The 72089-nt window shown below is 46.2% G+C and overlaps 2 protein-coding genes and 1 pseudogene across 2 annotated transcripts; all 3 read right to left on the reverse strand.

Annotated features, from left to right (window-relative positions):
- Positions 1 to 20408: 20408 nt before the first annotated feature.
- On the reverse strand, positions 20409 to 26280 carry LOC140185166 (uncharacterized). Its single transcript, XM_072238569.1, has 2 exons — positions 26231 to 26280; positions 20409 to 24316 (listed from the first exon to the last, which is right to left on the reverse strand). Exon 2 carries the CDS (start codon positions 23555 to 23557, stop codon positions 21653 to 21655), a length of 1905 nt encoding a protein of 634 aa, XP_072094670.1. The 5' UTR covers positions 23558 to 24316; positions 26231 to 26280; the 3' UTR covers positions 20409 to 21652.
- Positions 26281 to 34551: 8271 nt separating this feature from the next.
- LOC140185186 (uncharacterized) lies at positions 34552 to 45187 on the reverse strand. Its single transcript, XM_072238586.1, has 2 exons — positions 45155 to 45187; positions 34552 to 37537 (listed from the first exon to the last, which is right to left on the reverse strand). Exon 2 carries the CDS (start codon positions 36839 to 36841, stop codon positions 35477 to 35479), a length of 1365 nt encoding a protein of 454 aa, XP_072094687.1. The 5' UTR covers positions 36842 to 37537; positions 45155 to 45187; the 3' UTR covers positions 34552 to 35476.
- Positions 45188 to 51152: 5965 nt separating this feature from the next.
- LOC140184968 (uncharacterized) overlaps positions 51153 to 72089 on the reverse strand; it is a 50761-nt pseudogene continuing 29824 nt past the window's right edge.

A 72089-nucleotide genomic window follows, 5' to 3' on the forward strand; every position in this document is an offset into this window, starting at 1 on the left:
ATAAATAATAAACACGCCAGTAGGCACAGTAGAGAGTATAGTAGGTTTGTGTCAAGCCAGGCTCTGGGTATTGAGGAGTCTGATGGCTTGGGGGAAGAAACTGTTACATAGTCTGGTCATGAGATCCCGAATACTTCGGTGCCTTTTTCCAGATGGCAGGAGGGAGAAGAGTTTATATGAGGGGTGCGTGGGGTCCTTCATAATGCTGTTTGCTTTGCGGATGCAGCGTGTGGTGTAGATGTATGATAGCACCAACTAGGCCGTTTCTTGTGGCGAAGCCAACAGCCCGTGCTCCCTGGGCTCTTCTGGTGGCTTTCCATGCCAGGTGAAGGAGAAGTCTTCCTCCCGAAGGCTTCTTCAGGAAGAGAGCCTTGTTTCTTGAAGGGCGACAACGTCCATCTGCAGCCTGCTCCATTCCTTGCTGATAACTGCGGTCTTGCGGGCGTCGCTGACCTCTTGCGGGTCCTCCTGTAAGGCCCGGTGTCATGGTCGGTACATTCCAAGTGCCTGTCTTGAGGGCTGGGTACTTTTGAGATTTCCTTCCTCTTGGCCAGGTGTAAGGTTATCGATCGGCCTGTCGGGGGTTTCCTTGAGCTCGACACACCTAAGTGGAGCAAGTGGACTGTGGCGAGGGCAGCGCCTACTTGACTAGGGTCCGCCCGCCCTGAGGTGGCGGTAGCTGCCCGATGAGGTCCTAGGACCTCTCCCACCGTTAGAAGCATCCCCTGGCTCTATTCCAATTGAGCGCAGTAGCTTATCGCTGGTAACTGCTGCTTCCCGTGTTGTGTCAACGCTGAGTAGTGATTCTGGAGAGTTCTCTCCAGGGTGCAAGCCTGGGCAGGAGGATTTGAAGAACTGGCTGTTGCCCACGCAGCGGGTTCCTCCTCGCCGCGTCACTGATGTAGTCCAAGGGAAGGGGAAGTGCCAGTACAGCTTGTCACCAATACAGAGGTTAGCAGGGTGACGCTAGGGACCCCGGCTCCGCATTTCTTCCTCGGGGTTTACTCCGAAAGCCTTTCCGGTGGGTGGGTACGGCCACAAGGGAGCGGGGGGTTTAAAAACAGAGTTTTCCTTCTCTTAGGCGAACTGCCATCCAAGTGCCCGAAGCTACTGGTTTTGAGGTGCCAGTGGTCCGCCTTTGCCCCCCTTCTCTTGTCAGCAGAAACAGTTCCGCCAGGCCTAGTAGCTACGCTATATGTGAAGGCCAAGATTTGTCAGAGGCTGTTAGAGATGCATGCCATTTGGAGCACTACCGCCCCTGGCTATGACAACGTCAGGAACCCTGGTAGAGGCAAACACATAAGAGGCTTTTCAGGGACGTTTGAATAGGCACATGGATGGACTTGGACACAGTGGAGGTCGGAGGTCTTGGCGTTTGGGCGTTTTTGATTTGCTCTTCAGCTGGTTCAGCACATTGTGGGCCAAATGGCCCCTTCCCCTGCTATACTCATCTATGTTGTATGACGTAAATATCCCTGTCACTGCATTTTCTGCACTTGCCTCGCACGGGGGTCCGAGGGATCACCTTGTCAGTCGCAGGGGGTTTTCACACCCTGACCTGCTTCAAGACAACCGACACCACCCACTCACCGTTTAATCCATAGCAGGTCCATGAATCTTATGCCACTTTGCCTGACTTGTATAGACTCTGTGTTCATCTCCTGAGTAAATACAGATGCAAAAAAAAACCTGTTTGAGGTCTCCCCCATCTCTTTTGGCTTCGAGAGGACCAATTTTGTTCCTTGCAATCCTTTTGCTCTTAACATAGCTGTAGAAGCCCTTGATTCTCCTTCACCTTGTCTCCTAGGGTAATCATATTCCATCTTATAGCCCTCCGGATTTATTTCTTAAATGTTCTCCTGTATTTCTGATATTCCTGAATGCCTGCCCATACCTTCTGTGCTCCATGTTTTCGATGTTCCACGTCTTGTGAGTAAATACAGATGCATAAAATCCATTTAAAATCTCCCCCTTCTCTTTGGCTCCACACGTGGATTACCATTCTGATCTTCCAATTTTGTCCCTTGCAACCCTTGCCTCTTAACGTATCTGTGGAAATCCCTTCGGATTCACCTTTTCTGTTTGGGCTGCTCTGACTGTGAACGAAGTCCCGAAAGAGACACTGAAGCTGATGGATATAATAGTCTGTGTTCAGCAAAAGAAGCAGGTATCGTATTAGAGACACTCTTCGAAGTGGAATCCTGCCAGATCCAATATTACATGATATTTTCATACGCTGAATCAAAAGGAAACAGCAGGTCTATTCTACATTTACAATGTATCTTCAATGCTTCTTTTGAATTACAGGTACTTTTCAAACACTTCGATCTCCACCCCAACACTCAAGACTCCCAAAAATGAATGCTAATCCCGAATGGCTCTGGCTGCATTCGTGCTTATGCGGGCGTCTCCGGTCTATGGAGCATTTCTTCGTTTGCAATCTAGCAGACACCATTGTTCAGTGCTGCATTTTAAATTAATCTACAATCCATGTTCAGGTCTGAAGACTGGTTCCTGTTGAAATTAGCATTTACCATCACTCCAGAACATGCCCTAACGGGGCAACATCATGCCTTCTTTTAGTCTTCTGGATAGTTTAAAGTGTTCTCTTGCATTTCTTGTAACCAGGGCCTGATTATGAAGAAAGGAGGTGCATTATAGGCCTTTGAAAACCGATGTTCCCTAAACCTGTTATCTTTACTGTACCTTTTATTGTGACCGGCGCATACAAGCTTTGTACTCTCAAAGTTTCACTTCTGAAGGTTTCCCACGTACCAGGGACATCTTTGCAAGAAAACCGCGTGTCCCAATCCCCCAGCCCCAACCTGATGAACCGAACCGAAGTTAATAACTCATCTGGAGTGCTTGATAAATTAGTGGCCTAAGGTAGTGGGAGTTGAGTTATTAACTTCAGACTTTCTGCATAATCTCTCAAAGCGTTGATCTGCATGTGCATGCAACGAGAGCTGAGTAACTCATCTCCTTCTACCTTAGGCCACGAACTTATCATTATGTGGACACTTTCTGGAGGTCCAAGATCCGTGTGCTCCACGACCGCTGGACTAAGTGTGTAAATGTAGGAGGGGACTATGTTGAAAAATAAACTTGCCAGGTTTTCTAAAATTGACTGCTTCTACCTTAGGCCAGGAACTTATCAATCACCCCTCGTATACCTACATCTGCAGCACGCTACCAACCACACCCAACCCTCTACAATTCACCTATCGACGGAAAAAGTCTACCGACAACGCCATAGACACGGCGCTGCACAGTCCTCACTCACCTGGAGAAGAGGGATGCCTACCTTAGAATGCTGTTCCTGGACCACAGTTCAGCCTTCGACACCATAATTCCCGCCAGGCTCGACGGGAAGCTCAGAGACCTCGGCCTGCGCCCTGCCTTGTGTGGCTGGATCCTGGACTTCCTTTCAGATCGTCGACAGGCAGCAAGGATGGGCTCCCTCATCTCTGCCCCTCTGACCCTCAACACAGGTGCCCCCCCCGAGTCCCCTCCTCTACTCCCTTTACACCCTCGAAGGTGCCGCCACACACAGCTCCAATTTGCTGATGACAGGACATTGATCGGCCTGTTTCTACTGGTGATGAGACAGTCTACAGAAGACAGGTTAACACCCTGATACAGAGATGTCAGGATAACAACCTCTCCCTCAATGTCCAAACGAAAATACAGAAGAGCTGATTGTGGATTACAGGAGGAACGGAGACAGGCTCAGCCCAATCAACATCAATGAGACTGCAGCTGAGAGGGCGAGTAGTTTTTAGTTCCTCGGTATGCACATTACCGAAGGTCTCACCTGGACTGTACACATTGGCTGTGTGCTCCCCCAAAAAAAAGCACAACAGCATCTCTTCCACCTCAGCCGACTGAAGAAGTTTGGCGTGAGTCCCCAAATGCTCAAGACCTTTCACAGGGCAGCACTGAGAGCATCCCAACTACCTGTATGGAAAGAGTGCCAACCTTGATCGCTGGGCACTGCAGAGAGTGGTACGGACAGCCCAGTGTCTCTGTGGACGCGAACTTTCCCTCCACTGAGGATACTAAGAGCAGCAGGTGGGTAAAGGAGGCCTGGAAGATCACTGGGGACACCAGTCACCACCCCCCCCCCCAACCATAGACTGTTTCTGCTGCTCCCGTCTGGCAAACGGTACCGCAGCATTAAAGCCAGGGGCAACAGGCTACGAGACAGCTTCTTTCTACAAGCCATTAGACTTTTAGATCCACATGTGTGTACATTGCAACGGAATCATAATGCAAAGACTTCCACTCCCTCACGTTGTGGGATGTATGTAAGATTTAAATACATTCAAATTCTGACGTGCGAACAAAACCTCGGGAGTTGGAAAGAGGACAGAAGTTTAAGATCTCAATACCTCAGCCGGGGCCTTTCACATCTCCAAGGTTTGTTGGGTCGGACGATGACGTTGACAGAGCCAGTCCCTCAGTCTATCAAATCCAGACTGCTCCAAACAAATTAGGTTGGTATCATATTAACCCACTTAATCCCCTTGGAGATCGTCAATGCTCTCTGGAAGCTTAGGTCCGTAAGGCACATTGTCAATGTGATGCTCTGAACGGAGATGATGATACTCTTAAGACTGATTTGTACCTGTGCGTACGGGCTACGCAGTAGGCCTGATTTATACTTTTGCATAGCCCTACGCCAAAGCGAGCATGCGTAGTTGTGTCTGCGTCGCTCTGTGTTGAGTTTCTTCATGAGAGGCATGGACAAGGAAATGCATTTCAAATATTTTCGGATGTCGGCAGGTAGATTTGACGATTTGGTTCATCGTCTCCAACCATTTATTTCGCATCAGTGTACAGACATGATGGAGAAATGCAACCGGAAATGCGTAGGAGGGAATACGATGCTACCAAGTGGACCAATCACAGTTCTTGCGGTCTGCGTCACCGCGACGCGTGAGTTACATTTTTGGGGAGGTGCACGCCACCCTATGGCGTAGGGTGCGCGGTACCTACGGCGTACATTTTGCGCAGAAGTATAAATCGGGCTTTAGGTTTATCTTTAGGCAGTCAGCAATGGTGAGGATGAAGGAGCAGGTGACCCCCTCAGTCAGTTGGCTGACCACTTCCAGTTTGCACCCAGGGCTTAAGGGCAGTTCACTCAGCATCAGGAAGGGAGGATTAAGGCAAGGCAATCTTTTCCATCCTCAAAGTCAAGGCAGAGACAATGGAGGAAAGAAGCAGATACACTCGTCACCAGATGTTCTGGGAATGAAGCGGAGTTGAATTTTGAGGAGGAATTGGATAATCAGGTAAGTACAAAGGTGGCTCTTTGTGGTTTTACTTACAGGTATTCGGAAATGATTGGTGTTGGAATACGACTGATGAGTGGCCTCATAATGGTCGGAGGCGCTATTGTAGGTTACATGTTCTCCAATAATGTGTATTATTTCCCAGTTGTATATTCATCTGGTGTTACGTACCCCGTAACTGGGTTGCCAAACCAGCAGAAATGGATCACTCAGTTGGAGTCTGGATTACTAGAACTAAGAAAGTTTTATTAAAGAAACAAGCAACACAGTACTCCAATCAAAAAGGATAATAAATGCAACAGTTCAGCAATGATAAACACACATGTGCACAGAATTAAGATAACAAGATTAATCATGCTCTATTGTTGTCTAGGGGTAAATGACCAGTTTCAAAGTGACACAAATTCCAGTTCAATTTAGTTCAGTTCTCAGTAATCGTTGCCGTGGGAGATGGACAGTGGGTGGAAGGAGAGAGAGAGCAAAACGAATGAATATTCAACACAGCTTCCACACACAGACCTTCGCAGTCAGCTGTCGGGCGAGTCCTTTGTCATGTCATCTGAGGTCACCGACCGTGACCCCTCCGTTTCCAGATACGATCGTTTCCCTGCGCTGAACCTGGCACCCAGGCGAGGGTGGACACACACCAGGTTCCCACCGATCGTGCCTTTCCACCCTGAGCGTTTATGGCTTGATCCCGCGATCAGCCGTCCAAAAGCTTCCCACCGACTTGTGAGAGGCGCACCGCTTCTAGGGTCTCGTTACCTCGGGTGTCGTGTGTGTGTCCTGCCTTAGCGAACCTGACCCTTTTTATCCCCTTGCTGGGGTATCGCCTGTCCATCACTTCAAACAGTTCAGGGTTCAAAGGGGGAGCCGCTCTAGACAGCTCTCTCTCCCGTCCCTTCATTACACATCTCCAAATGCTGCTCCATTGTTTTCCTTATCTCTCCCTCTCCTGAAGAGAGGTGGCAGACCCACTGCTGATTCCACAGGGCAGCTAACATCTTAATCTATGTGTATTCCGGTCACACTTGCCCCCTTTAAGGATTTTTACCGGGGGGTAAAAATTCCACATGAATACATTATCTGATACACACACAAATATACATCTTTATCAGCTATTTGGCTAATACAGCGAATTTGAAGTTGACAACACCTGACAGACAGTCAGCCATCACATTTTCTGTTTCCTTTTATATGTGTTATTAATAATCCCTTAGACCAGGCTCCAACTTAGCAAACTTCATAGTGGCCAAAAACACTGATGAATTGCGATCAATGTAACTTCTCATTTGGTTTTGTCCCGGACCACAATAACAAGGGTCGTCCCATTCCGACTTAGTTTTCTCTCGCAAGGGCTTAGTAGGAGGGGGAGGGGTAGTGACCGCAGAGTTATTGCAAAACTTCCTACAGTACCCCACCATCTCCAAGAGCCTTCTGAGGGCCCTCTTGTCTGTCGGGGTTGGGAGGTCAGTGATAGCCTGCACTGTAGTTTGCATCGCTGCCAGCTGCCCGTGTCACCACAATTCCCAGGTAAGTGACCTTCGTGTGGCCGAACTCATTTTTTTTCAAGGTTCACTATCAAGCTGGCTTCAGACAGCCGTATTAAATTGCCAATACACACCTCTGTGTTTGTCAGCCCTTTAGTCACTGAATTACTCATTCTATATGGTTGTTGCTCACTAGGCTAACCTATTGAAACAGACACCACCCAACGTCCCAGTTCTTTGCATCGCCTCGGGACAATCAAACACACGGGTGCGAGTCGTTTAATTACTTCTCCTAAAGAGTCGCTTTGTTCGGGGATTAAGGGAGAGACCTTATCAGCAGACCTGGCCAAAACAATAGCCTTCTCCCATCTGATTGATACCATACTAATCTTTTCAAAATGGTTTTTTTCTCTTATCAGGGGGCCCCTAGCTTCATTGATTTCCGCGCTAACCCCGACTAGGTTTGTTAGCATATCAAAAGCCTATGACCGTCCCAGTTCGCGTCGGCCATAATCAATAACATCCTTCCCCCTGGGCAGCCGGTAAACCTCTTTCATGATTCCACCAACTGCTTCCTTCAGCACCGTAAAATGTCCACCGGGGGGTACCTTGTGGGCCAGGTTAAAAACCTCATCCCCATAACTCTTTTGCACCACCCCCCATTCCTCATCTGCGGGTACTGTACTGGGTTTCCCTTTCTTCCTTAGCACTTCCTCCTCCACACAATAGCCTACTAGTTCCCTTGTCAAGTCTGTGTCAGAGAGAGCTGTCTCTGCTTGCTCCTGCATCTGCATAAATTCTTTCCTGGCTACTGCTAAGTCTGTCTCAGCTCCCTCACTACCTCTTGTCTCACTACACTCCTTCTTTTCACTTTCTACCCCCTTCTCGTACAAGGTTGGCAGAAACGTCTCAGCTAAATTTACCACCGCAGCCCCATGATGGACCTGTGAGTCCATGGGCGGGGCCTCAATGCTGGCAGGCTAACCTGTCAATCTCACGACTGGGAACACGATTCCCCCGGCGACGTCATTACCGAGCAAGACTTCCACGCCTTTCATTGGTAATTCGGACCTCACCCCGATCGTGACTAGTCCAGAGACCAGGTTGCTTTGTAAGTGTATCTGGTGCAAAGGGACTGACTCTGTCCCTTCCCCCACACCTTTGACCTTTACCTCCCCAGTCTGGGTCTCCGAGCTAAACTCTAATACACTCTTCAGTATTAGTGACTGACACGCTCCCGTGTCTCTCCAGATCCGCACTGGAACTGGTTTTAACCCCTCCTTCACTGACACCAATCCGGCCGAGATAAACTTCTCGCGCCCTTCCTGAACTTTGGCAGACCTGTCCTTCCCTAGCGGTTCGTTTACCAGCTCGATACAGCCAGTCAAAATCGCTGTCTTCCCTTTTCCCGTCTCCTTCTTTGGGGCAAAACACCTGGACGCAAAGTGTCCGACTTTCCCGCAATTATAACAGACGACCCCAGGAGACTTCCTGCCAGATTGCTCCCGGTCTACCTTATCCTTCTCACTAGTCCCCGGCTTACTTTCTGACTTTTCCGGCGGACTCTCCCCGCCGTCCTGACTACCCTTCTGGTAGCCCTTACTCGGGGCAAACTTCATTTTATGCGTCAATGCATACTCATCCGCTAACTTAGCAGTTGCGGCTAACGTGGCTGCCTCTTTCTCAGGGACACAACCTTTAAACTGCTCAATCAGGATCAGCTGCAGCAGTCTGTCATAATCCCCCTCTACCCCCTTCGAGGCGCACCAATGCTCACAATATGTCTGCATCTCACAGGCAAATTCCAAATACGTGCGGTCCCACTGCTTCCTCGCATTCCGGAACCTCTGCCGGTATGCCTCCGGGACCAACTCATAAATCCTGAGGATGGCCTCTTTCACCACCTCATACCTCTGGGCATCTTCTACGGACAGAGCTGAGTAAGCTTCTTGGGCTTTCCCTTTCAGTACACTCTGAAGCAAAACAACCCACTTATCCCTCGGCCATTCCTGACTTATAGCCACTTTTTCGAAATGGAGAAAGTACTGATCCATGTCGGTATCGTCAAATGGGGGAACCAGTCTAACCTCCTGGGTCGCCCGGAACCCTCCACCTTGGTTCGGCACGAGCCCCTGCTCTGCCCTTATCTTTAACTTCTCCAGCTCGAATTCTCTTTCCCTCTGTTTCTCTCTCTCTTCTCGCTCCCATTGCCTCTCTTTCTCTTCTCTCTCCAACTGTCTCTCCCTCTCTCTCTCCTGCCTTTCTAACTCTTTCTCTTTCTCCCACCTTTCTAACTGCTTCTCTTCCTGTTCTGTTGCACCCGGAACTCGTGCTCGAGTCTCAGCTTTTCAAGCTGTACCTGTACCGCGTCTCCAGCAGGTTTTTCAATAGACACCACCCCCAGCTCGCCTTGGGGAAACACACCTGTAGATGCATAGTGCTCTACAATAGCTCCGTGTATCTCCTCTCTCCTCATTGTCGACTTCCCCTTAGCAAGATTCAACAGTTTGGCCACAGCTACCAATTCCGATTTCCTGGCATCCTCTAATGCCTCCAAGGTCGGCGCCTTTATAAATTCCTCAGCCTCCATTTCTGCTGTTTGTCTTTTCTTTCTTTCGGGAATTTTGACCCAATCAATTTACTCCGTCCCAAATTTAGCATTCAAAATCCCGGACGAGCCCCCACTTATGTTACGTACCCCGTAACTGGATTGCCAAACCAGCAGAAATGGATCACTCAGTTGGAGTCTGGATTACTAGAACTAAGGAAGTTTTATTAAAGAAACAAGCAACACAGTACTCTAATCAAAAAGGATAATAAATGCAACAGTTCAGCAATGATAAACACACATGTGCACAGAATTAAGATAACAAGATTAATCATGCTCTATTGTTGTCTAGGGGTAAATGAACAGTTTCAAAGTGACACAAAGTCCAGTTCAATTTAGTTCAGTTCGCAGTAATCGTTGCCATGGCGATGGACAGTGGGAGGGGGAGGAGAGAGAGCAAAACGAATGAATATTCAACACAGCTTCCACACACAGACCTTCGCAGTCAGCTGTCGGGCGAGTCCTTTGTCATGTCATCTGAGGTCACCGACCGTGACCCCTCCGTTTCCAGATACGATCGTTTCCCTGCGCTGAGCCTGGCACCCAGGCAAGGGTGGACACACACCAGGTTCCTGCCGATCGTGCCTTTCCACCCTCTGCGTTTATGGCTTGATCCCGCGATCAGCCGTCCAAAAGCTTCCCACCGACTTGTGAGAGGCGCATCGCTTCCAGGGTCTCGTTACCTCGGGTGTCGTGTGTGTGTCCTGCCTTAGCGAACCTGTCCCTTTTTATCCCCTTGCTGGGGTGTCGCCTGTCCATCACTTCAAACAGTTCAGGGTTCAAAGGGGGAGCCGCTCTAGACAGCTCTCCTTCCCCTTCATTACACATCTCCAAATGCTGCTCCATTGTTTTCCTTATCTCTCTCTCTCCTGAAGACAGGTGGCAGACCCACTTCTGATTCCACAGGACAGCTAACATCTTAATCTATGTGTATTCCGGTCACACTGGACAGATACAAGTGTAGTGGTAGTTAACAGTGTTATTCCTGTGACCCCCAGTTAGCTAATTCCGCATGGGAGGAGTTTCATACTGTACAAGCACGACTATCAATAAAGTTCAGTTAAGTATCCTGCATACTGGTGACCTGGTGTGCTCTGCACTCTCCCTCAATAATGAACACAACACAGTGCCAGAAGTCATTGACCGTCAAGGAATTGGTGACAAAATCCTATCAGATCCTCAGCAAGGAAGGATTTACAGTAAGACTGTTCTTGTTCGCATCTATCTCTGTGAAATACCCAGAGATTTGTCATCCTAAATTGTCTTTGTTAGCTTGCTAATTGTATGCACCATGAGGCAAGCATGGAGAAACTGGCCAGCATTGCTAGGTAACGCCTTCAAGCTACACCCAAAAGTGGATACATTGTAATGTTATGAGGGCCACTAGCCTGGGGAACTGCAGTGAGACACAGGCACAGCAGAGAAGTCAGTCAAACACTCAGGGAGAGAAAAAAAGAGGACTCTTGTAGTCTAAATAAAATAATAAAAACACAAACAGGAAAAATGGTCCCTACAGTACCTCTACCTACTTACCCAATAAATCCACCCCTCGAGACATTTGATTTCTCTAAGCCAGGGGATATTGAGAAATAGCTGAGACACTTCGTCTCAGAGAGATGCTTGAGATGCTGTTGCTGCTACCAGAGCAACAGGTCCACACAGATGCCATCTCATTGGTTCTTCACACAATCCTGAAACATCCAGAGAGCAAAGATACATACATCAGGATGTTCTTTATTGATTATAACTCAGCATTTAACACCATCATTCCATCAAAGCTAATCAGTAAACTCCAAGACCTGGGTTTCAATAAACCCTTGTGCAACTGGATGCTAGATTTCCTTACTTGTAGACCCCAGTCAGTTTGGATTAGCAAAAGCATCTCCTCCACAATCTCCATCAGCATAAGTACATCACAAGGCTGTGTGCTTAGCCCCTGGTCTACTGGCTTTACACCTATGACCGTGTGGCTAAGTACAGCTCCAACACCATATACAAGTTTGCTGATGACACCACCGTTGTGGGCTGTATCAGAGGAAGGTGAAGAGCCAGCATACAGGAGGGAGAAAGAAAATTCTGCGAAGTGGGGTGTCAGAACAACAACATTTCACGCCCTCTCAGCAAGACCAAGCAGATAACTGTGGACTCCAGAGGTCCATGAGTCATTCTCATCAGAGGACTGGAGGTATAGAGGGTCAGTAACTTTCAATTTCTCTGTGTCACTAGCTCAGAGGACCTGTGCTGGACCCATCACATAAATGTAATCGCAAAGGAAGCTCGACAGGTCCATCTGCTCCCATTCCCTCCCCCCTGCGACATTCGAGAAATCGATGTTCATTCAATCAGATTGGAGGCCACCCAGACAGAATATAAGGTTTTGTTCCTCCAACCTGAGTGTGGCCTCATCGCGACAGTAGTAGAGGACATGGATTGACATAGCGTAATGGGAAGACGAAGTGGAATTAAATCACGGTGACATTGCGGGGATGGAACTGGACTCTCTCACGGTGGTGTCTGAAAAGAGGATGCTGTCCAAGTTGCATGCCATCTTGGACAATGTCTCCCATCCACTACATAATGTACTGGGTGGGCACAGGAGTACATTCAGCCAGAGACTCATTCCACCGAGATGCAACACAGAGCGCCATAGGAAGTCATTCCTGCCTGTGGCCATCAAACTTTACAACTCCTCCCTTGGAGGGTCAGACACCTTGAGCCAATAGGCTGGTCCTGGACTTATTTCATAATTTACATGTTACTATTTAGCTATTTATGGTTTTATTACTATTTATTATTTATGGTGCAACTGTAAAGAAAACCAATTTCCCCCGGGATCAATAAGGTATGACTATGACTATAAATGGATCGCCACTGGGAGATCCCGCTTATTCTGACGGACGGATATTTGTGGACGTCACTAAGATTGGGGGTTGCAGTGGGCAGTGAGGAAGACTATCATGACTTGCAGAAGGATCTGAATCAGCTGGAAAAAAATGGCTGAAAATGGCAACAGAATTTAATGCAGACAAGTGCGAGATTTTGCCTTTCGGTAGGACCAACCAGGGTAGGTCTTACACAGTAAGGATTCACAGTAGGGATCTGTGGATACAGGTTTATAATTCATTGAAAGCGGCATCACGGGTAGATAGAGTCGTAAAGAAAGCTTTTGCCGTTTGTACATCAATGTATTGAATGCAGCAGATGGGATGTTATGTTGAATTTGTGTAAAACATTGGTGAAGTCTAATTTGGTGTACTGTGTGCATTTGTGGTCACCGACCTGCAGAAAAATATGTAAACAAGGATAAACAATTACAGAAAAAAAATTCAAGGAAGTTGGTGCGTCGGGAGAATCTGAATTGTTAGGAAAGATAAGATAGTTTAGGACTGTATTCCTTGGTATGTAGAAGATTGAAAGGTGTTTTGATGAAGGTAGAGCAGTGCACGTAGTGTATATTGATTTCAGTAAGGCATCTGAGGTACCTCATGGGATCCAAGGAGACCTTACTATGTGCACCCAGAAATGGCTTACCCACAGAAGGCAAAGGTTGGCTGCAGGTGGTTTATATTCTGCACGGAGCTCGGTGACCAGTGGTCTTCTGCAGGGATCTGTTCTGGGACCCATCCTCTTTCCAATTTTTATAAATGACCTGGATGAAGAAGTAGAAGGATGGATTAGTAAGTTTGCTGATGACACAAAGGTTGGGGGTGTTGTGGATAGTTTGGAGGGTTGTCAAAGGTTACAAGGACGGAAGATTGGTTTGTGTGATGTGCTGGGCCGTGTTCACGATCTTCTGCAGCTTCTTCTGGTCTTGAACAGGATAACTTCCATACCAGGTTGTGATGCACCCTAGAAGAATGCTTTCTACAGTGCATCTATAAAAATTAGTGAGGGTTTTAGGGGACAGGCCGAATTTCTTTAGCTTTCTCAGGAAGTAAAGGCGCTGGTGGGCCTTCTTGGCTGTGAACTCTGCTTGGTTGGACCAAGTTAGGTCATTTGTGATACTGACCCCGAGGAACTTAAAGCTTTTGACCTGTTCCGCTTGCGCACCACTGATGTAAATGGGGTCGTGCAGTCCGCTACTCCTTCTGAAGTCAACAACCAATTCCTTCGTCTTGCTGACGTTGAGAGATAGGTTATTGTCTTCGCACCATGCCACCAGGTTCTTAATTTCCTCTCTGTACTCAAACTCATCACTCTGACACAAAGACACTCACACGCATATGCAAACAGACACACACACACACACCCCGACGAAATACATACACTGCTTACCCACACAAACAGAAACAAACACACATACACACACAAGATCGCCCACACACATACAGAGACACACACAGACACACCCATTCAATCCAGACACACATGGACACTCACAGGGTCATACACACAGACACACAACCAGTCACAAACACACACTGACATATGTCGACACACACACAGACGCGCACACACACGCCCACCCACACACATACACTTAGTTATACACAGGAACACGCAAACACATACAGCTGGACACAGAGGCACACACATACACAGGCAGACACATGAAAACACTCACGCACACACCGGAAGACACGGACAGACAAAACTGAGACACACACACAGATGGAGCTACACAGGGATGTACACACCTAACTACACATATAAACACAAAAGACACACACACTCACACATATAATTGACACACACCAACAGTCTCTCTCTCTCTCTCTCTCGCACACACACACACACACACACACACACAACTAGACTTCCTTATCTACCTCTCCAACTCTCTGCCATGTTCTTTGACACATATGGGGTGACATAATTAATGCATAGACCCCCACCCCCATGAGACTGCTGAGACTGATGGCCACATTAGGGTGAGGGATGGGTCCTGAATGAGCATCCAACTGTTCTGACCGTCACTGAAGGGTTTTATAGATCTGAAAGTGCTTTTTTATCATCACAGACATTTTCCTGGAGACTCTCTCGGTACAGTCCCCACCCCCCACAAAAAAAAACCAAACGAAATTAAAAACTTATACTCTCGAGGAGAAAGCTAACAGCAGGTGATTCAATACAATTCCACATGCTACAGTGACATAATTAATTTCAATGTTGTGTCTGACAAATGGGTCCTTTAAAGTACTTAATTCCTATATTTATCAGAGATCTGTGAGACTGCCAGACTATTGGATAAACATAGCTGCAGCTCCTGAGAGAACGTATTAAGGACCTGGAGCTGCAGCACGATGACCTTTGAAGCACATGGGAGAATGAGGAGGTGATGGACAGGAGCTACAGGGATGCAGTCACCCCTAGATTGCAGGGGACAGGTGACTGGGTGACTTGTCAGGAATACGTAAAGCCACTGCAGAGTACACCTGTGGCTGTTCACCTCAATAATGAATGTACAACGTTTGATACTATTGAGGGGACGACCTACTGCGGGGGGAGCCTTAGTGACTGGATCGCTGGCACTGAGGCTCGGAGGACTGCAATGTTGGTCAGAGATTCCTACATCAGTGGAACAGAAACGAGGTTCTGTGAGCGAGATAGAGACACCTGGTTGGTATGTTGCCCCCTTCGACAGGATCCGGGTTGCCTCACGTCGGGTCCATGGCATTGTCGAGGGTGAGGGTGGGCAGCCGGAAGTCTTACATATTGGCACCACTGACAGAGGTAGTCAAGGTGAGCAGATCGTGTAGAGATATTTTAGGGAGCTAAGTACAAAGCTGAAAAGCAGGACCTCCAGGGTACTACTCTCTGAATTGCTGCCTGGTCTGCGCGCCATTGAGGGTAAGAATGGGATGATTTGGCAGGTGAATGCTTGGCTGAGGAACTGGAAAAGGGGGGGGGGGTTAAGATTTATGGATCAATTGGGATCTCTTTTGGGGAAGGTAGAACCTGCACAAAGGGATTGGGTTACACCTGAACCGGAAGGGGACCAATATATTTGCCAGCAAATAGTCTGGAGTTGTTCTGGTGGGTTTAAACTAATTTAAAGGGGGAAGGGAACTGGACTGATAGTGTTGAGAATGAGGTAGTTGATTTACAAACAGAGGCAATCTGTAGTGAGACTCCTAGCAAGGAGAAGCTGATGATAGAGCAAAAGAGCGGCTCGTTCTCAAGCCCACCCGGGGACTGGCTATTCTGGATTTGGTGTTGTGCAATTAACCAGAATTGATTAAAGAGCTTATGGTACAAGAACTCTTATAAATAATAAATAAAGGCATCTGTTAGTCTTGCGAGACCATGGATCTGCGCCTGGAAAATCTTCACTCTCCAGGGCGCAGGCCTGGGCAAGGTTGTATGGAAGACCAGCAGTTGCTCATGCTGCAAGTCTCCCCTCTCCACAACACCGATGTTATCCAAGGGAAGGGCATTAGGAACCATACAGCTTGGCACCGGTGTCATCGCAGAGCAATGTGTGATTAAGTGCCTTGCTCAAGGACACAACACGTTCCCTCTGCTGGGGCTCCAACTTACGACCTTCAGGTAGCTAGTCCAATGCCTTAACCACTTGGCCACGTGCCCACACAAAGAACTCTTAGGGACAGCTGATCATAATGTGATCGAATTCATCCTGAAATTTGAAAAGGAGAAGCTAAAGTCTGATGTATCACTATTACAGTGGAGTAAAGGGAATTACAGAGGCAAGAGAGAGAGTTGGCCAGGATTGAACGGGAAAGAACACTGGCAGGGAAGATGGCAGAGCAGCAGTGGCTGGAATTTCTGGAAGCAACCTGGAAGGTACAGGATATATACATCCCAAAAAGGAACAACATTCTAAATGCAAGATGACGCAACTGTGGCTAACAAGAGAAGTCAAAGTCAAGATAAAAACCGAAGAGAGGGCGTGCAATAGAGCAAAAAGAAACTCACGGGAATCTATAGGATCAGAAAGCTTTCAAAACAAACAGAATGCAACTAAAGCGTCATGAAGAAGCTCAAGATGGAATATGAAGTACGTTAGCCAATAATATTAAAAAGGATACCAAAAGTTTCTTTAGATACATAAAGTGTAAAAGAGAGTTGAGAGTGAATATCAGACCGCTAGAGAAATAGTAATGGGGGACAAGGAAATAAGGAAGTTTGAGAAGTTACCAAAACTAGAGAGAAGGTTCTTTGAAAATTGAAAGCTCTGAATGTACGCACATCACCTGGACCAGATGGTGTACACACCAGAGTTCTGAATGTGGTGACTGAGATATTAAGGAGGTATGAGTGATGATCTTGCAAGATTAACTAGCTTCTGGAATGGTTCTGGAAGACTGGAAAATTGCAAATTGTCACTACACTCTTCAAGAAAGCAGAGAGACAGATCAAAGGAAACTCTAGGCCAGTTGGTCTGAGTTCAGTGGTTGGGAAGATGTTGGAGGCCATTATTAAGAATGAGGTCTCAGGGTACCTGGAGGCACATGATAAAATGAGCTGCAGTTCGCAAGGTTTCCTGAAGAGAAAATCTTGCCTGACATAGCAGTTGGAATTCTTTGAAGAAATAACAAGCAGGTTAGACAAAGGAGAATTGGTTGATATTGTGTACTTGGGTTTTCAGAAGGCATCTCACAAGGTGCAACAAATGAGGCTGGATGAAGAAGTAGAAGGGTGGATTAGTATGTTTGCTGACGACACAAAGGTTGGGGGTGTCGTGGATCGTTTGGAGGGTTGTCAAAGATTCTAGTGTGGATAAGGCAGTGGCTGATTGGCAGGAGGCAGAAAGTGGGAATAAATGGAGCCTTTCCCAACTGGCTGCTGATGACTAGTGAATTTCCACAGGGGTTTGTGTTCAGACCGATTCTGTTTACGCCACATGTCAATGATTTGGACAATGGAACTGGTTGCTTTGTTGAAAAGTTTGCAGACGATATGAAGATAGGTGGAGATGCAGACAGTTTTGAGGAAGTAGAGAGGCTACAGAAGGACTTAAGACAGATTAGGAGAATGGGTAGAAAAATGGTAGATGAAATAGTGATGCCAAGTGTACGACCATGCACTGTGATAAAACAAATGAAAGGGTCGACTATTTTCTAAATGGAGAGAAAATACAGTTAAACTGAGAAGCAACGGGACTTGGGAGATCTTAAGCAGGATTCCATAAAGGTTAATTTGTAAGTGGAGTCTGTGGCTGTTGAAATGAGCGGCTGGAACGGATCCAAGTGCAGGACACAGACACGTAGGTAGCATTAACAAAAGCGTATTTTATTAATAGCTGCCGGGATGACCGGAGAGCAAGGATTAGATGCTTACATGGACGTAAGCGTTGGACAACAAACCAGAGGAACCTGGACTTGGCCACGGAGCCTGGACCTGAACTTGGACACGGAGCCTGGGCTTGGACTCGGACATGGAGCCGGGACTCGAACTTGGACACGGGACAACAAAACCAAACAACGGCAGTCATTTCGTATGTTGGTTTGGAGTAGCGGCAAACAGCCTGCAATCCTCACTACTGTCGGCGGCCCAGAACGTGCATAGCTGCACAGCTCAGGAGACGGACCAGCCCCGAGTAGATGTAAGCTGGAGTTTTTATGCTGCTGGTTCAGATGAGGGTCAAGTGCCCTAATCAAGGAGCCCGGTAGAACATGGGGAAAAGGAAATTAACTGAAATGAAGAGTCAATGCATCCGACCATGACAGTACAGCCCCCCTCCTCAATGGGAGCCTCCAGGTGAGCCAACAGGCTTGCCCAGATTATCGATGACCCAGGCGGGTGGGGGAGGGGGTTTGGCAGGAGGGGACTCTGGTTAGCGAGAGTTTGTAAGACAGTGTCTGTGTCCGCTAGGTCCGTGTTTGGCTGGTCCGTTCTGTTGCAATGAGCGGCTGGAGCGGACCCAGGTGCAGGGCACAGACACGGAGGTAGCGTTAACAGAAGCCAATTTTATTAATCATTTCCAGGAAGGCCGGAGAGCGAGGATTAGATGCTTACATGGTCGTAAACGTTGGACAACAAACCGGAGGAACCTGGACTTGGACTTGGCCACGGAGCCTGGACATGGATTTGGACATGGAGCCTGGACTTGGCCTTGGACTCGAACTTGGACACGGAGCCGGGACTCAGACATGAAGCCTGGACTTGGACTTGGACACGAAGCCTGGACTTGGACTCCGACACGGAGCCTGGACTTGGACTTGGACTCGGAGCCTGGACTTGGACTCGGAGCCTGGACTTGGACTTGGACACGGAGCCGGGACTCGAACTTGGACTCGGGACGACAAAACCAAACAAAGACAGACAATTCATATCTTGGTTCGGAGTAGCGGCAAACGGCCTGCAAAACTGAGCTGGATATGAGAAGACAAAACCAAACAACGACAAATCATTTTGTATCTTGGTTCGGAGCAGCAGCAAACGGCCAGCAATCCTCAGCTGGACACGAGACGACAAAACCAAACAATAACAGACAATTCGTATCTTGACTCGGAGTAGCGGCAAACGGCCGGTTAAACTCAGCTGAACACGAAAATGACAGAATTCGTATTTTGACTCAGAGTAGCGGCAAACGGCCAGCGATCCTCAGCTGGACACGAGATGACAAAACCAAACACTAACAGACAATTCGTATCTTGACTCAGAGTAGCGGCAAACGGCCGGTTAAACTCAGCTGGACACGAAAACAACAAAATTCACAAAGCAACCCCAGGCACCGAAGCAACTTAGAGTCGGCTACTCTCGGTGGCCCAGAACGTGCATTACCACACAGCTCAGGAGACGGACCAGCCCTGAGTAGATGTAAGCCGGAGTTATTATGCTGCCGGTTTGGATGAGGGTCAGGTGCCCTAATCAAGGAGACCGGTAGAACACAGGGAAAAGAAAATTTACTGAAATGAGGAGTCAACGGACCAGACCGTGACAGTGGTGAGGAAGGCAAATGTGATGTTAGCAATCATTTCAACGGGACTAGAATGTAAAAACAGGGATGTAATGTTGTAACTTAGCAAGATGTGTGCACTTCTCTTAGAAAGGATGTGCTGAAACTGGAAATGGTTCAAAGGATGTTAATACCGAAAATAACTCCAGTACTAGATGGTTTGTCATACGAAGATCATTTGATGGCTGTGGGCTTTTATTTACTGGAATTTCGAAGAATGACGGGTGACTTCATTAAAACCTATCGAATGTTGATAACATTTGATAGAGTGGATGTGGAAAGGATATTTCCTATCATGGGAGTGTCTCAGACCAGAGGATACAGCCTCAAAATAGCCGGCAACCTTCTAGAATGGAGATGAGGAGGAATTTCTTCAGCCAGAGAGTGGTGAATCTCTAGGATTTGTTTCCACTGGCAACTGTGGAGGCCGAGTCTTTATGTATATTTAAAGCAGAAGTTGATTGGTGAAAGGATACAGGAGGAAGATAGGAGATTGGGGCTGAGAGGAAAAATGGATCAGTCATGATGAAATGGGGGAGCAGACTCGATGGGCCCAAATGGTCTAAATTTTATGGTCTTACAAGGGGCCCAATGCCGCTCGCAATACTTCAAGTAAGGCCTTACCAGTGCTCAACATTGCATCCTTGCTTTTACATTCTGGTCCACTTGAAATGAATGTGAATATTGTATTTGCCTTCCTCACCAGTGACTCAACCTATAAATGAACCTTTCAGGAATCCTGCGCAAGGACTCCCAAGTCCCTCTGTGCCTCAGTTTTATTGTATTTTCTCTCCATTTAGAAAACAGTCAACCCTTTCATGTTTACGGACAATACATTTCAGAGTTCAAGTTCAAACTAAATTCATTATCAAATACTATCATAGACTGTCTAACCATTCGTTTCCTTGTCGGCACGGCAACAGTGCTCACCCCCCAGCCTGCAGTAGGAAATGGGGTCGGTTCCACAGACGGAGTTAGGAGCCTTGGACCTTTTGGTGAAGCCCTACCTCCATCCTCTCCCCACCTTCCCACCGACCTGCTCAACTCCTACCCCTCAATCCTCTTCTTCCTTCCTCCTTCCCTTCCCTCGCAGCTCCCCTCACCTTCTTTTCCTCCGCTACCCTCCATCCCCCCGCCCCCCAGCTGTATGTGTTTGCATGTGCCCGTCACTGATGCCCGCTCTCCCTCTCTGCACACCACAATCCTCGCAGGCGCGAACGTTCCAACCACCTTACGCTCTCCCTCCTACGTCGACTCCGCAGCCACTCGGGAAGCCGCATAACTTCCCTATTTCTGGTGCGCGGCACAGGTGGCAATCCTGAGATGACAACCCCGGATGCACTGCCCTTTAACTTCGCGCCTCACTCCCGGAACTCCCTCTGCAGAACCTCGTTACCCCGAAGAATGCTGAGGACTCAATCCCAGACATCACAGAGCCTGGCACCTGGGAGGTAGCGTAGGCATTCGGGAAGACCATCCTCATCCGCAGAGCAGTTCCCCCAACTAGCGAATCACCCATCACCACAGTCTGCCTCTCCCCTCCCTTTTCCCTTCTAAGCCACAGAGACCAGACTCAGTGCCACAGACCCAGTTGCTGTGACTTTCCTCTGCTAGGTCATTCTCCCAGCAGAATCCAAACTGATATATCAGTCGTTGAGGGGGGGATGGCCACTTTCTTAACCCCTTTCCCCCTCCTGTCTTGTCGCCCAGTTTGCTGTGTCCTGCACCCTGGGTGCCAACTACCTCTCTACATGCCCTCTCCATCACCCCCGCAAGCCTCTCGAACGATCCGGAGTTCATCCAGTTCCAGCTCCGACACCTTACCGGGATTGCCGGAAGCTGCAGCCGGATGCACTTCTCAGAGAGACCTCCCTGCCTTCCCACGTCCGCAAGAGGGACATTCCGTTACCCTGCCTGGCATCTCTACTGTTCCACCTGAGCAAATGTAAAGAAAGGAGCAGACAAGCTCTACCCACAGCTTCTGCCTTCTCTGATTGAAGCCTCTCGTCCCCGAAGCCCCAAAATCCCCACTCTGACTCTGTCCACTCTGATGATGACTGCTCCACTTGCCCTGCCTTACTTTCATTGGCTGCTGCTAATCGATCCCGAACGCTGATTGGCCACTGCCAAAAACTCCAACAAAATGCCGCGCGTTGTTGCTTTTAATACCCAATTAGCGAGCTTGAGCTTCCAATCTCTCCAATAGGCCTCTGTCAAAGCTCAGTAGAGCACCACATGGTTGAATGACTGAGTGAATATCTTCCCACGTTCAGAGCAGGAGAACGACCTTCACCCATGTGAACTTCATAGTACGTCACAAGATTGGATGATCGAGTGAATCTCTTCCCACATTCAGAGCAGTGGAACGGCCTCTCACCAGTGTGAACTTCATAGTGTGTCACAAGATTGGATGACTGAGTGAATCTCTTCCCACGTTCAGAGCAGGGGCACGGCCTTCTCCAGCGTGCACCCGCTGGTGTCTTTGTAATGTGGATGACCGAGTGAAACCCTTCCCACAATCTGAGCAGATGAACGGTTTCTCCCCGGTGTGAACTCGCTGATGTTTCAGTAATTCAGATGAATGAGTGAATCCCCTCCCACATTCAGTGCAGGCGAACGGCCTCTCTGCAGTGTGAACCCACCGGTGTCTTTGTAACGTGGATGAGTGAGTGAATCCCTTCCCACAGTCTGAGCAGGTGAACGGCCTCTCCCCGGTGTGAACTCGCTGATGTACCTTCAGTTGAGATGACTGAGTGAATCGCTTCCCACAGTCTGAGCAGGTGAAAGGCCTCTCCCCAGAGTGAACTCGCTGATGTGTGTATAGATGAGCTGACCGAATGAATCCCTTCCCACAGTCTGAGCAGGTGAACGGCCTCTCCCCAGTATGAATTCGCCGATGTATCTCCAGTTGAGATGATCGACTGAATTCCTTCCCACACTCGGAACAGGTGAACAGTTTCTCCCCAGTGTGAACTATCTGGTGTTTCAGTAACCTGGATGACCGATTGAATCCCTTCCCACATTCACAGCAGGTGAACAGCCTCTCCCCAGTGTGAACTCGCTGATGTGCGTGTAATTGAGATGACCGAGTGAATCCCTTCCCACAGTCTGAGCAGGTGAACGGCCTCTCCCCAGTGTGCACTCGCTGATGTGCCTTCAGTTGCGATAACCAAATGAATCCCTTCCCACAGTCTGAGCAGATGAATGGTTTCTCCCCAGTGTGAACTCGCCGATGTACCTTCAGTTGAGATGACCGAGTGAATCCCTTCCCACAGTCTGAGCAGGTGAATGGCTTCTCTCCATTGTGAATTCGCTGATGGTCCTTCAGCAGAACAGCCTCAATGAAGCCCTTCCCACATTCAGCACAGGTGAACAGTTTCTCCCCAGTGTGAACTAACTGGTGTTTCAGTAACCTGGATGACCGACTGAATCCCTTCCCACATTCACAGCAGGTGAACGGCCTCTCCCCAGTGTGAACTCGCTGATGTGAGTGTAGCTGAGATGACCGAGTGAATCCCTTCCCACAGTCCGAGCAGGTGAACGGCCTCTCCCCAGTGTGCACTCGCTGATGTGCCTTCAGTTGAGAAAGCCAGATGAATCCCTTCCCACAGTCTGAGCAGATGAACGGCTTCTCCCCAGTGTGAATTCTCAGATGTACCTTCAGTTGAGATGACCGAGTGAATCCCTTCCCACAGTCTGAGCAGGTGAATGGTTTCTCTCCGTTGTGAATTCGCTGATGGTCCTTCAGCAGAACAGCCTGAATGAAGCCTTTCCCACATTCAGAGCACGTGAACGGCCTCTCCCCGGTGTGAGTTTGGTAGTGCTTTACGAGGGTGGATGACTGTGCGAATCCTTTCCCACATTCAGAACAGTTGAATGGCCTCTCCCCAGTGTGAACTAACTGGTGTTTCAGTAATGTTGATGAGTCAGCGAATCCCTTCCCACATTCACGGCAGGTGAATGGCCTCTCCCCAGTGTGAACTCGCTGATGGGCATATAGATGATATGACCGAGTGAATCCCTTCCCACAGTCTGAGCAGGTGAATGGCCTCTCCCCAGTGTGAACTCGCTGATGTGCGTTCAGTTCAGCAGACCAAATGAATCCCTTCCCACAGTCTGAGCAGGTGAACGGCCTCTCCCCAGTGTGAACTAACTGGTGTCTCAGTAGGTGAGATGATCGAGTGAATCCCTTCCCACAGTCTGAGCAGATGAACGGTTTCTCCCCAGAGTGAACTCGCTGATGTACTTTCAAGTAAGAGGACGATGTGAATTCCTTCCCACAGTCTGAGCAGGTAGATGGCATCTTCTCAGTGTGAACTCGCTGACATTCGTTCAGTTGAGATGACCGAGTGAATCACTTCCTACATTCAGAGCAGGTGAACGTCCTCTCTCCAGTGTGAACTCGCTGATGTTCCTACAGCTGAAATGACCAAGTGAATCTCCTCCAACAGTCTGAGCAGGTCAATGTCCTCACACTGGTGAATTTTCGGAGATGTCTTTGGCATCGACGACAGAATGAATTGCTTCACACAGTCAGAACAGGTGGAGCATCTCACTATGGTGTGAACTTGCTGACGTATCTTCAGGCTGGATGACTGAGTGGTTCCCCTCCCACACACAGAACAGGTGAATGATCTCTCCCTACTGTGAACTCACTGGCGTGTCTGCGGGTAGGGTGTGAGAGAATCCCTTGCCACACTGAGAGAAGGACAATGCTATCTCACTGCAATCAATTCTCTGGCAATTCAGAAAGTCAGACGTCTGAATCCCTTGTACAATCGATGTAGTTGAAGAACTGATCTCCAGTAACAAAATACTGGTGTGTCCTCAGCACCCCGGTTCCAGTGGATTTCACTGAGTCACAACGGAAAACTTCATTTCAGACACAAAACACATTACTGGCTGGGATGAGATAATTCTTCATCTCCAAGGATCGACAACAGATGTGTTGGTCTTGCAAAGAAAATATTTGGTCACCCCTTAAAGATCCGGAGAGAGACAGCGAAACTGACATGTTGTTGTGCTTGAGATTCCCGTGCACAAGTGTTCTGCCATTTCAAACCTGTAAAAAATATTTGCAAAAGACGTCAGTGGGTGAAGGACAATATTTCAGGTGCAATTTTAGTCAATCATGAGCTCTGGCAATGTTACGAATTTCATCTCAAGTTGGAGCCAAAGGGGCTGTCATGGACTGTAGATTTCTATGTTTCTATATTTATGTATGAAATCCTCATCTTCTAACTGGGATCAAGTTAGACCCCACTGTGTTCAGTTCTGGTCACCTCATTACAGGAAGGATGTGGATACTATAGAAAGAGTGCAGAGGAGATTTACGAGGATGTTGCATGGATTGGAGAACATGCCTTATGAGAATAGGTTGAGTGAACTTTGGAGCGAGAGAGGACGAGAGGTGACCTGATAGAGGTCTATGAGATGATGAGAGGCATTGACCGTGTGTATAGCCAAAGTCTTTTTCCCAGGGCTGAAATGGCTAACACAAGGGGTCATAGTTTGGAAGTAGGTACAAGGGGGATGTCAGAGGTAAGTTTTTCACACAGAGAGTCATGGGTGTACAGAATGCGCTGCCAGTGAAGGTGGTTGAGGCAGATACAAAAGGGTCTTTTAAGAGGCTCTTAGATAGGTACATGGAGCTTAGGAATATAGAGGGCTATGTGGTAGGGAACAACATTGTGGGGCTATGTTTACAATATGAACCTCATCTTCTAGCAAGGCACGGATCAGGCATCCTGACTGACCACCAAATTCCCTGACTGTATTCCTCTCTGTATCAGAACGCGTGTTTCTGCCTTCAATCCATTTGTGACTTGCCTCAATTTCTCTCTGTCCGTTGGTGTTATTTCAAGCTCTGGTCATGTTCCACAACCTTACAAAGAACACTTGTTACTACATGTCTCAACCTGGAGATTTTCTAATTGCAGGGATCCCCTCCCCCAGCTGATTGACAGTGATGAACCCACCCATGTCAAAGCCAATGAATACGAAGGGGAAGGCAGTAGTTATTCTCATTGGAGTGTGGCACTTTTGTGATGTGAAAGTCATAAGTCACTTGTAAGGGGTCTCATCGATATTTCCCCAGACAAGAGCTGAAGGATTTTTTTTTGTCATACAGCACTAATTGACATTTTCACTGACTTGGAAGGTAGACTTTTCATCCGAGATTAACTGGGAATTATATTTATATTAACTGGGACCCACCCAGCCAACACACTTTTCGTCCCTCTTCCCTCCAGGAGAAGTCTCAGGAGCTTGAAGACTCGTCCGGCCAGATTTGGGAACAGCTTCTTTCCATCTGTGATAAGGCTGCTGAACGGATCCTGACCCGGATCTGGGCCATACCCTCCAAATATCCAGACCTGCCTCTCGGCTTTTTTTTTTGCACCATCTTACTTTCCATTTTTCTATTTTCTATTTATGATTTATAATTTAAATTTTTAATATTTACTATTGATTTGTAATCCAGGGAGCGGGAAACGCAGAATCAAATATCGCTGTGATGATTGTACGTTCTAGTATCAATTGTTTGGCGACTATAAAGTATAAAGTATTTTTGTTCCAAATTCCTAATCCTCGGATTTATATCGCTGGAGTTGGCAGTGTTTGGGAGATACAACCGCCACCCATTTCCTTCGACTCTACGGGACAACGCTAGCTGTGTCATCCATGGCTGCCTCTTTACCCAGAAGCCCCTACCATTGAGAAACCTGCCTATCCGCCATCAAGGATTCCAGCGATGCGCATGCGCTGCACAAATGGCGTTGGCGCCAGCGCTGCTCAGCCGAAATCTCCCTGGGCCCGCTTACCGATCGTGGGGCTGAGAGAGAGGGAAAGGACTGTCCCAGGGTGCGGGACCATTGTGGCCGGCGCTCACAGTGGTTGTCCTTCATTCGCTGTCCAGAAGCCGGTGATTAAATTCCCACCCAGATCTACACCCCCCCCCCCACCACCCACTACCTACCTGCGGCCGATCCTCCTGAGCCTCTGGTCTACTGAGCGCATGCGCGTTAGCGGGGACGAGCCCAAACCTCTGCGCGTGCGCGTTTGATCAGCCCGGAGAAAATCTGTCCCGGAGAAACTCGGGAGGGCAGGCGCGGTGTCAGACCACGATCCTTCTTCGAGACTGGAAAGGAAGGGAGGGAGTAAGATTGTGGCGGGAGGGGAGGTGATAGGTGAAACCGGGAGAGGGTGCGGGGCTGAAGTAAAGAGCTGGGAAGTTGATTGATGAAAGAAATAAAGGGCTGGAGAATAATAACAATAATATTTTATTGATACCCAGTGAGAAAGTCTTTCGATACAACAGCAACATTTAAAAACACACTTAGCGCTGGGCAGACTTTTCTAAAAATAACATGTAGAGCGATAATAATGTGTAAAATAATAAAACAGAGACTATTGTACTATGAGGTGGTTCCCCTGTCGCAGAAAGATGAACTATTGTATCTGTTAGGAAAGATTTTCTGTAACGATCCTTGTGACAGCGGAGCTGACTGAGTGTTTGAAAAGATGCACCTCTGCTAATTCAGTAGGTCATGGAGAGGACGTGCCAGATTGTCCATGATGAAGAACAGTCTGTTTAGTGACCTCCTCTCCACCACTAATTCGAAAGAGTCCGAGTTGTAGCCATGGATGGATCCAACCTTTTTTTGATGAGTTTATTTAGTTGTTTAGCATCACCAGCACCGATGCTGCTCCCCCAACATAAAGCAGCAAAGAAGGTGCAAGGAGACCTGGGTGTCATTATACACCAGTCATTGAAAGTGGGCATGCAGGTACAGCAGGTGGTGAGGAAGGCGAATGGTATGCTGGCATTCATAGCAAGAGGACTCGAGTACAGGAGCAGGGAGGTACTACTGCAGTTGTACAAGGCCTTGGTGAGACCACACCTAGAGTATTGTGTGCAGTTTTGGTCCCCTAATCTGAGGAAAGACATTCTTGCCATAGAGGGAATGCAAAGAAGGTTCACCAGATTGATTCCTGGGATGGCAGGACTTTCATATGATGAAAAACTGGATTGACGAGGCTTATACTCTCTGGAATTTAGAAGATTGAGGGGGGGGGATCTTATTGAAACACATAAAATTCTAAAGGGATTGGACAGGCTAGATGTAGGAAGATTGTTCCCGATGTTGAGGAAGTCCAGAATGAGGGGTCACAGTTTGAACATAAAGGGGAAGCCTTTTAGGACCGAGATGAGGAAAAACTTCTTCACACAGAGTGGTGAATCTGTGGAATTCTCTGCCACAGGAAACAGTTGAGGCCAGTTCATTGGCTATATTTAAGAGGGAGTTAGATAAGGCCCTTGTGGCTAAAGGGATCGGGGGTATGGAGAGAAGGCAGGTACAGGGTTCTGAGTTGGATGATCAGCCATTATCATACTGAATGGCCGTGCAGGCTCAAAGGGCCGAATGGCCTACTCCTGCACCTATTTTCTATGTTTCTAAGACAGCACTCGCTACAACAGACTGGAAAAAGATCTCCAACATTCTGCAGAGAACTTCTGCAAGTGGCAAGACTCAAAGAGTGGCGCTGAAAGTCTGAGGTGTACAGTGTGAACAGAAACGGAGACAGGACAGTCCCTTGTGGGGCTCCGGTGTCACTCATCTCCACCTTAGGCAGAGAACCACCCAGCGGTACAAACTGGGGTCTATATGTCAGGTAGTGTCATTTGGTGGGCGCTGGTGGCAGACCCAAATGCAAGACAGACTCTGAAGTATGAGGAACAGGACTTGACTAGAGATCTGGGACAATAACACAGACTTGGGCTAGGACATTGACTAGGCAAGTGGGTCCAGGACAAGGAACTGGGAACTAGGAGCCTGGGTTTGGACTCTGAGCCAGAGACTGGACGAGGACCCAGAACCTGGGTCTTGACTCGGGCTCGGACGCCGGAACTAGGTAAGGAAATAACGTGGCTGCAGGACTGGACATGGCTTGGGTTCTTTGTGGCTTGGGTTCCTCAAGGCGAGGACAATGTAAGGCTTGGGTTCTTCGAGGCGAGGTCATGACGAGGCTTGGGTTCAGACTGCGAGCCAGAGACTGGACAAGGACCCAGAACCTAGGTCTTGATTCGGGCTCGAACTCCGGAACTAGGCAAAGACACGACGTGGTCTTGGGAGACAGGAACCTCAGAACACAAAGCCGAAAGCCTTGACTTAGTCTTGGGGAGGACAGGAATACAGAGCCTTGGTCTAGAGCGTGGGAACACGGAGCCTTGGACTTGAGAGACAAGAACATGGAACACAGAACAGGACGTAGGGCCGGGATTCATACACAGAATGCTGAATATGACGAGACGGTTTTCAACACCAGGTAGCAGCAAACGGCTGGACCTACCCAGTGAAGGCGTGGACAAAGAGACAGTTTCCCAACACTAGGTAGCGACAAACGGCCGGACCTACCCAGTGAAGGCGTGGACAAAGAGACAGTTCCAACTCAACGACAGACAGTTCCTTATCTTGACACAGCAAGTCCCTGGTGGCTGAACTTGACAAGGTTGCAGGCAAGGCTCCAGACACAGGTTGCAGGCAAGGTTTCAGAAGGAAGGGTAAGGGAAGGGAACAGTCCAGTCTCAGGGTAATGGCAAAGATGACCTGACTTACCCAACGGAGGCAAGGACAGGAAGGGGCAGATCCAACTGCAGGGTAATGGCAAAGACGGCCTGACTTACCCCACAGAGGCAGGGATGGGATACTGATGAGATGAACCAGCAACCACACTCGAACCCAGGGCCACTTATATTCCCAGCCCCAAGACAAGCATCAGGTGCCTATGATTAAGCCCAACTGAAACAAGGGACAGCCAGAAGACCCGGGGTCCGGAGTCCACGGACCAGACTGTGAACCAGAATGCGGACTTCATGGACCAGACCATGACGGGTAGTCAGTAATCCAGGAGATAGTGCAATGTCCTACACCAATCCTTTGCAGATTCACTCTCAGAAGAAGTGGCTGAATTGAATTGAAGGCGCCAGAGAAATCAAACAGTGTGGTGCTCACAACGCCAGCAGCGTCATCCAGGTAAGAGTGAGCTCGCTGCGACAGGTAGACGATGGTATCATCCACTCCCACAAGAGGCTGCTTGACAAACTGTAGAGGGTCCAATGAAGATCTCAACTGTGGTCCAAGGTAAGTGAGCACCAACCACTCCAGCACCTTCATCCTATGAGGTGTCAGAGCAATTGGTCTGCCGTTATTAAGTCCAGATTGAGTCGCCTTTTTGAGTCCAGGAACTGAGCAGGAAGTCTTCCATAGCACCGGTATATTTTCCTGACTCAGACTCAGATTGGAAAGGCGCTGCAAAATACCAGGCAAACGGTCAGTACCCTGGGGCTGATACTGTCTGGGCCAGCAGCCTTGCCTTGATGTAGGTTAGGGATTGGGAACACAAGCACACCAGAGGGGAGGGAGAAGGACTCGGGGGTAGGGAAGGTGTGTGGTCTTGTCTAGTGGGGTAACGGACAACAGCAGCACCCATGCTGAACCTGTTGAAAAAACAAATTCAGTTCATTGGCCCATTTGATGAGTCTTACAACAGGTCCTTCCAGCAGTAGATCAGATTTACTGTTGGAAACTCATCAAACATTGTTTCATATTCAAAGCATCTGCTTACATTTCTTCTTCTGGGTCCTTGCACATATAGGTGTTGGGGTCCTGGGTGGGTTAACTGTTCAGCGAAAACAAAGCTGTTTAAATTTTCAGCAATGGATATAGACCTTCCACTTGGCAAACCAGAAGTAACGTGTTGGTAGGGGTAAGAATTATGGGCTATGGTACGACTTGTGGGACAATGGGCATAATGGGAGACAACTATACAGAATACATAAACCCGCTGGGTTTATGGGAGAAGGCGGTCAAAACAAGAAAAGATGGAATTATATTCACACAATTTAGAATTGGGTATGCTATGCTTAATTGTTCTTTATATCTTGTTGCTAAGCATCATTCTGGGTTTTGTAGGTTTGCGAAACAGTTGAACACATACCATTACAGTGTGAAGCAAATAAGATTGACAGAAACCAAATGCAGGCTCCCTTACAGTCTTTGGCTGTTGATAGTTTTAATTATAAAACTTTGAAGTTTTGGGAATGAGGTTAATTTAATTCACGGTATCATCTTTCATTACTTACAATCTAAGAGGCTTTTTGGGGTAACATGAAAGAAGTAATAAGGCTTTTCGTAGTCATAGTCATAGTCATACTTTATTGATCCCGGGGGAAATTGGTTTTCGTTACAGTTGCACCATAAATAATAAGTAGTAATAGAACCATAAATAGTTAAATAGTATTATGTAAATTATGCCAGTAAATTATGAAATAAGTCCAGGACCGGCCTATTGGCTCAGGGTGTCTGACCCTCCAAGGGAAGAGTTGTAAAGTTTGATGGTCACAGGCAGGAATGACTTCCTATGATGCTCTGTGCTGCATCTCGGTGGAATGAGTCTCTGGCTGAATGTACTCCTGTGCCCACCCAGTACATTATGTAGAGGATGGGAGACATTGTCCAAGATGGCATGCAACTTGGACAGCATCCTCTTTTCAGACACCACCGTCAGAGAGTCCAGTTCCATCCCCACAACATCACTGGCCTTACGAATGAGTTTGTTGATTCTGTTGGTGTCTGCTACCCTCAGCCTGCTGCCCCAGCACACAACAGCAAACATGATAGCACTGCCCACCACAGACTCATAGAACATCCTCAGCATCGTCTGGCAGATGTTAAAGGACCTCAGTCTCCTCAGGAAATAGAGACGGCTCTGACCCTTCTTGTAGACAGCCTCAGCGTTCTTTGACCAGTCCAGTTTATTGTCAATTCGTATCCCCAGGTATTTGTAATCCTCCACCATGTCCACCCTGACCCCCTGGATGGAAACAGGGGTCACCGGTACCTTAGCTCTCCTCAGGTCTACCACCAGCCCCTTAGTCTTTTTCACATTAAGCTGCAGATAATTCTGCTCACACCATGTGAAAAAGTTTCCTACTGTAGCCCTGTACTCAGCCTCACCTCCCTTGCTGATGCATTCAACTATGGCACAGTCATCCGAAAACTTCTGAAGATGACAAGACACTGTGCAGTAGTTGAAGTCCGAGGTGTAAATGGTGAAGAGAAAGGGAGACAAGACAGTCCCCTTTGGAGCCCCAGTGCTGCTGATCACTCTATCGGACACATATTTCCCACTTCTGATGACACACTCCGGTCCAATTATTGGCAGCAATGCACATTTAAGTTGATCTGCCAACTTCCATTAAAAGTCAGAAGAAGACGAGGAAGAAGACCAAACAATCTGACAGGAGACAACAGAAGACCAGGGAAGACAGGGAAGTTGGACCAGCACCAGAAGGAGGTGATGGGCATATAAGGAGATAAGATGAGAGAGGGACACAGAAATGGGGAAGGGTCAAGGAGAGAGGAGGGGTGGGATGCCCTAACTCAAACTTTGAGCGATCAGTGTTCATTTGTTTGGAGGCTACCCCCACGGAACCTGAGTGCAACCCAATCCTAGCGGTAGAGGAAGCCATGGCCTGATGTGTTGCAATGTGAACGGGAAGTTGTATTGAAATGGGTGGACGTCAGAAGTGACAGTAGAGCTCAGCTCAAACCAGGAAGACAAGCGAAACAAAGAGCAGGAGGTTGATGGTGCAGGGGAACTGGTTGGGTCTGGTGTCCAGAAGGAAACAAAGAGCTCTGTGGCTTTCCTGGTGGGGGGTGGAGGTGTATACAGACTAGAAATCCATACTGGAAGTATGATCGGGTGGAGTGAACTTGAAATCATTGAAAAGATTTTGTGTGTGTTGGAAGAAAGCCAAACACACAGACTCAGTAGACAAACAGCATGCACCCCGTCCTTGAACTGGTGTCTGAAGGAGTGAATGTACTGGCTTGTGTTTTTTTTGGACAAAGCTATTACTAGCTCTTGTGCAGTGCTAGTCTTCCCTTGCTGCAAGTAAAAAAAATAAACACACTCATGATTGATATACTCTGAGTTAATTTTTGGCAATAAGATGAAGTTGAAAGGTGCTTGACACCGCCTCCTTCCCGGACCCCCAATCTTATCTGCAACTGCAGCTTACTACCCACGGCTTCACCATCTCACCACTACACCACAAGTCAGGAGATCTGAAATACCCATTCTGTCCATTGGGTCTTCTTCACCATTCAAATACACCTATTGGATTTTCCCTCCAAACTGCACACTGCTGCCTTCTACCCATCATCTGACACCCTTATTAATCAACAAACCATCATTTACTTACTTAAAGCTCTTTACGCCACTGGTGTTTAGGGCAGCAATGAACAGGTTCACCAGGATGTTGTCTGGATTAGAGGCACTAGCTACTGTGTAAGGAGAGTTCGGACAAACTTGGGCTGTTTTCTCTGGAGTGGAGGAGGCTCTGGGTCCTGATAGAGCTTGATAAGATGATGAGAGATCTCAACAGAGTAGATAGCTGCCATTTTTAACTTTCCACGTCAAGGACCTGTAAAATTCATTGCCATGGCTGGCTCAGAGGCCAAGTCATCAGGTTGACTGGTGCTTGATTAGTAAAGGCGTCAAAGGTTATGGGGAGAAGGCAACAGAATGGGGTTGAGAAGGAAAATAAAAGACACTGGTATAGGTACAGAAAGAGGAAACGTTAGAGTGAGATGTGTCGAGCACAGACAGATGGGACAGACTCAGATAGGGGTTCTTGTCTGGCACGGAGCAGTGGGGCTGACCAGCGGTTCATTTTCCACTCTCCGACCTTCACTGAGACCATCTCTCATCAGTACATGTTTTATAAACAATACATTTCAATCTTCAAGCTCAAGGTAAATCTATTATCAAAGTGTGTTAACCAGATGCTATCGAACAATTCACAAAAGGTAACTCAAAGCCCACCCCCAGCCTGGGGTAGGGAATGGGATCAATTCCAGAGGGGGAGGGGTGGGTGAGTCTGGGACTTTGTGAAGGAGCCCTAATACCATCCTCCTCATTCCCCTTCCCCCTTCTCACTCCCCTCCCTCACACTCCACTGCATGTGTCTGTGTGTGTGAGAGAGACCTGTCTGCCCACTTCACCCTTCATCAACAATGTCCCCTCTCCCCTAACTCTCTCACACTCCTGGGCACACAGCAATCCTTGCGGGCTCAAATGATCCAAAAATCTTATACCCTCCCTCCTGTACCAACTCCTCAACCACGTGATCAACTGTATATTCTCCCTATTCCTGGCATGTGGCACAGATGGCAGCCCTGAGGCACTGCCCTGGACCAGCTGCCCTATAACTCAGCACCCCACTCCCTGAACTCCCTTTGCAGAACCTCGTTACTCTGCCAGCCCATCTCATTGGTACCCACATAGACCTCGACCTTCACTGCTGACTCTCCTGAGGAACGCTGAGCATTCGACCTGAGATATCCCAGACCCTAGCATGTAGGAGACAACATACCGCCCTGGAATCTCGTTCTCGCCAACAGAACACACAGTCAGTTCCCTAAACTAATGAATCACCTATGACCACAGCTGGCCTCTTCTCCACCCTTCCCTTCTCAGTCTCAGAGCCAGACTAAGTGTTAGGGACCCTCCTGCTGTGACTTTCCTCTGCCAGGTCATCCCACCCATCCCAACAGTGTCTACAGTGTGTTGTTCAGGGGGATGGACACAGGGGTACACTGCACTCACTGTCCGCCCCCCCCTTCCTCTTCCTATCACCCAGTTTCCTGCACCTTGGGTGCAACTACCTCTCTATATGTCCTACCTATCACCCCTTCAGCCTCCTGACTGACCTGGAGTTCATCCAGTTCCAGCTCCAACTCCATAATATGGATTGTTTGGAGCTGCAGATGGATGCACTTCTCACAGGTGCAGTTATCCGGGGCACAGGAGGGTCCCCTGCCTTCCCACATCCCGCAAGAGGAGCTTTCCACTACCCTGCCTCACAAGGTAGGACGAGTCAGTGAATCCATTCCCACATTCAGAGCACATGAATGGCTTCTCCCCGGTGTGAATTTGGCAGTGCTTCACAAGGGAGTATGAATCAGCGAATCCCTTCCCACATTCAAAGCAGCTGAACAGTTTCTCCCCAGTGTGAACTTGCAGATGCACCTTCAGATGAGATGACTGAGTGAATCCCTTCCCACATTCAGAGCAGCTGAAACGGTTTCTCCCCAGTGTGAACTCGCTGATGTTCAATCAGTTGAGACGACTTAGTGAATCCCTTCCCACATCCAGAGCATGAGAATGGCTTCACCCCAGTGTGAACTTGCTAATGCAACTTCAGTTGAGACGACTTAGAGAATCCCTTCCCATATTCAGAGTAGCTGAATGGTTTCTCCCCAGTGTGAACTCTGTCATGTACCCGTGACAGTTTAAAATGAACCAGCAGCAACATACCACACCTGGAGTCTGGTTTTGATGTTAAAAACCACTCTCTTTATTAGTATCTATTTAATGTGGTAACTTAAGCAAGAATAATCAGAAGTTAGCTGTGTTATGAGTATACATATGTGCAAATATAAATCCCAAACTATTTAGCTCGAGGGGGCACAAGGCTTAGAATCTTAAGATGGTCAGGTATCAAAGTTCAGTTCATCCACGGATTAAATGATGTGAAAGAGAGATACTTGTACCCCAAGGTGAATGTTGAAAGAAGGCACTTATGTCGTATTCCACAAATTCCACGGTAGTAATACAGAACAACTATCGCTGTAGGTTTTATCTGTCATCGTTCCAAATCCAATTACGAATCATCACCAATAGTAGCTTATCACAGTCTTCAAAGGAAACTACCACCCAGGCAAGGGCTAACACATAGGTAGATTCCACAAGGTTGCCCCAATCACGCAACCTGATAGCCACTTATCGGTGTGCTGGGTCGACACTCAACCCAGCCTTGTGGGCATTCGTAAGCTCCAACCAGTCACTGGCTACCTTCCATTGTCCGACTCCAACTGTGACTGACTGTGTGTGAGTGTGTCCTTGCTTAAATCAAAACAAGCTGCAGAGTCCAAAAGTTCCACCCCTCTCTCTCTCTCTCTCTCTAAGACTCAAACTCAGGCACTCTCTCTTAAAATGACAGTCCACGGGGTTCATCACAGCTCGCTGAAGTTCAATCAGTCGAGGTGACTGAGCGAATCCTTTCCCACATTCTGAGCAAGTGAAATGGCCTCTCCCCAGTGTGAATTCGGCAGTGCCTCACAAGGTGGGATGAGTCAGCGAATCCCTTCCCACATTAAGAGCATGTGAATGGCTTCTCCCCAGTGTGAACTCGCTGATGTACCTTCAGATTAGATGACTGAGCGAATCCTTTCCCACATTCAGAGCAAGTGAATGGCTTCTCCCCAGTGTGAATTCGGCAGTGCCTCACGAGGTTGGATGAGTCAGTGAATCCCTTCCCACATTCGGAGCAGGTGAATGGCTTCTCCCCAGTGTGAACTCGGCAGTGCTTCACAAGGTGGTATGAGTCAGTGAACCCCTTCCCACATTCAGAGCAGGTGAATGGCTTCTCCCCAGTGTGAATTCGGCAGTGCTTCAAAAGGGAGTATGATTCAGCGAATCCCTTCCCACATTCGGAGCAGCTGAACGGTTTCTCCCCAGTGTGAACTCCCTGATGTACCTTCAGATGCGATGACTGAGTGAATCTCTTCCCACATTCAGAGCATGTGAACGGCTTCTCTCCAGTGTGAACTCGGCAGTGGCTCACAAGGCTGGATAACTGAGTGAATCCCTTCCCACATTCAGAACAGCTGAATGGTTTCTCCCCAGTGTGAATTAGTTGATGTACCTTCAAATGAGATGACTGAGTGAATCCTTTCCCACACTCAGAGCACGTGAATGGGTTCTCCCCAGTGTGAATTCGGCAGTGCTTCACAAGGGAGTATGAATCAGTGAATCTCTTCCCACATTCAGAGCAGCGGAATGGCCTCTCTACAGCGTGAACTCGCTGATGCACCTTCACTTGAGATGACGTAGTGAATCCCATCCCACATTCAGAGCAAGTGAATGGCTTCTCCCCAGTGTGAATTCGGCAGTGGCTCACGAGGCTGGATAACTGAGTGAATCCCTTCCCACATTCAGAACAGCTGAATGGTTTCTCCCCAGTGTGAATTAGTTGATGCACCTTCACATGAGCTGACTGAGTGAATCCCTTCCCACATTCTGAACATGTGAATGGCTTCTCCCCGGTGTGAACTCGGCAGTGGTTCACAAGCAGGGTTGAGTCAGTGAATCCCTTCCCACATTCTGAACACGTGAATGGCTTCTCGCCAGTGTGAACCCGGTAGTGCCTCACAAGAAGGGATGAGTCAGTGAACCCCTTCCCACATTCAGAGCATGTGAATGGCTTTTCCCCAGTGTGAATTCGGCAGTGCCTCACAAGGGAGTATGAATCAGCGAACCCCTTCCCACATTCAGAGCATGTGAATGGCTTCTCCCCAGTGTGAACTCGCTGATGTACTTTCAGATTATACGACTGAGTGAATCTCTTCCCACATTCAGAGCAAGTGAATGGCTTCTCCCCAGTGTGGACTCGCTGGTGTCTCTGGAGTGTGGACGAACGAGTGAATCGCTTCCCACAGTCTGAGCAGGTGAATGGCATCTTTATAGTGTGAACTCGCTGGTGTTCATACAGTTGAGATGATTCAGAGAACCCTTTCCCACAGAGAGCAGGGGAATGGCTGTGGCACGCAAGTGCCTTCCCACCACCTAAGCAGGTTAGCGTTCTCTCACTGGTGAATTTTCAGATATATCTTTAGCATCGATGACAGAATGAATTGCTTCCCACAGTCAGAACAGGTGGAGCATCTCACTATGGTGTGAACTTGCTGATGTATCTTCAGGCTGGATGACTGAGTAGATCCCCTCCCTCACACAGAGCAGGTGAATGGCCTCTCCCTACTGTGAACTGACGGGCGTGTCTGCAGGTAGGGTGCGAGAGAATGCCTTCCCACACTGAGAGGAGGAGAATGTTAGCTCACTGTGATCAACTATCTGGCAATACAGAAAGTCAGACGTTTGAATCCCTTGTACAACCAATGCAGTTGAAGAACCAATCTCCAGTGAACAAATGCTGGTGTGTTCTCAGCTCCCGGTTCCAGTGGATTTCACTGAGTTACAACAGAAAACTTCATTTCAGAGACAGAATACATTTCCAGCTGGGTTGAAATCTCCAAGGATCGACAACAGATGTGTTGATCTTGCAAAGAAAATATCTGGTCACTCCTTATATATCCGGTCAGAGAGACAAAACTGACATGTTGGGATTCCCATGCACAAGTGTTCTGCCATTTCAAACCTGTAAAATATTTGAAAGGACATCAATGGGTGAAGAACAATTTTTCAGGTGAGATTTTAGTCTGAATGGTGAGAAGGCAAGAAATAGGAGCACGAGAACGTCATCTAGCCCGTCTCCACCAACCTGCCTTTCCCCATCGCCCTTAATTTCCCTACTATGCAAAAATCTATCCAACCTTGTCTCAAACACATCTACTGAGGTAGCCTCCACTGCTTCATTGGGCAGAGAAATCCAGATTCACCACCCTCAGGGAAAGCAGTTCCTCCTCATCTCCATCCTAAATGCCGTGAACCTTAAGGTAATGTTCTCTAGTTCTAGTCTCACCCACCAGTGGAAACAACTTTCCTGCCTCTATCTTGACTATCACTTTAATAATTTTACATGTTTCTATATGATATTCTCTCAATGTGAGCTCTGGCATCATAATATTACCCAGTTCAACTCAAGCTGAGATATACCGCAAGCTACTGTGGGAAGCGTGGGGGTTAGATTGCTGATTATCAGGCGATGATCTTTGTATCATCAATAAGGACGGGAGAAGTACCCTAGGATTGTTCAAGAAAGGGAGTAGAGGTGACCCAGGAAATTATAGACCAGTAAGTCTTGCATCAGTGGTGGGCAACTTGTTGGAGAAGATCTGAAGTGGGAGGACTTGTGAGCATCTGATTAGGAGTAGTCAGCACAGCTTTGTCAAGGGCAGGTCATGCCTTACAAACCTGATTGAATCCTTTGAGGATGTTACAAAACACAGTGATGAAGGTAGAACGTTGTATGTAGTGTACATGGTTTTCATAAGACTTTTGATAAAAATCCCCATACGAGGCTCATTGAGAAAGTAATGAGGCCAGGATCTGAGGAGACCTGCAGAACTGGCTTGCCCACAGAAGGCAAAGGGTGGTTGTAGGTGGTTTGTATTCTGCATGGAGGATGGTGACCAGTGATATTCGGCAGCGATCTGTTCTGGGACACCTCATTTTTATAAATGACCTTGATGGGGAAGTAGAAGGTTGGGTTTGTAAGTCTGTTGATGACAGAAATGTATAGAGGGTGTTGTGGATAGACTGAACGGTTGTCAGAGTGGAGCGGGACATCGATAATTTGCAGAACTGGGCTGCGAGGTGACAGATGGAGCTCAACCCAGTGGTTCATTCTGGTAGGTCAAATTTGAAGCCAGATTACAATATTAATGTTTGGACTCTTGGCAGCATGGAAGATCAGCGAGATCTTGGGGTCTGTGTCAATAAGAAGGCCTTCATCAACTATGGGAGAGTTCCAAAGCCATGAGGTAATATTACAGGTGTATAAGCCCTCAGTTAGACCCCACTTTTAGTACTGTATTCAGTTCTGATCACCTCACTACAGGAAGTATTTGGATACTCTAGAAAGGGTGCAAAGGAGATTTGCAAGGATGTTGCTTGGATTGGACAGCATACCTTACAAGAGTAGGCTGAGTAAACTTTGAAGCGATGGAAGATGAGCGCTGACCTGAGAGAGTTGCATCAGACGATGAGGGGCATTGATCGTGTGGATAGCCAGAGGCTTTTTCCTGGGCCTGAGTTGGCTAAAATGAGGGGGCATAGCTTTAAGGTGCTTGGAAGCAGGTACAAGGGGGTTACCAGAGATAAGATTCTCAGAGAGTGGCAGGTGCGTGGAATGCACTGCCAGCGACGGTGGTGTGGCGGATACAATAACGGTCTTTTCAGACACTGTAACATAGGTACGTGGAGCACTGCAAAATAGAGGGCTAAGTGGTAGTGAAACGCTAGGCAAATTCTGGAGTAGGTTATATCGTTGGCACGATGTTGTGAGCCAAAGTGCCTGTAATGTATTGTAGACTACTGTTTCCATGTTTACATATAAACTCTCATCTTCTAACAAGGCACGATCAGGCATCCTGACCGACCAGCAAATTCTCTGACTGTATTCCATCTGAATGAGATTGGGCTATTTTTAGACAATAAACTGGACTGGTCAAAGAACACTGAGGCTGTCTACAAGAAGGGTCAGAGCTGTCTCTATTTCCTGAGGAGTCTGAGGTCCTTTAACATCTGCCGGACGATGCTGAGGATGTTCTACGAGTCTGTGGTGGCCAGTGCGATCATGTTTGCTGTTGTGTGCTGGGGCAGCAGGCTGAGGGTAGCAGACACCAACAGAATCAACAAACTCATTCGTAAGGCTAGTGATGTTGTGGGGATGGAACTGGACGCTCTCACGGTGGTGTCTGAAAAGAGGATGTTGTCCAAGTTGCATGCCATCTTGGACAATGTCTCCCATCCACTACATAATGTACTGGGTGGGCACAGGAGTACATTCAGCCAGAGACTCATTCCACCGAGATGCAACACAGAGCGTCATAGGAAATCATTCCTGCCTGTGGCCATCAAACTTTACAACTCCTCCCTTGGAGGGTCAGACACCCTGAGCCAATAGGCTGGTCCTGGACTTATTTCCTGGCATAAATTACATATTAAAATTTAACTATTTATAGTTTTATTACTATTTATTATTTATGGTGCAACTGTAACGAAAACCAATTTCCTCCGGGATCAATAAAGAATGACTATGACCATGACAATAGACAATAGGTGCAGGAGTAGGCCATTCGGCCCTTTGAGCCAGCACCATCATTCACTGTGATCATGGCTGATCATCCACAATCAGTATCCAGTTCCTGCCTTATCCCCATAACCTTTGATCCCACTATCTTTAAGAGCTCTATCCATCTCTTTCTTGAAAGCATCCAGAGACTTGGCCTCCACAGCCTTCTGGGGCAGAGCATTCCATATATCCACCACTCTCTGGGTGAAGAAGTTTTTCCTCAACTCTGTTCTAAATGGCCTACCCCTAATTCTTAAACTGTGGCCTCTGGTTCTGGACTCACCCATCAGCGGGAACATGCTTCCTGCCTCCAGCGTGTCCACTCCCTTAATGCTCTTATATGTTTCAATAAGATCCCCTCTCAGACTTCTAAATGCCCAGTCACTCCAATCTTTCAACATATGACAGTCCCACTGTCCCGGGAATTAACCTTGTGAACCTATGCTGCACTCCCTCAATAGCAAGAATGTCCTTCCTCAAATTTGGAGACCAAAACTGCACACAGTACTCCAGGTGTGGTCTCACCAGGGCCCTGTACAGCTGCAGAAGGACCTCTTTGCTCTTATACTCAATTCCCCTTGTTATGAAGGCCAGCATGCCATTAGCTTTCTTCACTGCCTGCTGTACTTGCATGCTTGCTTTCAGTGACTGATGTACAAGAACATTTAGATCTCGATGTGCTTCGCCTTTTCCTAACTTGACTCTATTTAGATAATAATCTGCTTTCCTGTTCTTACCACCAAAGTGGATAACCTCACATTTATCCACATTAAACTGCATCTGCCCACTCACCCAACCTGTCCAAGTCACCCTGCATTCTCATAACATCCTCCTCACATTTCACACTGCCACTCAGCTTTGTGTCATCTGCAAATTTGCTAATGTTACTTTTAATTTCCTCATCTAAATCATTAATATATATTGTAAACAGCTGCAGTCCCAGCACTGAACCCTGCGGTACCCCACTGGTCACCGCCTGCCATTCCGAAAGGGACCTGTTAGTCGCTACTCTTTGTTTTCTGTCAGCCAGCCAATTTTCAATCCATGTCAGTACTCTGCCCCCAATACCATGTGCCCTAATTTTGCCCACTAATCTCCTATGTGGGACTTTATCAAAGGCTTTCTGAAAGTCCAGGTACACTACATCCACTGGCTCCCCCTTGTCCATTTTCATAGTTACATCCTCAAAAAATTCCAGGAGATTAGTCAAGCACGATTTCCCCTTCGTAAATCCGTACTGACTCAGACCGATCCTGTTACTGCTATCCAGATGTGTCATAATTTCATTTTTTATAATTGACTCCAGTATCTTTCCCACCACCAACGTCAGGCTAACCGGTCTATAATTCCCTGTTTTTTCTCTTCCTCCCTTCTTGAAGAGAGGGACAACATTAGCCACCCTCCAACCCACAGGAGCTGATCCTGAATCTATAGAACATTGGAAAATGATTACCAATGCATCCACGATTTCTAAAGCCACCTCTTTAAGTACCCTGGGATGCAGACCATCAGGTCCCGGGGACTTATCAGCCTTCAGATCCCACAACCTATCCAACACCATTTCCTGCCTAATATAAATTTCCTTCAGTTCATCCATTACCCTAGGTCCTTTGGCCACTATTATATCTGGGAGATTGTTTGTGTCTTCCCTAGTGAAGACAGATCCAAAGTACCTGTTCAACTCGTCTGCCATTTCCTTGTTCCCCATCATAAATTCACCCGCTTCTCTCTTCAAGGGCCCAGTTTTGGTCTTAACTATTTTTTTTTTCCTTTTCACATACTGAAAGAAGCTTTTACTATCCTCCTTTATATTCTTGGCTAGTTTACCTTCGTACCTCATTTTTTCTCCACGTATTGCCTTTTTAGTTACCTTCTGTTGCTCTTTAAAAGTTACCCATTCCTCTGTCTTCCCACTCGTCTTTGCTATGTTATACTTCTCTTTTATTTTTATACTGTCCATTCCTTCCCTTGTCAGCCATGGCCTCCCCTTAGGATCTTTCTTCCTCTTTGGAACAAACTGATCTTGCAGCTTCTGCATTATTCCCAGAAACACTTGCCATTGCTGTTCCACTGTCATCCCTGCTAGGGTATTGTTCCATTGAACTTTGGCCAGCTCCTCCCTCATAGCTCCATAGTTCCCTTTGTTCAACTGTAATACTGACACTTGCGATTTTCCCTTCTCCCTCTCAATTTGTAGATTAAAACTTATCATATTATGCTCACTACCTCCTAATGACTCCTTTACCTTGAGGTACCTGATCAAATCCGGTTCATTGCACAACACTAAATCTAGAATTGCGTTCTCTCTGGTAGGCTCCAGTACAAGCTGTTCTAAGAATCCATCTCGGAGGGACTCCACAAACTCCCTTTCTTGGGGTCCAGTACCAACCTGATTCCTCCAGTCTACCTGTATGTTGAAATCTCCCATAACAACTGTAGCATTACCTTTACGACATGGCAATTTTAACTCTTGATTCAACTTACACCCTACATCCAGACTACTGTTTGGGGGCCTGTAGGTAACTCCCATTAGGGTCTTTTTGCCCTTACAGTTTCTCAGTTCTATCCATACTGACTCTACGTCTCCTGATTCTATGTCCCCCCTCGCAAGGCACTGAATATCATTCCTCACCAACAGAGCCACCCCACCCCCTCTGCCCATCAGTCTGTCCTTTCAATAGGATGTATATCCTTGAATATTCATTTCCCAGCCCTGTCCACTTGAAGCCATGTCTCTGTTATTCCTACAACATCATACTCACCAATTTCCAACTGTGCCTCGAGCTCATCCACTTTATTTCTTATACTTTGTGCATTCATATATAATACTTTTAATTCATTACTCCCCTCACCTTTCATGTCAATTCCTATTTCACTTGGCCATACTGTACAATCCCCTCTTGAGCTTTCTGCTCTGTTGATTCTGCTGTCTTGCTTAACTTTTCTCATTCTCACTTTCCCTTTATCTCCATCCTTGTGTCCAGTTCGTCCCCTCCCGCCCTGCCCCCCCCCCCCCACAACTTAGTTTAAACACACCCGTGTTTCAGTGGCAAACCTGCCTGCCAGAATGCTGGTGCCCCGCTTATTAAGGTGCAACCCATCCCTTTTGTACAATTCATCCTTACCCCGAAACATACCCCAGTGGTCCAAGAATGTAAATCCTTGCTTCCTGCACCAGTTCCTCAGCCACACATCCAGATCCATTATCTCCCTGTTCTTGACCACTCCAGCATGGGAAACTGGAAGCAAACCGGAGATAACCACCCTGGAAGTCCTGCTTTTCAGCCTTCTTCCGAGTTCTCTGAAGTCACGCTGTAGAATGTCTTTCCTCTTCTTCCCCACGTCATTTGTGCCGACATGCACCACCACTTCCGGATGTTCACCTTCACTCTTGAGGATTCCCTGAAATCGGTCCGTGACATCCTGGATCCTGACACCAGGGAGGCAACACACCATCCTTAAATCTCGCCTGTTGCCACAGAAACCCCTTTCTGTACCTCTCACTATGGAGTCCCCTACTACCACGGCTCTGCCTGACGTCTGTCTCCTCGGCTTTGCTTCAGCGCCAATTTTCAACTCGCAGAGCTGATTGCCTCTCAGGCTGGCATCATCTTCTGTCCCGACAGCTTCCAAGAGGGTGAACCTGTTTACGAGAGGTACATCCCCAGGGTCTCCTGTACTTCAAGCATCCTTTCCTTGCTCATCGTCGTCCCCCTTCTCTCTTCTGGTATCCTCAGTGTAACGACTTCACTGTAGGTCCTGTCCAGAAAACACTCGTTCTCCCGGATGAACCTAAGGTCATCCAGTTTCCTCTCCAGTGCTGTAACACGGTCCTTCAGAAGCTGAATCTGGACACATTTTCCACAGGCGTAGGAGCCAGAGGCACTATCAGTGTCCCTGACCTCCCACATCATGCACGCAGCACACTGAATCAGCCTAGTGGTCATTTCCTCACCACTTCTCACCCTCTCCAACTGTGGCATAGTCTCCTCTCTCAGCCTCCTCAGCTAAAGACTTGCACTTTTCTCGCAAGGCCCTTTCTTCTACAGGCCGCCCCTCTACAGCGAGCCTTGGTAATATATTAGCCAATAATTTGAGTGATTAGCTTCACCTGCCGTGCCTCCTCCGACCTGGAAGGTCTGTTTTGCTCGCTGCTCACGACCGGCTTTTTAAATCAGCCGCTCCTTCTCAGCCAATCCCCGCACTTGCTCCTTCACCTGCCGCACCTCCTCCGACCTGGAATTAATCAACCTGTGGCCTGGCTCAATTTGTCTCTGTCCTTTGGTATTACTTCAAGTTCTGGTCGTGTTCCACAACACTACAAAGAGAACTTGTTACTACATGTCTGATCCTGGAGATTTTCGAATTACTGGGATCCCCCCCAACTCCCAGCTGATTGACAGTGATGAACCCACCGATGGCAATGCCAATGACTATGAATGGGAGAGCAGTAGTTATTCTCATTGGAGTGTGGAATTTTTGTGATGTGAAAGCTGCAAGTCACTTGTCATCGAGGACAAAGTTGTTTCATGTCGTTATTTACCCAGAGAGAACTAAAGCCTGATGGGCGGATTTCTTTTTGCGATAAATTAACATTTTCACTGACTGGAAGGTGGACTCTTCATCTGAGAGTAACTGGACACTATATTTTTGTACCGAGTTACTAATCCTCGGATTTACATAGTTCGGCAGTGTTTGAGACATACTCTCTGGGGACAACGCCAGCAGTGTGACTTATGGCTGCCTCTTTACCCAGAAGCCCCCACGATCTAGAAACCTGTCTATCCGCCATTCAAGGAACCGGAAATGCGCATGCGCTGCATAAATGGCGGTGCCGCCAGCTCTGATCAGCCGGAAGCTCCCTGTGACTCGGGTAAATCTTGGGGCTGAGAGAGGGGGCAAGGACTGGGAGTGTGCTGGGGTGCAGGACCAGTGTGGACGTTGCTCCGAGTAATTTTCCTTTAATCGCGGTTCAGACGCCGGTGATTAAGTTCCCGCCGCCCGCAGCCCCGATCCTACCTGCTTCCGATCCTTCAGAGCCTCTCGTCTACTGAGCGCATGCGCGATATTCGGGGATAGGCTGCTCGCCGTCCACGCATGCGCATTAGGTTAAACTGGAAAAAATTCTGCAGATGCGGAAATCCAAAGCAACACACACAAAATGCTGGAGGGACTCAGCGGGGCAGGCAGCAACTATGGAGGGGAGTGAACAGTCGGCGTTTCAGACCGAGACCCTTCTTCAGTAATGGAATGGAAGGGAGGGAGGGAATAAAGAATGTGGGGGGGAGGGGAGGTGAAGTGAAGAGCTGGGAAATTCATTGATGAATGATATAAAGAGCTGGAGAATAATGATGATGATGATAATAATAATAATAAATACTTTATCGATCCCGAGTGGGGAATTCTTTCGTTACAGCAGCAACATTTAAAAACACAATTAGCAGTGTGCAGACTTAACTAAAAATAAAATTGAGAATGATAATATACACATTAATACTGTACCACTGCGCAAGAATAATGTATGAAATAATAATGCAGAGACTGTTGATCTCCGAAATGTGGTCTCCTGTCGCAGAAAGATGAACTGTTGTATACACTTATTGCACTTGGTCCCAAAGATTTTCTGCAACGGCGTCTAAGGTTATGGCGAGAAGGCAGAGTGAGCCTGAGAAGGAAAATAAGAGACTGGGACAGGTACAGAAAGAGAAAACTTTAGATTGAGACGTGTCAAGCACAGACAGATGAGACAGACTCAGATAGGGGTTCTTGTCTGGCTCGGAGCAGTGGGGCTGAACACCGGTTCATTTTCCACTCTCGGATCTTCACTGAGACCATTTCTTATCAGTACGTTTTACTTAGCGGTTTCTGGTCTTAACTTATTTTTAATTCGACTCAGAACAATTCTCAACAAAATCTTTATTATGTGACTCATCAGATTGATTGTTCTATAATTTTCGCAGCCTATAGTTCCAGGAATTTTTGGCAGAGTTATAAATACTGATTTCAAGAGATCGTCAGGCAATACACCAGAGTCATATATGCCATTAAATAGTTCAAAAGCAATATCTATGCCCAGATCTTCTCGGGCTTGTATCATTTCAGGTCCAGCAGCTTTACCATGTTTCATGCTTTTCATTGTTTTAGTTACTTCTTCTTTGGTAATAAGTGGGCCAGAATTGTGGTGTTTAATATCTGGGGGTTCCCCTCTATTATCCTCAAACAGCTGCTCTATATACTGAATCCACCTCTCACGTACTTTATCTGGATCCATCTGCAGATCTTATGCATCCTGTAGAGGAGGTTTTCTTAATCACAGTAATTTCCTCAATTTTCCTGTGCATTTCTTTGCTGTTGTTCTACTTGGCGTTCTACTTCATTGCATTTTTGATTCAGCTATTCTTCCTTTGCAATATTGCACAATTGTCTGGTCTGTCTGTCTAGCTCGCTGTACTGCACTTCATTATTCCTCACTAACCTTCTTTGTTCCATCAGATCCAGAATTTTGTGGGTTATCCATCCCTTGTTGGTGTGTTGGATTTCTTGTACTGGGATTATCTCCTCTGCTGATTGCTGTATAGCATATTTAAATCTGTCCTGAATAGGTGTTGTTACGTTCTCGTTGAGGTGTTCTTCTACAGCTGTCTTGAATTGTTGCTTAAGTATGCTATCCTTTTTAAGTTCTGCCAACATATACTTCTTTCTCTTTTTTTCCACGTTTCAGTTTCTTTAACTTTCCTTTAATGGTAGCTATTATGGGATGGTGATATGAACCACAGTCTGCTCCTGCGTAGGCTTTAGAATTTGTGATATTATTTCTAAAGTGTTTATTGATAGTCATGAAATCTATTTGATTCCTTGTTCTATCTCTAGGGCTAATCCAAGTACACAATCTACGTGGATGGTTTTTATACCAAGTATTGGTGATCACTTGGTTGTTTCTGACACACCAATCAGTTAAACTTTCTCTATTTTCATTTTTTTTTCCCTAATCCAAAGGTTCCTATGATGTTATCAACCCTTTCCTGTCCAACTTTGGCATTAAAATCTCCCATGACTAGTTTTATATCCTGAGATTTACATTGCTCACAAACACTGTTGAGATCCATATAAAACTTGTTGATATCCTCTTCATCCGCATCATTTGATGGCGCGTAGGCTTGGATTAAGCTAATGTTAAAAAGGTTACCCCTTATTTTAACTAAAAGCAGCTGATCGGATATCACCCAATATCCCATAAGACATTTTGATACTTTAAATTATTTCAAATTCTCGCTAAACTAAACATTGACGGAAGGGACCAACAACTGCTTCAAAATTTATACTGGAACTAAACGGCGGTGAAAAAAATTTATGATAATATAAGCAGTTGGACTAAAGTTCAAAGAGGATTTAGATAGGGATGTAAACGACAGGAATTCTGCAGATGCTGGAAATTCAAGCAACACACATAAAAGTTGCTGGTGAACGCAGCAGGCCAGGCAGCATCTCTAGGAAGAGGGGCAGTCGACGTTTCAGGCTGAGACCCTTAGTCCTGACGAAAGGCCTCGAAGGGTCCTGACGAAGGGTCTCGGCCTGAAACGTCGACTGCACCTCTTCCTAGAGATGCTGCCTGGCCTGCTGCGTTCCACCAGCAACTTTTATGTGTGTTGCTTAGATAGGGATGTGTTGCCTCAACGGAATTATTTAATATCAACAGTGAAATGATTCTCAGAGAAATAGAAGACCTAGATGGGATAACAATTGGAGGTGTTAACATCAACAATATAAGATATGCAGACAATACCACCCTAACAGCAAGTGCTGCAAAATATCTATAAATCCTCCGAGATGTAGTAGTACAAACAAGTGCAGATTTTGCTCTAACCATCAACTGTAAAAAAAAAACCAAATACACGGTAATATCAAAATAACAGGATACTCCCAACTGCCAACTGTGCATCGGTAACCAAGAGGTTGAACAAAAGACCAGCTTTAATTACCTTGGTAGCTTTATATCACAAGATGCTAGAAGTAAAGTAGAAATAAAAAGAACTGCCAATGCCAAAACCAATTTCCAAAAAAATGAAACACATTTTTACCAACAGACACATTTCTATAACAAGGCTACGAAAATGTTACGTCTGGTCAATCTTGCTGTACGCTTCCGAAACATGGACTATAACACTACAACTCCAAAGAAACTTAGAAGCAACAGAAACGTGATTTCTTAGAAGAATGCTGAAAATATCATATAGAGATAGGGTCAGTAATGAGACAGTACGCCAACGTGCCCATACAAAAAGATCTTTAATGAGAACATCAAATGAAAGGAAACTTAAATTCCTGGGCCATGTCATCAGAAAGGGAGAAATAGAATGCCTTATATTACAAGCCGCATGCCTGGGAAATGGGGAAGAGGAAGGCAAAGAGGAAAATATATGGACACTGCGAAAGAACTAAGTGTGCGAGATATCATTGCCGCTGTGTTCGATTGTCCAATGTGGAAAGCCATGATCGCCCAAGCAAGCGTGTCACGCACAAGGCACATGAAGAAGACATGTTTTACAAACAATACATTTCAATGTACAAGTTGAACATAAATTTATTATCAAAGTGTGTTAACCAGATGCTATCGAACAATTCACAAAAATGTTGGCAAGGTAACTCAATACCCATCCCCAGCCTGGGGTAGGGGGAAAGTGAGAAAGAGAAATTGCCTTTCAACTCACGAGAGAGCATAGGCCATCAACTTTCTGCTGTTGATGATTCTGCAGCAGGGAATTTCTTTTTTTACGAGGTTGAGTTGCTAGTACGACACTCAACCCAACACAGATGGAAAGCGCGCACGGGAGCCAGCTGGATTCGAACTCGGGAGCCTTCGCTCCGAAGTCCGGCGCTGATGCCACTACGCCACCAGCTGGCTAGCCTGGGGTAGGGACTGGGACCAATTCCAGAGGGGGATGGTTGGGTGAGTCTGGGACTTTGTGAAGGAGCCCTAACTCGATCCTCCTCATTCACCTTATCCCTTCTCACTCCCCTCCCTCGCACTCCGCCGCATGTGTTTGTATGTGAGAGAGAGACCTGTCTGCCCATTTCACCCTCCATCAATGATGTCCCCTCTCCCCCAATGCACTCACACTCCTGTACACACAGCAATCCTTGCAGGCTCAAATGATCCAAAAATCTTATACCCTCCCTCCTGCACCAACTCCTTAGCCACTTGCTAAACTGTATATTCTTCCTATCCCTGGCACGTGGCACAAACCACAGTCCTGAGGTCACAGCCCTGGACGAGCTGCCCTTTAACTGAGCACCTCACTCCCTGAACTCCCTTTCAGAACCTCGTTACTCCACCATCCCATATCATTGGTACCCACATGGACCACGACCTTCACTGTTCACCTTCCTTGGGAATGCTGAGGACCCGACCCGCAACATAGCATCCTGGAATCTCATTCTCACCCACAGAACTGTCAGTTCCCTTAGCTCATGAATCACCTACCACCACAGCTCACCTCTTCTCCACCCTTCCCTTCTCAGTCTCAGAGCCAGACTAAGTGCCAGAGAGCCTCCTGCTGTGACTTTCCTCTGCTCGGTCATCCCACCATCCTCAAAAGTATCTAAAGTGATTTATATGTTGTTCAGGGGGCTGGACACAGGGGTAAACTGCACTCTCTGTTTCCCCCTTTTCCCTCCCTGACTGTCACCCAGTTCCCTGTGCTGTGACCTTGGTTGGAACTACTTCTCTATCTGTCCTACCTATCACCCCTTCAGCCTCCCGAATGGTCTGGAATTCATCCAGTTCCAGCTGCTACTCCTCAATGTGGATTGTTTGGAGCTGAAGCTGGACACTCTTCTCACAGGTGTAGTTATCGGGGACACAGGAAAGTCTCCTGCCTTCCCACATCCCACAAGATGAGCTTTCCACTACCCTGCCTGGCATCTCTACTGTTCTAACTGAGCAAATGTTCAGATAAAAATTCTAGTTCCATCATGATTTTGCCTTACTGCCGTGACCTTCCTTTGCCAGGTTTTTCATAATTTCTGTTCTGTTTCTTAAGCTTTCTGTAAATGCCTGCATGAAAATGAATCTCACGGTAGTGTATGAGATGTATGTACTTTGATAATAAATTTACCTCAACTTTGACTTGACTGATGTCTCTTCAGCCTCCCGAATGATCTGGAGTTCATCCAGTTCCAGCTCCTTAATGTGGATTGTTCGGAGCTGCAGCTGGATGCCCTTCTCACAGGTGTAGTTATCAGGGACACCGCAGGGTCCCCTGGCTTCCCACATCCCCCCAGGAGGAGTTTCCCACTATCCTGCCTGGCATCTCTACTGTTCTGAGCAAATGTAAAGAAGGGGGAGGGGGCCAAAAAAAAAATTCTACCCCCATCATAATTTTGCCATCTCTGACTGTATGCTCTCCTCACTGAAACCTCAAAGAATTAAAGACTCTAAGTCACCGCTCCAACTCTGTCCACTCCAACAATGACCGCTCCACCTGCTCCTGCCTAACTTGGAAGATTTTCTTGATAGTCCATTCTGACTGTTGATTGGCCACTGTTGAACGCTCAAAAATAACCTGCCCTGAGCCACTGCCTTTAATACTCTATTGGCAAACCTGAGTGAATTACGTCCTCTCATGCTTCTGATCTCTCCGAGTAATGATGGGTCAAAGCTCGGTTGGGCAGCACAAGGATGAATGACTGATTGAAACCCATCCCACATCAGAGCAGGTGACCACCCTCACCACAGTGTGAACCCGCCACTGTCTCTGCAGTGTGGATGAGTGTGTGAATGCCTTCCCACAGTCTGAGCAGGTCAACGTCCTCTCACTGCTGAAAACAGTCTGGTCTGTCGGTAGGTGAGATGAATGTGTGCAATAGTTCCCACAGTCAGAATAGATCAACGGCTTCCACACAGTGTGAACTCGCTGATATTCGCTCAGTGGAGATGACTGAGTGAATTCCTTCCCACAGTCTGAGCAGTTGAACGGTTTCTCTCCAGTGTGAACTCGCTGATGTTCATTCATTCGAGATGTCTGAGCGAATCCATTTCCACATTCAGAACCCAGTGTGAATTCGATGATGTATCTTCAGATGGGATGATTGATTGAATCCTTTCCTACATTCAAAGCACGTGAATGGCTTCTCCCCAGTGTCAATTTGGCAGTGCCTCACAATGGAGTATGACTCAGTGAATCCCTTCCCACATTCAGAGCATGTGAATGGCCTCTCCCCCTTGTGAACTCGCTGATGCCAGAAAGAAGAAGAAGAAGCCCTTTACCCAGAGTGGAGTCATCAGGACACCGTCATGATGGCATTTTTTTTAGCAGGCTTTCTTATTTTTACGAGGTCGAGTTGCTAGCTCGACGCTCAACCTGGGAGCCGGCTGGATTCGAACTCGGGAGCATTCGCTCCGAAATCCGGCGCTGATGCAACTTCAGTTGATAAGACCGAGTGAACCCCTTCCCACAGTCGGAGCAGGTGAACGGTTTCTCCCCGGTGTGAATTCGGCAGTGCCTCGCAAGGCTGGATGACTGAGTGAATTGCTTCCCACATTCACAGCAGGTGAATGGCTTCACCCCAGTGTGAATTCGACAGTGCTTCACAAGGGAGTATGAATCGGCGAATTGCTTCCCACATTCAGAGCAGCTGAACGGTTTCTCCCCAGTGTGAATTCGCAGATGTACCTTCAGATGAGATGACTGAGTGAATCCCTTCCCACATTCAAAGCAGCTGAACGGTTTCTCCCCAGTGTGAACTCGCTGATGTTCAATCAGTTCAGATGACCGAGCAAATTCCTTCCCACATTTAGAGCAACTGAATGGCCTCTCTCCAGTGTGAATTCGGTAGTGCCTCACAAGGTTGGATGAGTCAGTGAATCCCTTCCCACATTTAGAGCATGTAAATGGCCTCTCCCCCGTGTGAATTCGGCAGTGCTTCACAAGGTGGTATGAGCCAGTGAATCCCTTCCCACATTCAGAGCAGGTGAACGGCCTCTCCCCGGTGTGAACTCGCTGATGTACCTTCAGTTGAGATGACTGAGTGAATCCCTTCCCACAGACTGAGCAGGTGAATGGCCTCTCCCCAGTGTGAACTCGCTGATGCACCTTCAGTTGAGATGACTTAGTGAATCCCTTCCCACATTGAAAGCAACTGAACGGTTTCTCCCCAGTGTGAACTCGCTGATGCTCCTTCAGTTGATATGACCAAGTGAATCTTTTCCCACATTCAGAGCATGTGAACGGTTTCTCCCCAGTGTGAATTCGGTAGTGGTTCACAAGGGAGTATGAATCAGCGAATCTCTTCCCACATTCAGAGCAGGTGAACGGCTTCTCCCCAGTGTGGACTCGCTGGTGTTTCTGTAGTGTGGATGAGCGAGTGAATCGCTTCCCACAGTCTGAGCAGGTGAACGGCATCTTTTCAGTGTGAACTCGCTGGTGCTCATTCAGTTGAGATGATTGAGTGAACCCTTTCCCACATTCAGAGCAGATGAATGGCTTCTCCCCGGTGTGAACTCGCTGGTGTCACTGTGGTGTGGTTGAGTGTGTGAATGCCTTCCCACAGTCTAAACAGGTTACCGTCCTCTCACTGGTGAATATTCGGATATATCTTTAGCATCGACGACAGAATTAATTGCTTCCCACAGTCAGAACAGGTAGAGCATCTCACTATGGTGTGAACTTGCTGATGGATCTTCAGGCTGGATGACTGAGTAGTTCCCCTCCCACACACAGAGTGGGTGAATGGCCTCTCCCCACTGTGAACTGACTGGCGTGTCTGCAGGTATGAATTGAGAGAATCCCTTCCCACACTGAGAGAAGAAGAATTATATCTCACTGCAAACAATTCTCTGGCAATTCAGAAAGTCAGACGTTTCAATCTCTTGTACAATCAATGTAGTTGAAGAACTGATCTCCAGTGAACAAATGCTGGTTGGTGTGTTCTCAGCTCCCGGTTCCAGTGGATTTCACTGAGTTACAACAGAAAACTTCATTTCAGAGACAGAATACATCACCAGATACTTCTTCATCTCCAAGGATCGACAACAGATGTGTTGATCTTGCAAAGAAAATATCTGGTCACTCCTTATGTATCCGTATCCGGTCAGAGAGACAAAACTGACATGTTGAGATTCCCATGCACAAGTGTTCTGCCATTTCAAACCTGTAAAATATTTGAAAGGACATCAATGGGTGAAGAACATTTTTTCAGGTGAGATTTTTAGTCTGAATGGTGAGAAGATAAGAAATAGGAGCACGAGAACATTATCTGGCCTGTCTCCAACAACCTGCCTTTCCCCATCGCCCTTAATTTCCCTACTATGCAAAAATCTATCCAACCTTGTCTCAAATGCTTTTTACTGAGGTAGCCTCCACTGCTTCATTGGGCAGAGAAATCCACAGATTCACCAGCCTCAGGGAAAAGCAGTTCCTCAGCTCCATCCCAAATGCCCCGAACCTTAAGCTGATGTCCTCTAGCTCCAGTCTCACCTACCAGTGGAAACAACTTTTCCTGCCTCTGTCTTCTATAATTTTACATGTTTCTATAAGATCTTCTCTCAATGTCAGCTCTGGCATCATAATATTACCCAGTTCAACTCAAGTTGAGATATACCGCAGGCTACTGTGGGAAGTGAGGGAGGAGATTGCTGAGCATCTGGCGATGATCTTTGTATCATCAATAGGGATGGGAGAAGTACCCTAGGATTGATCAAGAAAGGGAGTAGAGATAACCCAGGAAATTATAGACCAGTGAGTCCGGCATCAGTGATGAGCAAATTGTTGGAGAAGATCTTAACAGGGAGGGCTTATGACCATCTGACTAGGGGTAGTCAGCATGGCTTTGTCAAGGGCAGGTTATCCCTTACGAACCTGATTGAATTCTTTTGAGGACATAACAAACCATATTGATGAAGGCAGAACACTGGGTGTAGTGTACACGGTTTTCAGTAAGACTTTTGATAAGGTTCCCCACACGAGGCTCATTGAGAAAGTAATGGGGCAAGGATCCAAGGAGACCTGCTTTGTGGATCCTGAACTGGCTTGCCCACAGACGGCATAGGGTGGTTGTCGATGGTTTGTTTTCTGCATGGAGGATGGTGACCAGTGCTAATCGACAGCGATCTGTTCTGGGACACCTCCTCTTTGTGATTTTTATAAATGACCTTGATGAGGAAGTAGAAGGTTGGGTTTGCAAGTTTGTTGATGACACAAATGTAGGGGGTGCTATGGATAGCCGATAGTCAATAGACAACAGGTGGAGGAGTAGGCCATTCGGCGTTTCGAGCCAGCACCGCCATTCACTGTGATCATCCACAATCAGTACCCCATTCCTGCCTTCTCCCCATATCCCTTGACTCTGCTATCTTTAAGAGCTCTATCTAACTCTTTCTTGAAAGAATCCAGAGAATTGGCCTCCATTGCCTTCTGAGGCAGAGCATTCCACAGATCCACAACCCTCTGTGTGCAAGAGTTTTTCCTCAACTCCGTACTAAATGGTCTACCGCTTATTCTTAAACTGTGGCCTCTGGTTCTGGACTCCCCCAACATCCGGAACATCTTTCCTGCCTCCAGCGTGTCCAATCCCCTAATAATCTTATATATTTCAATCAGATCCCCTCTCATCCTTCTAAACTCCAGAGTATACAAGCCCAGTCGCTCCAATCTTTCAACATATGACATTCCCGCTATCCCTGGAATTAACCCAGTGAATCTACGCTGCACTCCCTCCATAGCAAGAATGTCCTTCCTCAAATTTGGAGACCAAAACTGCACACAGTACTCCACGTGGGGTCTCACCAGGACCTTGTACAACTGCAGAAGGACCTCTTTGCTCCTATACTCAACTCCCCTTGTTATGAAGGCCAACATGCCATTAGCTTTCTTCACTGCCTGCCGTACCAGTATGCTTACTTTCAGTGACTGATGAACAAGGACACCCAGATCTCGTACTTTCCCTTTTCCTAACTTGAAACCATTCATATAGTAATCTGCCTTCCTGTTCTTGTCACCAAAGTGGATAACCTCACATTTATCCACATCAAACTGCATCTGCCATGCATTTGCCCACTCACCCAACCTGTCCAAGTCACACTGCATTCTCATAAGATCCTCCTCACATTTCACACTGTCACCCAGCTTTGTGTCATCTGTAAATCTGCTAATGTTACTTTTAATCCCTTCATCTAAATCATTAATGTATATTGTAAATAGCTGCGGTCCCAGCACCGAGCCTTGCGGGACCCCACTACTCACTGCCTGCCGTTCTGAAAGGGACCTGTTAATCCCTACTCTTTGTTTCCTGTCTGCAAACCAATTTTCTATCCATGTCAGTATCCTACCCCCAATACCATGTGCTCTAATTTTGCCCACTAATCTCCTATGTGGGACTTTATCAAAGGCTTTCTGAAAGTCCAGGTACACTACATCCACTGGCTCTCCCTTGTCCAATTTCATAGTTACATCCTCAAAAAATTCTTGAAGATTAGTCAAGGCATGATTTCCCCTTCGTAAATCCATGCTGACTCGGACCGATCCTGTTACTGCTATCCAAATGTGCTGCTATTTCATCCTTTATAATTGATTCCAGCATCTTCCCCAACACTGATGTCAGACTAACTGGTCTATAATTGCCTGTTTTCTCTCTCCCTCCTTTCTTGAAAAGTGGGATAACATTAGCTACCCTCCAATCCGCAGGAACTGATCCTGAATCTATAGAACATGATTACCAATCCTAGAGCCACCTCCTTAAGTACCCTGGGATGCAGACAATCAGGCCCTGAGGATTTATCACCCTTCAGTCCCATCAGTTTCTGCCTAATGCGAATTTCCTTCAGTTCCTCCGTTACCCTAGGTCCTTTAGCCACTATTACATCTGTGAGATTGTTTGTGTCTTCCTTAGTGAAGACAGATCCAAAGTACCTATTCAGCTCTTCTGCCATTGCCTTGTTCCCCATAATTATTTCACCCATTTCTGTCTTCAAGGGCCCAACTTTGGTCTTAACTAATTTTCCCTCTTCACATAGTCATAGTCATACTTTATTGATCCCAGGGGAAACTGGTTTTCATTACAGTTGCACCATAAAAAATTAAATAGTAATAAAACCATAAATAATTAAATAGTAATATATAAATTATGCCAGGAAATAAGTCCAGGACCAGCCTATTGGCTCAGGGTGTCTGACCCTCCAAGGGAGGAGTTGTAAAGTTTGATGGCCACAGGCAGGAATGACTTCCTATGACACTCTGTGTTACATCTCGGTGGAATGAGTCTCTGGCTGAATGTACTCCTGTGCCCAACCAGTGTGTAGAGGATGGGAAACATTGACCAAGATGGCATGCAACTTGGACAGCATCCTCTTTTCAGACACCACCGTCAGAGAGTCCAGTTCCATCCCCACAACATCACTGGCCTTACGGATGCGTTTGTTGATTCTGCTGGTGTCTGCTACCCTCAGCCTGCTGCCCCAGCACACAACAGCAAACATGATCGCACTGGCCACCACAGACTCGTAGAACATCCTCAGCATCGTCCGGCAGATGTTAAAGGACCTCACTCTCCTCAGGAAATAGAGAAGGCTCTGACCCTAAAGAAGCTTTTACTATCCTCCTTTATATTCTTGGCTAGCTTACCTTCGTACCTCATCTTTCCCCCCCCGTATTGCCTTTTTAGTTACCTTCTGTTGCTCCTTCAAAGTCTCCCAGTCCTCTGGCTTCCTGCTCATCCTTGCTATGTTATACTTCTTCTCTTTTATTTTTATACTGTCCTTTACTTCCCTTGTCAGCCACGGCCTCTCCTTACTCCCCTCGGGATCTTTCTTCCTCTTTGGAATGAACTGATCATGCACTTTCTGCATTATTCCCAGAAATACCTGCCATTGCTGTTCCACTGTCATCCCTGCTCGGGTATTGTTCCATTGAACTTTGGCCAGCTCCTCCCTCATAGCACCATAGTTCCCTTTGTTCAACTGTAATACTGACACTTCCGAGTTTCCCTTCTCCCTCTCAAATTGTAGATTAAAACATCATATTATGGTCACTACCTCCTAATGGCTCCTTTACCTCAAGTTCCCTGATCAAATCTGGTTCATTACACAACACTAGATCCAGAATTGCCTTCTCCCTGGTAGGCTCCAGTACAAGCTGTTCCAAGAATCCATCTCAGAGGCACACCACAAACTCCCTTTCTTGGGGTCCAGTACCAACCTGATTCCTCCAGTCTACCTGTATGTTGAAATCTCCCATAACAACTGTAGCATTACCTTTACGACATGGCAATTTTAACTCTTGATTCAACTTACACCCTACATCCAGACTACTGTTTGGGGGCCTGTAGGTAACTCCCATTAGGGTCTTTTTGCCCTTACAGTTTCTCAGTTCTATCCATACTGACTCTACGTCTCCTGATTCTATGTCCCCCCTCGCAAGGGACTGAATATCATTCCTCACCAACAGAGCCACCCCACCCCCTCTGCCCATCAGTCTGTCCTTTCAATAGGATGTATATCCTTGAATATTCATTTCCCAGCCCTGTCCACTTGAAGCCATGTCTCTGTTATTCCTACAACATCATACTCACCAATTTCCAACTGTGCCTCGAGCTCATCCACTTTATTTCTTATACTTTGTGCATTCATATATAATACTTTTAATTCATTACTCCCCTCACCTTTCATGTCAATTCCTATTTCACTTGGCCATACTGTACAATCCCCTCTTGAGCTTTCTGCTCTGTTGATTCTGCTGTCTTGCTTAACTTTTCTCATTCTCACTTTCCCTTTATCTCCATCCTTGTGTCCAGTTCGTCCCCTCCCGCCCTGCCCCCCCCCCCCCACAACTTAGTTTAAACACACCCGTGTTTCAGTGGCAAACTTGCACCCTATATCCAAGCTACTGTTTGAGGGCCTGTAGATAACTCCCATCAGGGTCTTTTTGCCCTTACAATTTCACAGTTCTATCCATACTGACTCTATATCTCCTGATTCTATGTCCCCCCTTGCAAGGGACTGAATTTCATTCCTCACCAACAAAGCCACCCCTGAATGGTTGCCACAGTGGAGCGGGACATCAATAGGATGCAGAACAAGGCTGTGAAATGACAGATGGAATTCAACCCAGTGGTTCACTTCGGTAGGTCAAATTTAAAGACAGAATACAATATTAATGTTTGGACTCTTGGCAGTTTGGAGGATCAGTGAGATCTTGGGGTCTGTGTCAATAGTACACGCAAAGCTGCTCCGCAGGTTGACAATGTTGTTAAGAAGGCCTTCGTCAACCATGGGACTGAGTTCAAAAGCCATGAGGTAATGTTACAGATATATAAGGCCTTAGTTAGACCCCACTTTTAGTTCTGTGTTCAATTCTGATCACCTCACTGCAGCAAGTATGTGGATACTCCAGAAAGGGTGCAAAGGAGATTTGCAAGGAAGTTCCTTGGATTGGAGAGCATGCCTTACAAGAGTAGGTTGAGTAAACTTTGGAGCGATGGAAGATGAGAGGTGATCGAAGAGAGTTGTATAAGCTGATGAGAGGCACTGATCGTGTGTGTAGCCAGAGTCTTTATCCCACGTCTGAATTGGGTAACATGAGGGGGCATAGTTTGAAGGTGCTTGGAAGTAGGTACAAGGGGGATACCAGAGTTAAGTTTTTTCACACAGAGAGTGGCAGGTGCGTGGAATGCACTGCCAGCGACGGTGGTGTGGTGAATACAATAAGAGTCTTTTCAGACACTATTACATAGGTACGTGGAGCTCTGAAAAATAGAGGGCTATGTGGCAGTGAAACTCTAGGCAAATTCTAGACAAAGGGTCTCGGCCTGAAACGTCGACTGTACCTCTTCCTAGAGATGCTGCCTGGCCTGCTGTGTTCACCAGCAACTTTGATGTGTGTTGGCAAATTCTAGAGTAGGTTATATCGTTGGCACAAAGCTGTGAGACAAAGTGCCTGTAATGTATTGTAGACTTCTGTTTCTATGTTTCTATATAAACTCCTCATCCTCCAGCAAAGCACGATCAGGCATCCTGACTGACCAACAAATTCTCTGACTGCATTCTCTCTCTCTGACAATGGGCTACTTTACCCTTCAATCAACCTGTGACTTGGCTCAATTTGTCTCTTTCCTTTGGTATTAGTTTAAGTTCTGGTCATGTTCCCGAACACTACAAAGAGAACTTGTTACCACATGTCTGATCCTGGAGATTTTCTAATTACCGGGATCCTCTCCCCCAGCTGACTGATATCTATGGCAATGCCAACAAACATGAATGGGAGGGCAACACACATCAAAGTTGCTGGTGAACGCAGCAGGCCAGGCAGCATCTCTAGGAAGAGGTACAGTCGATGTTTCAGGCCGAGACCCTTCGTCAGGACTAACTGAAGGAAGAGCTAGTAAGGGATTTGAAAGTGAGAGGGGGAGGGGGAGATCCAAAATGATAGGAGAAGACAGGAGGGGGAGGGATGGAGCCAAGAGCTGGACAGGTGATTGGCAAATGGGATATGAGAGGATCACAGGACAGGAGGTTCAGGGAGAAGGAAAAGGGGGAGTGGGGGAAAAAAACCCAGAGGATGGGCAAGGGGTATAGTCAGAGGGACAGAGGGAGAAAAGGGAGAGAGATAGAATGTGTGTATAAAAATAAGTAACAGATGGGATACGAGGGGGAGGTGGGGCATCAGCGGAAGTTAGAGAAGTCGATGTTCATGCCATCAGGTTGGAGGCTACCCAGACGGATTATAAGGTGTTGTCCTCCAATTTGAGTGTGGCTTCATCTTTACAGTAGAGGGTGCCGTGGATAGACATATCAGAATGGGAATGGGATGTGGAATTATAATGTGTGACCACTGGAAGATCCTGCTTTCTCTGGCGGACAGAGCGTAGGTGTTCAGCAAAACGATCTCCCAGTCTGCGTCGGGTCTCGCCAATATATAGAAGGCCACATCGGGAGCACCGGATGCAGTATATCACCCCAGCCGACTCACAGGTGAAGTGTCGCCTCACCTGGAAGAACTGTCTGGGGCCCTGAATGGTGGTAAGGGAGGAAGTGTAAGGGCATGTGTAGCGCTTGTTCCGCTTACCTAGACTTGGCCAGACCCGACGCAGAGTGGGAGATCGTTTTGCTGAACACCTACGCTCTGTCTGCCAGAGAAAGCAGGATCTCCCAGTGGCCACACATTTTAATTCCACATCCCATTCCCACTCTGACATGTCCATCCACGGCCTCCTCTACTGTAAGGATGAAGCCACACTCAGGTGGGAGGAACACCACCTTATATTCCATCTGGGTAGCCTCCAACCTGATGGCAGGAACATTGACTTCTCTAACTTCCGCTAATGCCCCACCTCCCCCTCGTACCCCATCCGTTATTTATTTTAATACACACATTCTTTCTCTCTCTCTTCCTTTTCTCCCTCTGTCCCTCTGACTATACCCCTTGCTCATCCTCTGGGTTTTTCCCCCTCCCTTCTCCTTTTCCTTCTCCCTGGGCCTCCTGTCCCATGATCCTCTCATATCCCCTTTGCTAATCACCTGTCCAGCTCTTGGCTACATCCCTCCCCCTCCTGTCTTCTCCTATCATTTTGGATTTCCCCTTCCCCCTCCCACTTTCAAATCTCTTACTAGCTCTTCCTTCAGTTAGTCCTGACGAAGGGTCTCGGCCCGAAACATCGACTGTACCTCTTCCTAGAGATGCTGCCTAGCCTGCTGCATTCACCAGCAACTTTGATGTGTGTTGCTTGAATTTCCAGCATCTGCAGAATTCCTCGTGTTTACATGAATGGGAGGATAGTAGTTATTCTCATTGGAGTGTGGCATTTTTGTGATGTGAAAACTGCATGTCACTTATCCTCCAGGACAAAGCTGTTTCATATCGTTATTTAGTTCCCAGAGAGAACTAAAGCTGACGGGCGGATGTCTTTTTGCGATGAAGCACTAATTAACATTTTCACTGACTGGAAGGTAGACTCTTCATCCGAGAGTAACTGGGCACTATATTTTTCCTCCGAGTTACTCATCCTCGGATTTATATAGCTGGAGGCCGGCAGCGTTTGGGACATACTCTACAGGGACAACACTGTAGTAAGACCTATGACTACCTCTTTACCCAGAAGCCCCCACGAACAAGAAACCTATCTATCTGCCATCCAAGAAACCAGCGATGCGCATGCGCCGCAGAAATGGCGGTGCCGCCAGCTCTGATCAGCAGGAATCTCCCCGTGGCTCGGGTTAATCGCGGGGCTGAGAGAGAGGGAAAGGACTGGGACTGTCCCGGGGTGCGGAACCAGTGTGGACGGAGCTCATAGTAATTTTCCTTCAATCGCGGCTCAGACGCCGCTGATTAAGTTCCCGCCCGCAGCCCCGCTCCTACCTGCTTCCGATCCGTGTGAGCCTCCCGTCTACAGTGCGCATGCGCGATATTCGGGATCGGGCGCGATGAATACGCATGCGCATTATCTTAAAAAGGAGAAAATCTGCAGATGCGGAAATCCAAAGCAAAACACACAAAATGCTGGAGGAATTCAGTGGGTCTGGCAACTGCTCTGGAGAGGAGCGAACAGTCGGCGTTTCAGTCTGACACCCTTCTTTAATACTGGAATGGAAAGAAGGGAGCAAGAATGTTCTGGGGGAGGGGAGGTGATAGGTCAGATTCGTCAGGGGTGAAGTAAAGATCTGGGAAGTTCATTGGTGAAAGAGTTAAAGGGCCGGTGTATAATAATGATGATGATAATAATAATAAATACTTTATTGATCGCGAGTGGGGAAGTCTTTCGTTACAGCAACAACATTTAAAACACACAATTAGCAGGGTGCAGACTTAACTAAAAATAAAATCGAGAATGATAATATACACAATAATACTGTACCACTGCCCAATAATGATGTAGGAAATAATAATGCAGAGACTGTTGATCTCCGAAGTGTGTTCTCCTGTCGCAGAAAGATGAGCTGCTGGAAACACGAGGAAATCTGCAGATGCTGGAAATTCAAGCAACGCACATCAAAGTTGCTGGTGATCGCAGCAGGCCAGGCAGCGTCCCTAGGAAGAGGTGCAGTCGACGTTTCGGGCCGAGACCCTTCGTCAGGACTAACTGAAAGAAGAGCTAGTAAGAGATTTGAAAGTGGGAGGGGGAGATCCAAAATGATAATGCTTATTGCATTTGGTCCCAAAGATTTTCTGTAAAGCCGTCAAAGATTATGGGGAGAAGGCAGGAGAATGAGTTTGAGAAGGAAAATAAAAGACACTGGGACAGGTATGCAATGAGGAAACTTTAGAGTGAGATGTGTCAAGAACAGACAGATGGGACAGATTCAGATCAGGGTTCTTGTCTGGCTCGGAGCAGTGGGGCTGAACACCAGTTCGTTTTCCACTCTCGGATCTTCACTGAGACCATTCCTCATCAGTACATGTTTTACTAAGAAGTTTATGGCCTTAAATTGTTTTTAATTCGACTCAGAACAATTCTCAACAAAATCTTTATTATGTGACTCGTAAGACTGATTGTTCGATAACTTTCACAATCTGTAGTTCCAGGAATTTTTGGCAGAGTTATAAATACTGATTTCAACAGATCGTCAGGCAATACACCAGACTTATATATGCCATTAAGCAGTTCAAAAAGAATATCTGTGCCCAGATCTTCTAGGGCTTGTATCATTTCCACTGAAATTTCATCAGGTCCAGTGGCTTTACCAGGTTTCATGCTTTTCATTGCTTTAGCTATTTCTTCTTGGTAATAGGTGGGCCAGAATTAGGGTGTTTAATATCTGGGGGTTCCCCTCTATTATCTTCAAATAGCTGCTCTATATACTGAATCCACCTCTCACATACTTTATCTGGATCTGATAGTATGGATCCGTCTGCTGATCCTATGCATCCTGCAGAGGAGGTTTTCTTAATTCCGGTAATTTCCTTAATTTTCCTGTGCATTTCTTTAAAGTTGTTAATATGGCGTTCTACTTCATTGCATTTTTGATTCAGCTATTCTTCCTTTGCAATATTGCACAATTGTCTGATCTGTCTGTCTAGCTCTCTGTATTGCACTTCATTATTCCTCACTAACCTTCTTTGTTCCATCACATCCAGAATTTCGTGGGTTCTCCACACCTTGTTGGTGTGTTGGATTTCTTGTACTGGGATTATCTCCTCTGCTGATTGCTGTATAGCATATTTAAATCTGTCCTGAATAGGTGTTGTTATGTTTTCGTTGAGTTGTTCTTCTACAGTTGTTTTGAATTGTTGCTTAAGTATGCTATCATTTTTTAAGTTCTCCCAACATATACTTCTTTCTCTTTTTTCCACATTTCAGTTTCTTTAATTTTCCTTTAATGGTAGATATTACAGGATGGTGATTTGAACCAGTCTGCTGCTGGGTAGGCTTTAGAATTTGTGATATTATTTCTGAGACATTCATTGATGGTAATGAAATCTATTTGATTCCTTGTTCTATCTCCAGGGCTAATCCAAGTACACAATCTACGTGGATGATTTTTCTACTAAGTATTGGTGATCACTTGGTTGTTTCTGACACATCAATCAGTAAACCTTTCTCCATTTTCATTTTTCTTCCCAAATGCAAAAGTTCCTATGATGTTATCAACCCTTTCCTGTCCAACTTTGGCATTAAACTCTCCCATGAATAGTTTTATATCCTGATATTTACATTGCTCATAAGCACTGTTGAGATCCATATAAAACTTGCTGATATCCTCTTCATCCGCATCATTTGTTGGCGCATTGGTTTGAATTATGCTAATGTTAAAAGGGTTACCCCTTATTTTAACTAAAAGCAGCTGATCGGATATCATCCAATATCCCATAAGACATTTTGATACTTTGAATTATTTCAAATTCTTGCTAAACTAAACATTGACGGAAGGTACCAACAACTGCTTCAAAATTTATATTGGAACCAAACGGCGGTGAAAAAAATTGATAATATAAGCAGTTGGACTAAAATTCAAAGAGGAGTTAGACAGGGATGCATTGCCTCACCAGAAATATTTACTGTCTATAGTGAAATGATTCTCAGAGAAATAGAAGACCTAAATGGGTTAAAATTTGGAGGTGTTAGCATCAACAATATAAGATATGCAGACAATACCAACCTAATAGCAAGTGCTGCAGAAGACCTACAAATCCTCCGAGACAAAGTAGTACAAACAAGTGCAGATTTTGGTCAAACCATCAACTGTGAAAAAAACAAATATATGGTAATATCAAAACAGCAGGATACTCTCAACGGCCAATTGTACATCGGTAAGCAAGAGGTTGAACAAAAGACCAGCTTTAATTACCTTGGTAGCTTTATATCACAAGATGCTAGAAGTAAAGCTGAAATAAAAAGAATTGCCATTGTCAAAACCAACTTCCAAAAAATGAAACCCATTATTACCAACAGACACATGTCTATTTCAATAATGCTTTAGCTACTAAAATGTTACATCTGGTCAATCTTGTTGTATGCTTCCGAAACATGGAGTATAACACCAGAACACCAAAGAAACTTAGAAGCACCAGGAATGTGGTTTCTTAGAAGAATGCTGAAAATATCACAAAGAGATAGGGTAACTAATGAGGCAGTACTCCAATGTGTCCATACAGAAAGATCCTTATTGAGAACATTAAATGAGAGGAAACTTAAATTCCTGGGCACTGTCAGCAAAAAGGGAGACAGAGAATGCCTTACGTTACAAGCCGTATGCCTAGGAAACGCAGAGGAGGAAGGCAAAGAAGGAAATATATGGATACTGTGAAAGGACTAACAGATCTAAGTGTGTGAGATATCATTGAGGCTGTGTGGGATCGTCCGATGTGGAAAGCCATGATCGCCCAAGCACATAACGCGCAAGGCACATGAAGAAGAAGACGTTTTACAAGCAATACATTTCAACGTTCAAGTTCAACTTAAATTTATGATCAAAGTGTGTTAACCAGATGTTATCAAACAATTCACAAAAAGGTTGGCAAGGCAACTCAATGCCCACCCCCAGCCTGGGGTAGGGAATGGGACCAGTTCCAGAGGGGGAGGGGTGGGTGAGTCTGGGACTTTGTGAAGGAGCCCTAACTCCAAACTCCTCATTCCCCTTATCCCTTCTCACTCCCCTCCCTCACACTCCACTGCATGTGTTTGTGAGATAGAGAGAGACCCGCCTGCCCACTCACCCTCCATCAACGATATCCCCTCTCCCCCAACACCCTCATACTCCCCTGCACACAGCAATCCTCGCGGGCTCAAATTATCCAACAATCTTATGCCCTCATTGCTGCTTAGCCACGTGTTAAACTGTATATTCTTCCGATCCCTGGCACGTGGCACAGATAACAGACCTGAGGTCACAGCCCTGGACGAGCTGCACTTTAACTTAGCACCTCACTCCCTGAACTCCCTTTGCAGAACCTCCTTACTCCACCAGCCCATATCATTGGTCCCCACATGGACCATGACCATCACTGTTGATCCTCCTTAGGAATGCTGAGCGGTCGACCGGAGATAACCCAGACCTGGAGCACACAGGAAACAACATACAATCCTGGCATCTCATTGTCACGAACGGAACACCCAGTCAGTTCCCGAAACTAATGAATCACCTATGACCACAGTTGGCCTCTTCACCACCCTTCCCTTCTCAGTCTGAGAGCCAGACTAAGGGCTAGAGATACTACTGTGACTTTCCATTGCTGGGTCATCCCACCGTCCCCAACAGTATCTAAAGTGATATATATGTTGTTCAGGGGGATGGATACAGGGGTACACTGGACTCACTGTTCCTCCCCTTTCCCCTTCCTGTCACACAGTTCCCCGTGCCGTGTCCTACCTATCACCTCTTCAGCCTTCTGAATGATCTGGAGTTCATCCAGTTCCAGTTCCAACTCCTGAATGTGGATTGTTTGGAGCTGCAGCTGGATGCCCTTCTCACAGGTGTAGTTATCAGGTTCACAGGAGGGTCCCCTGCCTTCCCACATCCCGCAAGAGGAGCTTTCCACTATCCTGCCTGGCATCTCAACAATTTTAACTGAGTAAATGTAAAGAAGGGGGGCAAAAAATATTCTACCTCCATCATGATTTTGCCTTCTCTGACTGAATGCTCTCCCCACTGAAGTCTCAGAGTTAAAGACTCAGTCTCCGCTCCAACTCTGTCCACTCCAACAATGACCACTCCACTTGCTCCTGCCTAACTTGAAATTTTTCTTGATGATCCATCCTGACTGTTATTTAGCCACTGCTGAAAGCTCAAAAATAACCTGCCCTGAACCACTGCCTTTATTACTCGATCGGCGAACCTGAGTGAATTATGCCCTCTCAAGCTTCTGATCTCTCCGGGTAACGATGGGCCAAAGCTCAGTAGGGTGACACAAGGATGAATGACTGATTGAAACCCATCCCACATTCAGAGCAGGTGACCACCCTCACCACAGTGTGAAGCCGCTACTGTCTCTACACTGAACTCGCTGATGTCACTGTGGCGTGGTTGAGTGTGTGAATGCCTTCCCACCATCTAAGAAGGTTACTATTCTCTCACTGGTGAATTTTTGGATATATCTTTATCATCGACGACAGAATAAATTGTTTTCCACAGTCAGTACAGGTGGAGCATCTCACTGTGGTGTAAACTTGCTGATGTATCTTCAGGCTGGATGTCTGAGTAGATCCCGCCCTACATACAGAGCAGGTGAATGGCCTCTCCCTACTGTGAACTGACTGGCGTGTCTGCAGGTAGGGTTTGAGAGAATCCCTTCCCACACTGAGAGGAGGAGAATGATACCTCACTGTGATCAACTATCTGGCAATTCAGAAAGTCAGACGTTTGAAACCCTTGTACAATCAATGCAGTTGAAGAACCGATCTCCAGTGAACAAATGCTGGTGTTTCCTCAGCACCCCGGTTCCAGTGGATTTCACCGAGTTAGAACAGAAAACTTCATTTCAGACACAAAATACATTTCCAGCTGGGATGAGATAATTTTTCATCACCAAGGATTGACAACAGATGTGTTGGTCTTGCAAAGAAAATATTTGGACACTCCTTATATATCTGGACAGACACAGCCCATGCACAAGTGTTCTGCCATTTCAAACCTATAAAAATATTTGAAAGGACATCAATGGGTGAAGGACAATATTTCAGGTGAGATTTTAGTCTGTGGTGGGAACATAAGAAAAAGTAGGAGAAAGCCATCTGGCCCATCTCCAACAACCTGCCTTTCCCCATTGCGCTTAATTTCCCTACTTTTCAAAAATCTATCCATCCTTGACTCAAACCTTGAAACCTTGAGGTAGCCCTGCAGTGCTTCATTGGGCAGGGAAATCGACAGAATCGCCACCCTCAGGGAAAAGCAGTTCCTCCTAATATCCATCCCAAATGCCCCGAACCTCCAGCATTTTGTGTGTGGTGCTGTGGTCTCTCTTTGGGTGCTTTCCTGTTGTTAGGTGGGTGGTGGGCACTGACGCTTTGCGTCCAAATGGGTGGTGGGGAGGGAGGGAGGAGGCTGATGTTACGTATATGCAACGGTTTAAAAGAACCGGCAGCAATAGAATACACCTGGGGTCTGGTTTTGATGTTAAAAACCACTAGTTACTAGTAACTACTTAGTATAGTAATTTAAACCAGGTATATCAAATGTTAGCAGTGTTATGCATATATATGTGTGTAAATATAATTCCCAAACTCATTCAAGCTCGGGTGGCATTCAGTTCAGTTCAGGCAAATTATTAGCTGGTCAGTTAAAAGCAAGTATGGCTAGAAGACAGATCCTGAAAATAAGAAGACCTGACAGAACTACAATGGTAGATCCTCATGAAATTAATAAGACATTTATGGATTTCTACTCTAACCTTTATGAGTCTGAATTTTCAGATAATATTACTTTTATGAATAGATTTTTGCAAAAAGTGAATATACCTAAAATTTCTATTTAAGATATGAATACATTGGATGCACCTATTAAATAAGAGAAAGTAGCAAGGGCTATGTCCTCTCTTCAATCAGCTAAGGCTCCGGGACCCGATGGATATACAGTGGAATTTTATAAGATTTTTACTGATATACTTATACCTTATTTATGTCAAATTTTCACTGACCCTATATCCTCTGGGGCTCTCCCGAAGACTTTCTATGAAGCTTCAATATCCTTACTTCCGAAAAAAGATAAAGATTTATCTGAATGTGCCTCTTAGAGACCAATTTCTCCATTGAATGTCTATTTTAAAATTCTCTCCAAGATTTTGGCTAATAGAGTTGAGAATATCTTATCTACCGTTATTTCTAATAACCAAACTGGATTTATTAAAAATAGATATTCACATTTTAATAGTCAAAGATTATTAAATATTATTCACTCTTCACCATCTAAAGAATCTGAATGTGTTGTTTCTCTTGATGCAGAGAAAGCTTTTGATAGGGTGGAGTGGTCTTACTTATTTGAGGTTTTGGAAAGATTTAATCTCGGCCCAGGATTTATTTCCTGCATCAAACTAATCTATCATGCTCCCATGGCTGCTGTTATATCTAATAATCAAAAATCTCCCTATTTTAGATTACATAGGGGTACTCGACAGGGGTGCCCCCTTAGCTCTTTATTATTTAATTTGGCCTTAGCACCCCTTGCTATTGCTCTTAGAGATTCTAACACCGCTCAGTGTATTAAGAGAGGGGACAAAAATACATAAGGTTTCATTATATGCAGATGACCTGTTAGTTTATATTTCAGTTCCTAGGAAATCTATTCCTTCTATGTTAACTGTACTTTCTGAATTTAGTAGCTTTTCTGGCTATAAATTAAATTTACATAAAAGTGAGTTATTTCCTATTAATAATTACTCCGATCCAAATTATCAAATACCTTTTACTCAACACACATAAAAGTTGCTGGTGAACGCAGCAGGCCAGGCAGCATCTCTAGGAAGAGGTACAATCGATGTTTTTGGGCCTCTTCCTAGAGATGCTGCCTGGCCTGCTGTGTTCACCAGCAACTTTTATGTGTGTTGCTTGAAATTCCAGCACCTGCAGATTTCCTTGTGTTTGCGTTTTTAAATACCTTTTACTATTGCTAAAAGTTACTTTACCTATCTTGGTATTAAAATTACTTAAAATTTTAAGGATCTTTCTACATATATTTTTTTCCATTAATTGGCTACAGCAAACAAATGCTTTCTAAATGGTCGTCTATGACATTATCATTAATAGGTCGAATTAATGGTATTAAAATAATCGTTTTACTAAAATTTTTATATATATTTCAGGCAGTTCCCTCTTTTGTTCCTAAAAAGTTCTTTGACAGAATAGATTCCATAATTTCATCTTATATTTGGAACAATAACAATCCTAGATTGAGTAAACCCTTATTGCAGAAATTTAAAAAGGATGGTGGTATGGCTTTGCCTGATTTTAGAATGTACTATTGGCCAATCAATATTCGATTCACTATTCAGATACACATGAATGTGCTTCATGGTTGGATCTAGAGGTAAACTCGCTGAAAGGTTTCTCTTTGGCCTCTTTACTAGGAGTTCCTCTTCCCTTTTTGCTTTCTAAGATTAGCAGACAAGAATTTAATCCCATTATTGTTGTTCGTCCATCGTTGACGTCGATGAGGACCTCGACACCATTATGATGGTGTCGAGACTAGCACGTCATTTGGATTTAAGTGAGGGAGAGTTGCGCAGCGTCAGCCTCACTCTCTCTTCCCAATTCCCATCTGGATCCAGTGGCAAGACAGAGTTGAGACGGCTGGAGATGGGACTAGGCGCAGTGGATGACCAGGACGTCTTCTGTGTCTTGTCCTGCTCTACACGTTCCACGACGCTTGCAGAGACCGCCTTCTTGACCGTTGGACCTTCCATGGGTCTCGTCCGCTCAATCCGCCGGAGTCTGTCTTCACATGCTGGGATAGACAACTCCCTATCTCACCGAGGGTTTGAGACCCGTCGGCTACCCTCACCTGGTTTAGCCGGCTTGTCGAAGCCGTTGCCCGGGGTGTGGCCGCTGTCACATGCAAACAGCTACGGGGAGCCACAGGTGAGAGCTGAGTGCCAGGTGGGGACCAAAGGTGGACTAACCGCCCCGAAAAGAATGCGACATGTTCCCCCACCAGAGGTGCTACTCCTCCCTGACACCCCATACACCCTATTATTAAACATACATTAAGAACTTGGTTCCAGTTTCGTAGATTTTTTGAGTTCAATAATTTTATTCTTTCTAGTAATATTTAGCTCAATTATTTTTTTAAACCTTCAACTTTGGATAAGGCCTTTATAATTTGGAAAACCAAGGGAATAACTTTTTCAGATTTTTTTTAGGTGACTGTTTAATGTCTTTTTCTCAGTTAGCGGATAAATATGAATTATCTAATGTACGCTTTTTTAGATATTTACAAATTAGGAAATTTTTTACGTGGTTTGTTACCAAATTACCCTTCTGCTTATCCACCTAATATGATAGATGTTGTCTTTCAGTTTAAACCATTTCAAGAAGGAGTTGATAGCTGTAATCTATAAACGGTTATTGAGTTTACGAATATCTGACGATAAAATTAAACGCACTTGGGAATTGGAACTTCAAGAGTCATTTTCAGATGGAGTAAAATTTTTCATTTGGTTAACAACTCATCTATTTCTGCCTGTCATTCCTTGATACAGTTCAAGGTAGTGTACCAGGCCCATATGTCAAAGGATAAACTAGCGCGTATTTTCCCCAATATTAATCCTATTTGTGACAGATGTAATACTGAGTTGGCCACTTTAACTCATATGTATCGGACTTGTGTAAAGCTAGATAACTTTTGGAGAGATGTTTTTAAAACACAATTAAGAGTTTTGGACCTGGATATACAACCTCACTTGCTCACGGCAATTTTTGGGATGATCTCATCAGAAGCAGGAAATATTCCTGTTTCCGCTCAACGTATGATAGCCTTTTTGACCTTCCTGGCTAGGAGAGCCATTTTATTGAAGTGGAAGGATTCTAATCCACCTATGGTCTTTTATTGGCTCTCCTCCATTATGTCCTGTTTAAGTTCAGAGAAAATAAGAAGTCGGACATTTGATACATCCTCTAAATTTGAGCAAATATGGCAACCTTTTATCCAATATTTTCATTTAATTTGATTTATTACTCTTTCAATCTTTTATTTCGAAGTTTTAGATTTGATCAGAAGGTCTTTCTTTCTTTCTTTGGTCGTATCTTCAAAATGGACTGCTCAGTCCTTTTTTTTTTTGTTTTATTATAGTGTAGTGGGTTTTTTTCCCTTTTCACTTAAAACCCAATGATTTTTCCTTTCTCTTCATAAACTGGTAAGAGGAGAATTGTGATTTTCATTTTTAAGATTTTTATATATTTTATACTAGTTTAACAATATCTATGATTTTGACAATATTTGTCTTATTCTTGGTTATATTGTTATAGATATATATATTTGAACTAATTCTCCTCTTGATAGTATTTATGCTTTTTTTAATCAATAAGATTAATAAAGAAAGAAAAGAAAAAAAAATGAACCCCAGGGGTATATAACACCTTCCCCAAAAAAGCAAAATTTTGATCAAGCAGCAAAATTTTTAACTGTAGAAACAGAGTATGAAGCAATACATATGTAATTATCATGTAGCACATTACAATCTTTGCCTTTCACATGCTTTGTTCCAAAAATCAGACTGCTGCAAAACCAGACCTTATTGTATTCAAAATGGCATTTGGTCAACCATTTTCCCCTTTCCATGTCAACACAGAATAATTAACCACCACATCGTCATCTTTCTTACCAGTTCGAACAGGACTTTCAAAGACTTTACCCAGAACAGGTGCCAACTCCTCACTAATGTTTTCTAAACTAAGCACATTCATTAAATTTACTGAAGTCACGTTTATCTTGTAAAATGTCTCAAACAAGTCATTAATTCTATTTCCAAGACCTTTAGTCCCATATGTTTCCATAGTAGCTCCTGCAGATGGTCCCACTTGGTCAAAACAACACTTCCCTTTG

This window comes from Mobula birostris, chromosome 20 (genome assembly GCF_030028105.1).
Source record: "Mobula birostris isolate sMobBir1 chromosome 20, sMobBir1.hap1, whole genome shotgun sequence".
NCBI classification, from domain to species: domain Eukaryota; kingdom Metazoa; phylum Chordata; class Chondrichthyes; order Myliobatiformes; family Myliobatidae; genus Mobula; species Mobula birostris.

Bases quoted from the DNA above. Each gene is read 5' to 3' on its own strand.
- LOC140185166 (XM_072238569.1), bottom strand. From the start codon at position 23,557: ATGCCATCTACCTGCTCAGACTGTGGGAAGGAATTCACATCGTCCTCT.
- LOC140185186 (XM_072238586.1), bottom strand. From the start codon at position 36,841: ATGCCATTCACCTGCTCAGACTGTGGGAAGCGATTCACTCGTTCGTCC.